At 38.2% G+C, this 72,089-nt stretch overlaps 1 protein-coding gene, 2 long non-coding RNA genes and 2 other non-coding genes across 6 annotated transcripts; all 5 read right to left on the bottom strand.

Moving 5' to 3' along the window:
• Positions 1 to 24,038: 24,038 nt before the first annotated feature.
• On the bottom strand, positions 24,039 to 24,141 carry LOC148545410 (small nucleolar RNA R71). Its single transcript, XR_015901340.1, has one exon. It is a non-coding gene; the product is annotated as a small nucleolar RNA R71 (small nucleolar RNA).
• A 9,655-nt stretch (positions 24,142 to 33,796) lies between these two features.
• LOC107615657 (uncharacterized) lies at positions 33,797 to 34,279 on the bottom strand. Its single transcript, XM_016317704.1, has one exon. It carries the CDS (start codon positions 34,277 to 34,279, stop codon positions 33,797 to 33,799), a length of 483 nt encoding a protein of 160 aa, XP_016173190.1.
• Positions 34,280 to 36,007: 1,728 nt separating this feature from the next.
• On the bottom strand, positions 36,008 to 45,207 carry LOC148545411 (uncharacterized). The gene is made up of 2 exons (XR_015899823.1): positions 39,103 to 45,207; positions 36,008 to 36,643 (listed from the first exon to the last, which is right to left on the bottom strand). It is a non-coding gene; the product is annotated as an uncharacterized LOC148545411 (long non-coding RNA).
• A 2,397-nt stretch (positions 45,208 to 47,604) lies between these two features.
• Positions 47,605 to 51,412, bottom strand: LOC107619162 (uncharacterized). 2 transcript variants are annotated; one of them, XR_001615535.3, is made up of 3 exons: positions 50,907 to 51,403; positions 50,589 to 50,767; positions 47,605 to 47,817 (listed from the first exon to the last, which is right to left on the bottom strand). It is a non-coding gene; the product is annotated as an uncharacterized LOC107619162 (long non-coding RNA). The 2 variants fall into 2 exon arrangements; XR_015900048.1 differs by having other exon boundaries at positions 47,605 to 50,767; positions 50,907 to 51,412.
• Positions 51,413 to 71,984: 20,572 nt separating this feature from the next.
• On the bottom strand, positions 71,985 to 72,088 carry LOC148545412 (small nucleolar RNA R71). Its single transcript, XR_015901812.1, has one exon. It is a non-coding gene; the product is annotated as a small nucleolar RNA R71 (small nucleolar RNA).
• Position 72,089: the final 1 nt, after the last annotated feature.

Below are 72,089 nucleotides of genomic sequence, written 5' to 3' on the forward strand. Positions count from 1 at the left end.
CGCACTCAAGCGCCAGATGTACCAATTTAACTGGGAAGCTGTTCTCAGAGTTATCGCACTACCTGGCAGCCGTTGGATCTACGGATACCATCGTACCCGCCCTAAGGGTATATTGGCTTCAGCACTTACCTTGGAGGCTCGTGTATGGGGACAGATCATCTCCCATTACATCTTTCCGAGCACTCACGAGTCTTCTTTCACTGCGGACATGGCCGTTCTACTATGGTGCATCCTTACAGACCAGCCTCTGAATCTACCAAGACATATCCGGAATGCCATGGGACACGTACAAATTGCGGGCAACTTACCTTTTCCCGCTTTGGTCTCAGATCTTGTCTTAGCAGCCAGAGTCTCCTACAGAGCTGGAGACACCAAAGCCATGCTCCCACGGGATGATTAGTATGTCCCTAATGGGAAATATCTCAGACTTTCAGCAACCACCACAAGCCTTCCTACTGCTCCAGTTGAAGATATTCCTTCTTCAACACCACAAGCACCTACAATAGATGAACTGCTCCAGCAGATAATCAAAAGATTGGATCGGCAAGAATAGAAAGCGAAGTTAAGAGAGCACCGTAACGAGCGCCGTAACGAGCGCCAATTCAAACACCTCAAGGAGCTACTCAAGGGACACTTCAAGGACTCAGACACCCCGGACTCCACTTCCTTTACCAGCATAGGGAGCCATGATGGTCCCGACTGTGGAGATACTGCTACCAGCCCACCCCTGTTCCTGATAGATGGCACTGAGGACGGTGCAAAGCCTTAAGTGTGGGGAGGTCGGTCAGTACCTGACTTCTGGAGGTAATTTCTCTTCCCTAGCACCAATAAATTAGGATATTTTAGTTAGATTTTCTTTCTTTTATAGAATAGGATAAATTGCATAGTAATAGGTTAGTTGTATGCATGCTCTACTTGATTGAAAAGACAATAAGTTTCTTCTAAGACTCTATCTTTGGAACAAAATTTCACTAATTTTTAAAAATTTTTTATGATAAATCTGCTTGAAGTTGTATTTGGAACATGATTTTTGAGCTAAAGAACACACAACCTGTGAAGATTTGAGCCTTTATGTATGGTTACATTATTTAACCATAAACATTTTATTCTTGTGTGTTTACTTCTCTATAATTGTAATCTATATTTTGTTTCATCCTATATGTCCAATATTTATTATATTTGTATGCTTGCATATGATTGAGGCCATCTTTTGTTTAAACTCACTTATCCAAATTAAGCCTACCCTTTTTAATTACCTTTGTTAACCACTTTGAGCCTTTAAATCCTGTTTGTTCTATATTTCACCACATTACTAGCCTTAAGTGGAAAAACAATTGTATTTCCCAAATTGAATCTTTGGTTAGCTTAAGATAGAATTGTGTGTGCTAGTTAAATATGGGAAATTGTGAGAACAGAAGTTATTAAGGGAATGTGTCATGATAATACAATGGGAATTTGGATACCTACTCATGTGAAACTATAAGAATTAAAAATCTATGTGCATTGATAAGCTATGTTTATTAAAATAAAAAGTTGATACATGAGTATGGAATGCAAAAGGGAATTCTGGGTAGCTAGGTATGAATTCTAAGGTTACACTAAATATATATAGGTTAGATTAAAGCTTGGGTTAATTAAAGATTCAATTTATAAGCTCACTTAACCATATATATACCCCTACCTCTACCTTGGCCCCATTACAACCCTGGAAAGACCTCATGATGTTTGCATTGGTATGTTAACTGTTGTTGATTGGTTAGGAGAAGAACAAAAGTTAGAGAACATGATTAGAGAAGGAAAGAGTGATTACCCTATACACTAGAGAGATCAGAGCGTACATACATCATCAGTGAGGGTTCGATGCTTGAATTTTCATGTTCCCTGCTTTCATGAGCTATCCTCTTGCACCTTTGTCTGTCTTACTGTATAATGATAGAATTAGTGGAATTTGATTTGTAATTGTTTTGAAGAGCTTATTTACTTTCGATCAAGTGGGCAAGAATCATATAGTTGCATTCATATATATAGGATTGCATTGCATTGCATGAGTTTCTACATGTTCATACTTGTTTATTTTATCTCTTTCAATTGAGCATGAGGACATGCTAATGTTTAAGTGTGGAGAGGTTGATAAACCACTATTTTATGGTTTATATTGTGTTTAATTGTGTGGTTTTATCATGATCCTGACCCACTTATTCATTAAATTAGCATGCATTTATATTTCCTTCCTGAAATTATTACATGAGTAAAAACTGCTTCCTAGAGACTTTTAATTATACATTTTACTTCTCCTTTATTCCATTCGATGTCGTGATCTGTGTGTTAAGCGTTTCAGGCTTTATAGGGCAAGAATGAGTTGGAGATTGGAAAGGAAGCTAGCAAAAATAGAAGGAACACAAGAAATTGAGGAGATGACTAGCGAGAAGCGACGCGGCCGCATAGACGACGCGACCGCGCAGAGAAGATCACATCGTAGTGACGCGGCCACATGGACGACGCGACCGCGTGAAATGGAAAAGCACGAGCGACGCGGAGGCGTGGACGACGCGCCCGCGTGGTGAAGCGAAACGCGAATGACGCGTCCGCATGAGCGACGCGATCGCGTGGCATGCGCGATCTGCATAATTTGTAGAATCACTGGGGGTGATTTTGGACCCTATTTTGTCCCAATTTTTGGCCCAGAACAGCAGACTAGAGCCAGAGAACATGCAGAAACCAGAGATAACATTCATTCTACACAGTTTTAGTTTTTAGATCTAGTTTTACTCCTCCTCTAGGTTTTCTCTCTACACATTCATAGTTCTTAGGATTTAATTTTCTCTTATTTTTTTTTGGCATTGGAACACTGAGAAGAGTTATTACCTCATCAAGACTTCGTCATTCTAGTTCGTTTTCTTTACTTGGCTTCACTCTTCCATGTTCTTTGCTTTGTTAATTTTACCATTGGAATATTTTTAGGATTATTTAATACAAGGATCACCTTTATTTTTAATTGACTATTTCGATTTTTATTTACAATGAGCGAGTAGTCACCTTTAATTCCTTTTTATATGCTATGAATTTTACATTCACAATGAGCGAGTAGTTCCCTAACTTGATGGGGAATTGATTGAAAGGAACCCTTGAGTTGGGAGGCTTGAAAGAAAAATTGTAATTGGGTTTATGGTTAGATTGCCTCCTAATTACTAACACCAATCCCTTTTAATTAAGTGGATTGCAACTTGTGAACGGACGTAGCATTCCAACTTGTTTGACTTTCCTTTACCTAGTAAAGGATAACTAAACAGGACAACCTTCAATTGTCAATTAATCCTGAGAGCATTCCAACAATAATAGGGATTCCAACTAATCAATTCCCAGTCAAGGCTTTTATTTACATTATTCAAATAAACCAATTTAATTTCCTGTTTGCTCAATTCAACCCTTTTTGAAAATATCTGATTAATAAAATAGCACACTTTTCTGCAACTCGTTGGGAGACGACCTGGGATTCATGCTCCCAGTATTTTAAATTTCAATTTTTTGTGACTTCTTTCTAAATTGAGCGGTGGATTTCTGGCGAGTTAAGAACTATACTTGCAACGTATATATTTTAACAATTTTTAATTCGCCAATTTCTGCCCGCATCAGTCATCCTGGTGTTAAACGTCCAGAATGGCATCCATTCTAGCGTTTAACGCCCAAAATCCTACCTTTTTGGGTGTTAAACGCCCAGCCAGGTACCCTGGCTGGCATTTAAACGCCAGTTTTCCTTCTTCACTGGGGGTTTTGAACACCCAGCTTTTTCTGTTTGATTCCTCTACTGAATGTTCTGAATCTTCAATTCTCTGTATTATTGACTTGAAAAGACACAATTTTGAAAATATTTTTGAATTTTTAATGATGAGAAACAATCAAAATATAATTAATCTTAGGAAACTCAAATCAAATAAACAATGCATGCAGGACACCAAACTTAAAAATTTTCATATAGGAGACACTAACAAATTGAGAATGCATATGAGAAACAACAAAACATACAAAACAAGAGAATTTAAAGATTAGAGCAATGAAATCATCAAGAACAACTTGAAGATTAATGAAGAACATGCATGAATTCGAAAAATGCAAGAAGAACAGAAACATGCAATTGACACCAAACTTAAAAATTGATACTAGACTCAAACAAGAAACATAAAATATTTTTTATTTTTATGGTTTTATAAATTTTTTTTGTGATTTTCGAAACTTATATGGAAAAGAAAATAAAGGGATTCAAAACTTTTAATAAGAATTCCAGGAATCATGCAATGTTAGTCTAAAGCTTCAGTCTAAAAAGATTAGACATGTTTGACCAAGCTTCAGCAGGACATTACATTCAGCAGCTAAATTGATGAAAATCAATCAGCTTTTGTGATGATAAGAACATCACCTTGAAACTCTAGAATCCATTCTTAAAAATTCTGAAAAGTACCTAATCTAAGCAACAAGATGAACCGTCAGTTGTCCGAACTCGAACAATCCCCGACAACGGCGCCAAAAATTTGGTGCATGAAATTGTGATCATCAACAACGGTGCCAAAGACTTGGAGCTCTTAAACGTGAATCACACTTTGTCAAAATTCCGCACAACTAACCAGCAAGTGCACTGGGTCGTCCAAGTAATACCTTATGTGAGTAAGGGTCGATCCCACAGAGACTGTCAGCTTGAAGCAAGCTATGGTCACCTTGTAAATCTCAGTCAGGCTAATTCAGATAGTGATGGAGGATTGATAATTAAAAGATAAACATAAAATAGAATAAAGATAGAGATACTTATGTAATTCATTGGTAGGAATTTCAAATAAGCATACGAAGATGCTTTGTTCCTCCTGAACCTCTGCTTTTCTATTACCTTCTTCCAATCATTCATACTCCTTTCCATGGCAAGCTTTATGTTGGGCATCACCGTTGTCAATGGCTACTTCCCGTCCTCTCAGTGAAAACGTTCCAAATGCGCTGTCACCGCACGGCTAATCATCTGTCGGTTCTCGATCATGTCGGAATAGGATCCATTGATCCTTTTGCGTCTGTCACATGCCCCACAATCGCGAGTTTGAAGCTCGTCACAGTCATCCCTTCCCAGATCCTACTCAGAATACCACAGACAAGGTTTAGACGTTCCGGATCTCCGGAATGGCCGCCAATAATTCTAGCCTATACCACGAAGGTTCCAATCTCAGATTAGAAACCCAAGAGATACGCATTCAAGCCATTGCTAGTAGAACAGAGGTGGTTGTCAGGCACATGTTCATAGGTGAGAATGATGATGAGTGTCACGGATCATCACATTCATCAAGTTGAAGAATGAATGAATATCTTGGAGAAGAAATAGACTTGAGTTGAATAGAAAAACAATAGTACTTTGTATTAGAAACTCCACCGTTAAAAATACATAAGAACAAGGTCTAGGCATGGCCGAATGGCCAGCCTTCAAACGTGTCTAAGATAGCATAAGACTTATCAAAGGTTTAAAATACAATAGTATAAGGTCCTATTTATAGAGAACTAGTAGGCTAGGGTTTACAGAAATCAGTAATTAATGAAGAAATCTTCTTCCGGGCCCACTTAGTGTGTGCTTGGGCTGAGAATTGAAGCTTCCATGTGTAGAGACTTTTCTTGGAGTTAAACGCCAGCTTTTGTGCTAGTTTGGGCGTTTAACTCCAGCTTTTGTGCCAGTTTTGGAGTTAAACGCCAGAATTCTTGAGCTGTCTTGGAACGCCGGTTTGGGCCATCAAATCTCGGGCAAAGTATAGGCTATTATATATTGTTGGAAATCCCAGGATGTCTACTTTCCAACGCAATTGAGAGCGCGCCAATAGAGCTTTTGTAGCTCCAGAAAATCCACTTTGAGTGCAGGCAGGTCAGAATCCAACAGCATCTACAGTCCTTTTTCAGCCTCTGAATCAGATTTTTGCTCAGGTCCCTCAATTTCAGCCAGAAAATACCTGAAATCACAGAAAAATGCACAAACTCATAGTAAAGTCCAGAAGAGTGATTTTTATTTAAAAACTAATAAAAATATAATAAAAACTAATTAAAATATACTAAAAACATACTAAAAACAATGCCAAAAAGCGTATAAATTATCGGCTCATCAAACACTGAGAAGATCCCGCCCCTCGGGTCCGATTAAGCATAAAAGAGAAGGAAGTCGGATAGAGTATTGCGAATACCACCGAGTCTACGGGCTCCCTACCAATGAATGCTACGACCTAAAGAACGTTATAGAAAAACTAGCCTGGGAAGGAAGACTAGACAGGTTCCTGGCCAATAAAACAGATGAATCCAAGAAAAAAAGAAGGGATGAAGAGATCGAACGAGCTGAACGTCCCCATCACACCACTGAGAGGCATGTTCACATGATCAATGGAGGATTCGCAGGAGGAGGGATTTCTAAGACATCGCGCAAAGGACACCTTAAGGAGGTGTACCATGTTGGAAGAGGAGACAGGTCGGTTGACCTCCCCAATATCACCTTCAATCAAGAAGACGCCACGGGCATCATCCCGGGGAATGATGACCCCGTGGTTGTTACCATAATACTTGCCAATGCCAACCTCCATCAAACATTAGTCGACCAGGGAAGCTCTGTCGATATACTGTTCAAATTCGCCTTCGACAAGCTCGGCTTACAAGAAAAAGAACTCAGAGCATATCCAAATAGATTATTCGGGCTAGGAGACGCCCCAATTCAATCATTAAGGTACATCCCACTACATACAACCTTTGAAAAAGGAACTCGGTCTAGGACGTTGAGCATAGACTATATTGTAGTTGACGTGAGCTCAGCCTACAACGCGTTAATAGGTCGGACAATGTTAAACCAGCTCGCCGCTGTGGTCTCCACTCCACACCTATGCATGAAGATCCCCACTCCAGAAGGGATCGCTACCATAAAGGGAGACCAAAAAATCACACGACGCTGTTACAACGAAAGTTTGAACTTTAAAGGTGACCCCAGAGGAAAAGAAACCAATACTATAGAACTCGGGGAAATTCGAGCTCGGGAAGAACTCCGTCCTCAGCCAGAAGGTGAAACCCAAGAAGTTCAAATTGGAGACACTCCACACAAAACAACAAGTATAGGGGCAAATCTGAGAGAAGACTTAAAGGAACTGCTAATAAAGCTCCTAAAAGATAACTCCGATCTCTTTGCATGGAAGGCCACTGACATGCCTGGTATTGATCCTGGACTAATGTGCCACAAGTTAGCTGTATATCCAGGGTCTCGGCCAGTACAGCAAAAATATAGGAAGCTCGGCCCAGAAAGGTCGCAAGCTGTAGAGGAGCAGGTACGAGCCTTGTTGGAGGCAGGATTCATAAGGGAGGTAAAGTACCCATTATGGCTAGCCAATGTGGTGTTGGTCAAAAAGGCAAATGGAAAGTGGCGGATGTGCACCGATTACACCGACCTCAGCAAAGCCTGCACAAAAGATCCCTACACACTCCCGAACATCGACACATTAGTTGACGCTTCGTTAGGTTATCAGTACCTCTCCTTCATGGATGCTTACTCGGGGTACAATCAAAATCCCATTGTATGAAGCCGACCAAGAGAAAACATCATTCTTAACCCAAAAAGCAAACTACTGCTATATAGTCATGACCTTCGGACTCAAGAACGCAGGGGCTACCTACCAAAGACTGATGAATAAAGTCTTTGACAATCACATTGGGAAGCTAATGGAAGTTTATGTCGATGACATGTTGGTAAAGACACAAAGCGAGAAAACGTTGCTATCAGACCTCACGGAAGTGTTCAATACCATAAGAAAGCATGGGATGAGACTTAATACTGCAAAATACACTTTTACAGTAGAAGCTGGAAAATTCTTGGGCTTCATTCTCACCCAAAGAGGAATCGAAGTGAACCCAGATAAGTGCCAGGCCATACTTCGCATGAAAAGTCCGATCTGTGTCAAGAAGGTCCAACAGCTTGATGGCCGGCCGGATTCACCATCAATATAGGTTTTCACAAATGATCATTTTTTCGTTGAAAGTATAGCCTAGACCAACAATCAATCCACTACATCAAATGTTTAATCTAAAGATATGTCATAATTCAAAACCAATTCAATTCTAGGAGTTTCAGTTCCCGGGTCATCTCCCAAGGACACTTGAGACCAATGAGTGTGCAATCTTGATTGTGAGGATCATGGGATTTGTAATGAAGAGATAAACATATAAAGCAATGAAAGAACATGCAAAATTGTAATAAATGAACTAATAAAGGAATTAATGAAGTAACTATGCAATATAGACAAGTAAAGTGTAAAAGGAACTAATGTAAATGTGTATAAAGGGATTGAAGCATAAAAGGCATCATGGCTTGGAGTGATCTAAAGGTCCTTTTCTTGTTGGAACCATAACCATGCCAACTAGAATGGATCAGTCTCATTTGATCAACTCTCACATTAGAAAGTAAGTTAAATAAGCATAAGTGTTCTTAACCCACAAATCCTAAATTACTTGACATTTTGTCAAACACTTGGTGGGCAAAAAGCTTAAACATGGGAAAAATGAGAAAAAGCTTGAAACCAATAGCAATAAATAATCTCAACCAACAATAAAAGCTCAAGAAAGCATGTAACACTCATCGAACATCAATTTCATCAACAAGAAATAGAAATTGCAAAGGAGAATTGAAATTGAACTATAACTTAAATTATAAGAAAGTGTAAGAACAATGTAACTATAAAGAGTAATAGCAAGAGATACTTACAATGGGAATGAGCAAAATCCAAGATCAAAATTGAAATGGCACTTGAATATAAAAACCCTAGTATAAACCCTAGTAGAGAAGATGATGGAAAACTTAAAGAAAAACTACACTAAAAACTATCTACCACTACTCCTAAGCTATTCTAATGTTATCCTATACTATGATCTTCATTCTCCCTTCCTTATGAGCTAAATGGCTTTAAAAATGGGCCTCAAATCCATAAAAATCATGAGTCACGTGCTATTTTAATGAAGGCATGTGCGTCCACCTGTGCGGACGCACAGACGTGTGCGTCCGCACACTATGCAAAAAATCTCGACCCGTGCGTACGCACAGGAGGTTGGGCGCACGCACACTAGGTGATGCTTGACTGAATATGCGACATGGCTCACGCACACGCGTGGCTCTGATTCGATGGCTGTGCATACGCACGCAGGTCTGTGCGCACGCATACTAGGCTGAGCTCTTCTCCTTTGATTCTTCATGCTTCCTCCACTTTGAATGCTCTTCTTTCATTTTCTCCAAGCCATTCCTGCCTTATACCTCTGAAATCACTAGCAAATAACATGAAGGCTTTGAATGGAAGGTAATTGGAATGAAATTAATCAAATTAGGCACAAAAGAGCATGTTTTCATAATCAAGCACAATTTAGGAGGAAAGTTCAAATGCATGCTATTTAGTGGAATAAGTACAAGTTTATATGATGGAATCCATTCAATTTTAACTAAAAATCATCATCAAATATGGATTCATCACAGCTCAATGGAAGACTAGCAGCTTTATCCAGGTTCTTAGCTGGATAGCCTTAAGATCTCTCCCCTTCTATGCAATATTAAGGAAGGGAAAGAGGTTTGAATGGACTCCAGCATGCGAACAAGCATTCCAAGACTTTAAAAAATTTCTGGGGTAACCGCCCATTCTTACTCTACCTCGGGAAGGTGAAGAACTCATACTGTACCTCGCCGTAGGAAGTCGGGCAATAGCTTCAGCACTAGTCAGAGAAGACGAAAGTGGGCAACAACACATTTACTTCATCAGTAAGGCTCTACAAGGGGCTAAACTAAACTATCAAAAGATAGAAAAGTTTGCCTACGCCCTCATACTCACTTCTCGACGACTCCGTCCATACTTCCAAGCTCACACTATTAGAGTGCGGACTGACCAGCCCATAAAAGGTATTTTGCAGAAAACAGATTTAGCCGGAAGAATTCTACAATGGACGATCGAGTTATCAGAATTCGACCTCAAATATGAAGCTCGGGCAGCTATTAAATCTCAGTACCTGGCTGACTTCATCGCAGAGTATACTGACACCCCGGACACCCCCACAAAGTGGAGCCTTTATGTAGATGGCTCCTCAAACAAAACCGGGAGTGGTGCAGGCATCATTTTAGAGAGCGATCAGGGAACACAAATCGAGCTCTCCTTAAAGTTCGAGTTTCTTGCATCAAATAATCAAGTTGAATATGAAGCACTACTGGCTAGTTTGAGGCTGGCTAGGGAAGTAGGAGCCCAAAGACTTACCATTTTTAGTGACTCCCAAGTAGTCACTTCGTAAATAGAAGGGAGCTATCAAGCTAAGGATCCCACCATGAAAAAATACATTGACAAAACCAAAGAACAGCTCGGATAATTTGGGGGATATGAGGTCTGACACATACCTCGAGAACAGAATGCCCGAGCTGATGCACTTTCAAAACTAGCCAGCACCAAACCAGGGGGCAATAATAGAAGCCTCATCCAAGAAACACTCCGAAGTCCATCGACCTTGGGGGAAGAAAAGATCCTCGCCATATCAGGACAGGATCAAGGATGGATGACACCCACAATCAACTACCTCAAGTCGAAAATGCTTCCCACAGATAAAAAAAATAGGCAAAAAGGTTAGTATGAGAAGCACAATACTACACCATAGTACATGACGTCCTGTATAGGAGAGGAATCTCTACACCCCTCCTAAAATGCGTCCCGACCTCCACTAAAAGGGAGGTTCTCGAAGAAGTTCATAGTGGCATGTGTGGCAACAACCTCGGGACGCGAGCTCTTTCGAAAAAGGTACTCCGAGCTAGATTCTACTGGCCGACCTTGCAAAAGGGAGCAACAGAGTTCGTCAAAACATGCCCCCCATGTCAAAAGCACGCGAACTTTCACACTGCACCGCCCAAAGAACTCATCTGTGTCACTTCACCCTGGCCATTCGCCAAATGGGGGCTCGACCTCGTCGGACCCTTCCCTCTGGAATCAGGGCAAGTCAAGTTCTTTATTGTTGGAATAGACTATTTTACAAAATGGATTGAGGCAGAACCCTTGGCCACTGCCACCGCCCAAAGAAGTTGAAAGTTCCTATACAGAAATATTGTCGCAAGGTTTGGGGTGCCATACTCCATTACCACAGACAATGGCACTCAATTCACCGACACGGGTTTCAGAAATCTGGTAGCTGATTTGAAAATCAAGCACCAGTTCACCTCTGTAAAGCACCCACAAGCCAATGGACAGGCGGAAGTTGCCAACAAAGTTATACTAGCTGGGTTAAAACGGAGACTACAGGATGCCAAGGGAGCTTGGGCTGAAGAGCTTCCACAAGTCCTATGGGCATACCGGACAACACCACATTCAACCACTGAAGAATCACCATTTCGACTTGCTTACGGAATGGAGGCAATGATTCTCGTGGAGTTAGAAGAAGGATCCCCTAGGATGATCCTCTACAACGAAGATGCCAACTCCCAAGCTCAAAAGGAGGAGCTCGACCTACTTCGAGAAGTTCGAGAAAGAGTTCGGATTAGAGAAGAAGCCCTAAAGCGTCGAATGGCTCTGAGGTATAATCGAAAGGTAGTCCAGTAAAGCTTCTCCGCCAACGATCTCATCTTAATCCGAAATGATATCGGAGTAGGTCGGTCAGGAGAAGAGAAGCTAGCAACTAACTGGAAAGGACCATACCGAGTAACAAAAGTACTAGGAAAAGGTTACTACACGGTGTCCTACCTCAAAGGGTGAGAACTACCAAGGTCATGGCATGCCTGTAACCTGAGAAGGTTCTATAGTTAGAAAAATAAGATCTTCGGTCAAGGCGCACTTTTTTCCTGAAAAGGTTTTTTAATGAGGCGCCAGGCCAAGATCTAAGAAACTGCCCGATCTAGAAGGGTAAGCACTCGTATGTACATACTTTTATTTATTTTCCATTGTTATTTGAATAGAAGTCACCAATTCCCTTAAAAGTTTCCTACCAAGACGCATTAATCTAAGCTCATAAAATGCAAAAATTCATCGCCCGATTACAAAGAGGTCGGCAAGGTGAAAACCAAATTCATCGCCCAATTACAAAAAGGTTAGCAAGGTGAAAACCAAATTCATCGCCTGATTACAAAAAGGTCGGCAAGGTAAAAACCAAATTCATTGCTCGATTACAAAGAGGTCGGCAAGGTGAAAGCAATAGAAGCAAGTTAATGCAAGAAGTTATAAAAAGTAACCCATAGAAAGTGACCTGACGAGGTCTGACTAAAAATGGATTACTAAAAATAACTTAACAAGGCCCGATAGAGAAGTCGGACCAATGAAAGGATCACTGAAAAGGGATGAAGACATCTCGCAATGGCCAAAGAAAGGCTAAAAAGCTGAGACAGAAGTTCCTAGCTATAAAGTACAAGTCTTGCAAAAAAAGGCACTACTTAAAAAGCAAAAGCACAAACAAGAGCTAAAAAGTCGTCCAAACAAACTATAAAGAAAAGGTTCCCGTTGGAACACTACCTAAAATATTGTTGGAACATGACTAAAAAGCTCACATCAAACATCAACTAAAGGGGCGACTGATGGCCGGCCGGATTCACCGTCAATCTAGGTTTTCACAAATTATAATCTTATCGTTGAAAGTATAGCCTAGACCAACGATCAGTCCACCACATCAAATGTTTAATCTAAAGATATGTCACAATTCAAAACCAATTCAATTCTGGGAGTTTCAATTCCTGGGTCGACTCCCAAGGACACTTGAGACCAATGAGTGTGTGATATGCGAAAAATAGATTCTGCGCAATAACTACCAGCAAGTTCACCGGGTTGTATCAAGTAGTAAAACTCACTAAAGAGTGAGGTCGATCCCACGAGGATTAATGGATTAAGCAATCAATAGTTAATTGATTAGCCTAGTTAGACGATTCAGTTTGGTGCGATAAGCAGCAGAAAAGTAAATTGCATAAAAGTAAATAAAAGCAATAAAGTGCTGAAAAGTAAATTGACATAAATGTAAAGTGCAGAAAGTAAATGACATAAAGTAAATGAAGAAAAATAAAATGAACATTGGGATCAAGAGATATTGCAATTCTCCGGATCAAGTTCATTCTCATCTCTTCCTCAATCAATGAATTCATTGATCTTCTTGGCAATCTTAAGTGATTGGATCCAAATGTCTTGGCTCACCAATCTCTTTAAGCTTGAACGATTTCCCAATGTCTTGGTTTAATTTATCATGGGAAGAGATTAAGCCTGGTCACTGATTATACCACACACATTCATAGATCAAAGTATTGGTAGGATTAAATGTCACAATATCCATCCAACCCCCAACCTAATCCAATGTGAGAAAGCATTTCTAGCATGATTTTCTCATTCCTCTGTCAAGGTTCCGAGAAAATCCAATTATGAACAATTTTTCCGTTGAGACAATTGTTCAATTGAATTAGGATCAAAAGGTTTCTAGTAAGACCAAGAGAAAAGACAGAGAAAGCATGATGAAAATTACAATTGATCCACTAAATAACAATAGAGCTCTCTAACCCAATGAAAAGAGTTAGTTTAGTTCATTGCTCTAATTTTAACAGAAAAGAAAGAAAGTGCAGAATCAAGAAGAAGATGAAAAAATAAAACTGGAATTGAAGATTCAAATTCAAAATGGAAATTACAAACTAAAATTAAACTAACAGAAAATAAAAGAAAAGAAAGAAAATTGCATGAAGGGTGTGTGTTAGGGAATGTGAATGCATGATTCTGGACTCCCCTCCAATCCAGAATGATTTTTCCAATCCAGCTACTGCCTATATATAGGCTTACAAAAAATGAAGGAGAAAATTACAACTGAATTAAAAATTCCTAATCTAGATCCTTCTTGTGCCTTGGATGAGTGATAATTGAGGGGCTCAGCTTGCTTGCATGATCCAGGGGTGTATTGGGGCCTTAAGTGATGTTGCAGCTTTAAAATTCTGCTCCCAGACCCTGTCTTCAGCGTTTGTGTCAATGTTGGCATGCAAACGTTCTCACCAACGTTTTCCAATCCACGCGTATGTGTCTCCCGCGCGTACGCGTGCATGCTGCTTTTTGCAAATCGACGCGTACGCGTAACCCACCCGTACGCGTCGTATCAAATTTTTCCCAGGAATGTCATCGCAGACGTTGGACCCAGCATTTGATCACCACTGTTACCTCCAACCTTGGCCTTTTCACGCGTGCGTGCAGGTGACGCGCACGCATGGCTTGTCATTTTTCCCTACTGACGTGTATGCATGGGTTATGCATACGCGTGGTTTGCCACTTCTTCATCATTCACACGTACACGTGTGGAACGCGTACGCGTGGCTGCAAATTTTTCCAGGCTCCTTTGTCACGCACGTTGGGGATAACGTTTCCACACCAATGTTCCCTTCAATGTTGCTTCTTCAAATATTTCCTTACAGCAGCATTGGTTTATTGCCAACGTTTACTCAGACTTTGCCACCAACATTGGCTCTCCAACACTGCTTTTCTCTGCTTCTCTGCTTCTCTTTAGCCTATCATGAAACAAACAAGTGTATCAAAGTAACCTACACGATAATCTTTACTATACTAAGTGTGTAAATAATGCTCAAAGTTATAACTTCACTTAGTGTGACCTATTTTATCTTATTTACCCTATATATTAACTAAGATTTACTTATGTTTGAGATTTTATTTCATACTGAGATTATTCATGCTTTTCCTCCTTTATCAATAAAATTTGTATGAAAACTAAACCAAAATCTAGTGAAAAAGCATAGAAAAATAGGCAATGATGCCTTGGCATCAGCGTGCAATCTTGGTTGTGAGGATCATGGGGTTTGTAATGAAGAGATAAACATATAAAGCAATGAAAAAACATGCAAAATTGTAATAAATGAACTAATAAAGGAATTAATGAAGTAACTATGCAATATAGACAAGTAAAGTATAAAAGGAACTAATGTAAATGTGTATAAAGGGATTGAAGCATAAAAGGCATCTTCGCCTGGAGTGAGCTAAGGGTCCTTTCCTTGTTGGAACCACAACCATTCCAATTAGAATGGATGAATCTCATTTGATCAACTCTCACATCGGAAAGTAAGTTAAATGAGCATAAGTGTTCTTAACCCACAAATCCTAAATTGCTTGCTAATTAACTTAGCAAGAACATAGCGTTAGTGGGAACAAGAACGATTAACAATCCCAAATTGACACTAAATGTTGGACATTCCAACTCTAGGAACCCAATCGCTCACTTTCCCCAAGCCAAGAGATAGAAAACTAGCCCAAAATCATGCTTGACATTTTGTCAAACACTTGGTGGATAAAAAGCTTAAACATGGGAAAAATGAGAAAAAGTTGAAACCAAAAGCAATAAATGATCTCAATCAACAATAAAGACTCAAGAAAGCATGCAACACTCATCGAAATCAATTTTATCAACAAGAAATAGAAATTGCAAAGGAGAAGTGAAACTGAACTATAACTTGAATTATAAGAAAGTGTAAGAACAATGTAACTATAAAGAGTAATAGCACGAGATACTTACAATGGGAATTAGCAAAATCCAAGATCAAAATTGAAATGGCACTAGAATATAAAAACCCTAGTATAAAACCTAGTAGAGAAGATGATGGAAAACTTAAAGAAAAACTACACTAAAAACTATCTATCACTACTCCTAAGCTATTCTAATGTTATCCTATACTATGGGCTTCATTCTCCCTTCCTTATGAGCTAAATGGCTTCAGAAATGGGCCTCAAATCCATCAAAATCGCGAGTCACGTGCTATTTTAATGAAGGCATGTGCGTCCACCTGTGCGGACGCACAGACATGAGCATCCGCACACTCTGCGAAAAATCTTGACCCGTGTGTATGCACAGGAGGTTGTTCGCACGCTCACTAGGCGATAGTTGACTGGACGCGCGACGCGGCTCACGCGCTCGCGTGGCTCTGATTCAATGGCTATGTGTACGCACGTAGGTCTGTACGTGCGCATACTAGGCTGAGCTATTCTCCTTTGATTCTTCATGCTTCCTCCACTTTGAATGCTCTTCTTTCATTTTCTCCAAGCCATTCCTGCCTTATACCTCTGAAATTACTAACAAATAACATCAAGGCATCGAATGGAAGGTAATTGGAATGAAATTAATCAAATTAGACACAAAAGAGTATGTTTTCATAATCAAGCACAATTTAGGAGGAAAGTTCAAATGCATGCTATTTAGTGGAATAAGTGCAAGTTTATATGATGGAATCCATTCGATTTCAACCTAAGATTATCATCAAACATGGATTCATCAATTCTCCCACACTTAAACTCTAGCATGTCCTCATGCTAAACACAATCAAAGGAGATAAATGAAAGGAAAATCATTTATTCTATGTACTACCTAAATGCATGTAACTATCCTAAGGGTTACTATCAATATGCACTATACAAAGAGTTGGTAAAACAAACCATGAAATTCCAATCCATCACAAGAAGGCTTTGGGGCAAATGCAAAGAGTTTATGCATTAAGACCAATATCCAAGGGATTGAATTGAACTTTTCAAAACTAATCAACAAACAACTTGCAAGAAGATATAACATGAGATGCAAGAACATAGAATTGAGCGATCGAACCCCTCACTAGATGTGTATTCACTCAATTCGCTCAGTGTTTAGGGTTTTAATCACTTAATTCTCCTTTTATCATGGTTTTAAAAAATTTGCACTTCATCTAACAATCAACTAGTATTTGATGCATGAAAGACAAATATCATGAGGTCTTTCGAGGGTTGTAATGGGGCCAGGGTTTAGGTAGGATAAATATCGTTAAGTGGACTTAAAGAATTAGTTCTTTGATTAGCTTAAGTGTCCACGTAATCCTATATTACCTATATACTCATAACAATGTAACCTAGCTATCCGAATTTTCCTCCTATCTCACCTTACTCATGCACTTTCTTTTCAAGACATGAACATATGCATCCTTTATTTCAACTTTTTTATTTCACTTTCTATTATGCACAGTTTTTTTTAACTCTTGTATTTGTTAGCACAAGAGATGCATATGACTTAAAACCAAGAACACATGAGTATTTTTCCAATTGCCAATTTTTTTTCACTATGAATCTCATGCCTCTATTACTAATGCTTCCCAGCAATTTCCCCACACTTAGAATATACACACTAATCCACCCAAGCTAATCAAAGAGTAATTCAAGGACACCAATAGTTTTTCACTTAAGGGGAAGTAATGTGCTAAAATCAGAACAAAAGGGAATTACAGGCTCAACAGGGATTCACAATGGTGAGTACAAGGGTTGGCCATATAGGTCGGTGATTTTAACATCAAAGATGACCTCAATCATGCTAAATGCATCCAAACAACAAATACAGGATATAAAGAATCATGCAAATCAATGATCATAATAAAAAAGGAGTAAAATCACACCAGAACAAACATTATGGTTGAAAAATGCAACCATCTATCAAGGCTCAAAGCTTACAAGGTATGTTGTTCTAGCTCTTTCCTATGTTCCACAAACAAAATACTTCAAGCAAGTTAGAAAACACAAAATTTTTCAATTCAATCGATGGTATGCCCTAAGAAAGATTTCATGGCAATTCCTTGGTGTTTCACTAACTTATTCATTCTATCATGCAACATGCAAGCATTAACTACCATATAACAATGAACTATAAAGAGATATCTACAAACAAACCAACTAAGATGCAATGAAAATAAAGCTACTGAAATTCATCAAAAAGAACTAAAAAGAGTATTGCAAAGTGATTTGAGAAAAGAAATTTTTACCCCCATGTGAAGTCAATCCTCCCCCATACTTAGTTCGTGCACGGTCCTCCGTGCTTGCTTAGGATTCGGGAGAATGAGACCTTCGGGACCACCTTCAGCTGGTGGTATCGGGAGTGGGTTGGCCACCTTCATCATGCTCCTCCTCAACTAGCTCGGATGAAGCCTCAGGAGCTGGGCTGAGGTCTCTTCCTTCTAGCTTTTCCGCTATCCACTCAAAACGCTTCTGCTCCAAATGCTCCATGTGGTGGATATCGTGCAAGATATCTCGGAATAGATCCAGAAGAGACCAGAGAACCGGTAAAGGAATCGATGAGGTTGCTAGACTTGATCGTGGTGCTACGGGTGCCTTCCTCTTCGAGGGTGTCTTTTCTGATGATCCATCCAATTCTCCCCTCAGAATGAATTTGTTGCCTCTTGGAAACTCGAACATGATATCCATTGGTCGCCTCTTTACCCCTGCTACATTTGCTAAGGGCATCACCATCGACGGAAATGGAATGTTGATATTCTTCTTCTCAACTAATTTCTATATCGATTTGCGCAATAAAGGTACAATATCTATATGCTTCCCTTCCATAATAGCCCAAAGCAGCAAAGTAGTTCTAAATCTCACATGGGTAGTGTGGGTGCTCGGAATGATATAGTCCGCCACAATTTGATGCCATATACGAACTTTAGCATTCAAATTAGAGTATGCAATACTAGTGGGAACATAATTCCTCCCTTTGCTATACTCTCAAGATGCACCAGGATGGCCTATTCTCTCAAGAATGGGAGTTAGAGATACTCTTCCTTTGAAGACATCCACTTTTAATTTGAAATAATAATCCTTCTCAAGTGGAATGTGGGGGATGTTTAAAATAGCTTCTAGAGCTTGATTGGATGTATCCAACATTCTTCCCGGAGAAATACTGACTCCGGTTCCCAAGCTTGGTAATTTGCATAGAATTCCCGCACCATAGTTTCATTTACTTCAATGGGTTCTCGTTCGAGAAATTCCTACTGAAGCGAGGTAATCCTTTGGTGAATAGTCACTTTGTATTTGCTTGGAACCTTCAACGGCCGCTCCCAATGGATTGTACGCTTCTCAATAGCCTCATATTGAGAGTCGACTCTTCGGTTAACCAAGGTATTCGATTTATCACCTTGGCGATCCCACCAAATATTAGGAAAGCAAGTGGTATTTTGCTCAACCGGTGAGGTAACCGGTGCCTTACCATTCTTTCTCATCCTAAAAATAGAAATAAAAGAATTTCGAGATCATAGGGCAAAAATAAAAAAAATCATGTAGGAAGCACTAACAAGGTTAAAAGAAACTTATAGAAATAGTGTGATTTACAAAAATACGGTGTGTATATTCCAAGGATGCACGCGGTTGGAACACACACACCGGCCGGATATCACGACAATCACATTATTTAACAGTCAAAGCTCACTGCTTCTCAAATAAGTGCTTAAGTTGCAATGCTAAAGCATGGACATAAAAGCACCTTCAAGCTCACACCAATTGGTTTATTAACATGCTTTTAATGTAATGGTCATTGAGGTTGTTGGCAAGAAATTTCATTAGCAAAAGAGTGTACAACAACAACAACCATTCACTCAAAGTGAAGCATCAATTGCTCATCCTCAAGAAGTGGTAACCACATGTGCAATGTTCTATGTTAAGGCCAAAAGATGTTTGATCAAGACATCATCTAAAGTTGAACAATTGTAAAGTGATTGCCGAATAAAAAATTCCTAGATAAACAATGACAATTGATCTCATACAACACAATACATTTGTAACTAAAATTTGTACATCAACAAACAAGGAAATGCATTGGTGACTTCACTTAATTACCATCAAGAGTCATAATTAAAGTTGCACAATTCATACACTATGCCTAACAAGAGATAAATTGAACACATATGATGGCCAAGTCATATGAATCAAACAAAATGTTCATTGAGACATTTCATCAAACATGTGATATGCAATGTGCAAACTTATCAAAATTGATGCTCAAACTTAATCAAAATCAACCCATAATCAAATATCAAGACATGCAATACAAAGAGATAAAGAAAAGGAATAAAATTAATCTAAGAAACATGAAAAGAAAATCAAAGCAATTGTAAAAATCAACAACAAAAAGGAAAAGGGGAAAATATGAACCTAAAAATTGAAGGTGCAAACAAGCAAGAATGGGGAAGGGAACAATGGCACTCTTTATAGCCATTGCGAATTTGAGGCGGTTGGGGTCGCCGAAAAATGCCGGAGAGGAAAAGGTCACCGGTGGTGAAGAAATGAAAAGGGAAAGGAAAGAAAAAAAGAAAGAAAGAGAAGAGAAAAGAGAAAAGAGAAGTAAGAAAGAGAAGCTATGAGAGAGAGAGGTGGCGGCGGCTTGACGGTGGTGGCGGCGGCTTGACGGTCGTGGCGGCGGCTTGACGGCGGTGGTGGCCGACGGCAAGGTCGCCTGACTGGGCCAAGAGATGGAGGGGAGCAGCTGCTGTGAGGAAGAAAAAAGAAATGAAACTACTGCTCAATAGGGGAGGTTGCCCTGATAACACCCAAATCGAGTCGCGTGCAGGCGCACAGAGGCCTGTGCAGACGGACAGAAAGTAAAGATTAGAAGGGGTGCAAATGCACACAGCATGTGATCGCTGCAACCAGAGGAGGTGTATATGTGTGTGCGGACGCACCGTAGGGAGCGCACGCACAGGGGTCGCAAGAAAAGGTATGTGTGCGTACGCACAACAGACGAAAAGCTGGGAGGGATGCAGGCGCACAGAGCATGCGGTTGCTCACACCAGAAGGGTTGCAACAGTGCGTGCGGGTGCACAATGGCGTGCGCTCGCACAGAGAACTTCTCTCTCTTTTTTTTTGTGAACGCTTGAGGTGAAAAGTCATGTGTGCGTGCGCACACAGGTCCGTGCACACGCACAGAGACAAAGATGGGGAAGGTTGTTCACGCGCACAGCTTGTGACGACGCTCCCACAAGAGGGGTTGTCAATTGGTATGCGGACGCACACGTCTGTGCGGCCACACAAGAGGCGCGATAAAGGGATTGCGTGCGTATGCACGAGGTAGTATGCATGCACAGGGCTAAGAAAACAAGGCAGCACACACATATAAGCAGTGCTGGCACTGCCACCAGAGGGTGCTTCAAAGGGTATGCATACGCACAGGGTCGTGCGCTTGCACAGATGGCAAAAATTGCAGCTGCGTGCACACGCACAGGTGCCCTGTTTCACAAAATTTTTTTCCTTTTCGAAACTAAGGTTCCCTCTTAGACCAAAGCAACATACCAACCCCAAATCATTCAAACAAGCACAAATTCATGATCCACAAGCAATTCAACTTATTCAATCCAAAAATACCAAATCAAAACTAAGCTAATCATCATATCACAAGAAAGGATAAAGTTGGAACAATGTTACCATGGTGGGGTGTTGTTGTCAGGGCATCATTGCCTATTTTTCTATGCTTTTTCACTAAATTTTGTTCTAATTTTCATACAAATTTTATTGATAAAGGAGCAAAAGCATGAATAACCTCTGCATTAAGAAAATCTCAAGCACGGGTGAATTTTTGTTAATATACAGGGTAAATATGATGGATTATATCACAATAAGTGAAGTTATGATTTTTAACATTATTAAGCACACTTAGTAGAGTAAAGATTATCCTGTATGTTACTTTGATGCACTTGTTTGTTTGATGACAAGCTAAATGGAAGCAGAGAAGCAGAGAAAAGAGAGTTGGGGAGCCAACGTTGATGGAAAAGTTTGAATAAACTTTGGCAATGAACCTACGCTGTAAGGAAAAATTGAAGAAGCAACGTTGGAGGGAACGTAGCTGATCCAACATCAACCCCAACGTGCGCGCAAAAGAAGCCTCAAAAAATTTGCAGCCACGCGTATGCGTAACCCACGCGTACGCGTGAGTAGTGAAAAATGACAAGCCACGCGTGCACGTCACCTGTGCGCACGCGTGAGAAGGCCAACGTTTGAGGTAACGTTGAGGAGCAAACGCTGGGTCCAACGTCTACAATGACAACCCTGGGCAAAAACTTGATATGACGCGTATGCGTGGGTCATGCGTACGCGTGGGAGACGCGTACGCGTGGATTGAAAAATGTTGGAGTGGACGTTTGCGTGCCAACGTTGACTCAAACGCGGATGACAGAGTTTGGGAGCACAATTTTAATGTAGACAACACCGTTAAAGGCCCAATACACCCTTGAATCATGCAGGCAAGCTGAGCCCATCAATTATCAGTCATTCACGGCACAAGAAGGATCTAGTTTAGGAATTTTAATTCAATTGTAATTTTCTCTTTCATTTTCTGTAATCCTATATATAGGCAGTAGCTGGATTGGAGAAACCACTCTGGATTGAAGGGGAGTCCAGGGTCATACATACACATCCTCTAACACACACCATTCATCACTCCTCTTTTTCTTTTCTTTCCGTTTCTATTTTCCAGTAGTTTAATTTTACTTGTAATTTTCTTTATGAATTTGAAGTTTCCATTCCTTTCTGAATTCTAATTCTTCTTCTTCTATTTTCTGCATTTTATTTTTTTTCTGTTAAATTTAGAGCAATGAACTAAACTAACTCTTTCCATTGGGTTAGAGAGCTCTACTGTTATTTAATGGATCAATTGTAATTTTTATCATGCTTTCTCTATCTTTTCTCTTGGTCTTACTAGAAAGCTTTCGATCTTAATTCAATTGAACAACTGTCTCGACAGAGAAATTGTTCATAATTGGATTTCCTCGGAGCCTTGACAAAGGAATGAGGAAATCATGCTAGAAATCCTTTCTCACATTGGATTAGGTTGGGGGTTGGATGGATATAGTGACATGTAATCCTACCAATACTTTGATTTATGAATGTGTGTGGTATAATCAGTGACCAAGCTTCACCTCTTCCCATGAACAATTAAACCAAGACATTGGGAAATTGTTCATGCTTAGAGAGATTGGTGAGCCAAGACATTGGGATCCAATCACTTAAGGTTGCCAAGAAGATCAGTAAATGCGTTGATTGTGGAAGAGATGAGGATGAACTTGATTCGGAGAATTGTAGTATCTCTTGATCCGAATGTTCATTTTATTTTTCTTCTTTTACTTTCTGTCATTTACTTTCTGCACTTTACATTTATGTCAATTTACTTTTTTGCACTTTACTGCTTTCATTTACTTTTATGCAATTTACATTTCCTGCTTGATTTTCACTCCAATATGAACCGATTAACTAGGTTAACCAATTGACTATTGATTGCTTAATCCGTTAATCCCTGTGAGACTCGACCTCACTCTTGTGAGTTATTACTTGACGATGATTCGGTACACTTGCCAAAGGGGATTTTTGTAGTGATACAATAATTCTTTCATCAAGTTTATGGCGCTGTTGCCGGGGATTAGTTTTGTATTGACAATTACTAAATTGAAGGATAACTAGATTGAGCACTTTACTTTTTCTTTTGATTAATTGAATTTTAATTCCAGTTGTTCATTTAATTTCTGCAAATTTTAGTTGTTTTTCTTGAATTTTATCTTTCTACTTTACTTTCCAGCAAGCTAACCCACTAACTATTTGATAAATTACTCTAACCAAGCTAATTATACTCTATTTTAGTAGACTCTTCACTTGCTGTTTCTTGTACTTGTTCATTGTATGACAGGTAGGAGAAAGGAAACTTCAACTTCCTTTGATAGTGAACCGGAAAGAACCTTCCTAAGATTAAGGAGGGAAGCAAGAGGAAAAAGGGTTGTTGGTGCAGAAGAAGAGGAGGAATACTTTGATATAGCCATGGAGAATGATATGGAAAACCATCACGAAGGAGAGGTGAACAATCATGCCAGAAGAGGTGGAGCTAACCCTACTGGACAAGAGAGGAGAGTTCTGGGATCATACATCAATCCAAACCCAGGAAACTGCGGCAGCAGCATTCAAAAGCCAACTATCCATGCTAGTAACTTCGAATTGAAGCCTCAGCTCATAACTCTTGTGCAAAACAACTGTTCTTATGGAGGAAGTGCCCAAGAGGATCCTAATGAGCACCTCACTAAATTTCGAAGGATATGTGACACGGTTAAGTCTAATGGTGTTCATCTTGACACCTATAGATTGTTACTGTTTCCATTTTCTTTGAGGGACAAAGCATCAAAATGGTTGGAATCATTCCCAAAGGAAAGCCTGATAACTTGGGAAGATGTAATGAACAAATTCTTGACAAGGTTCTACCCTCCACAAAAAGTAAATAGGCTGAGAACTGAAGTGCAAACATTCAAACAGCTGGATTGTGAGATCATTTATGAAGCCTGGGAGAGATTCAAGAATTTGAGAAGGAAATGCCCCTTGACATGTTTAATGAGTGGGTACAAATTCATATCTTCTATGAATGGCTGAATCATGAATCAAAAAAGGCTGTAGACCACTCATCTGGAGGTTCCCTTAACAAGAAGAAGACCATTGAAGAAGCTACTGATGTGATAGAGACAATGGCCGACAATGAGTATTTTTATACCTCAGATAGGAGCAACAACAGGGGAGTCTTGGAATTGAACCATGTGGATGCAATTCTGACCCAGAACAAGATGATCACCAAGCAACTGGCTGAATTGACCAAACAAATGGAAAAGAATCAGGCTGCAGCTATCCACACTCAACTATCACCCCAAGAAGAGTTGGAGACAAAAGAAGGAGTTAACTGAGAGGAAGCTAATTACCTTGGAAATTTATCCAGGCAAACCAATGATCCTTACTCCAAAACCTATAACTTTGGTTGGAGAAACCACCCAAACCTTGGGTGGGGGAACAAACAAAACCAAGGCCAAGATCACAGACTTTACAATCCTACCTAGTACAACAACTCCACTCACCGAAACTCCAACCAAAAACCATACCAGACCACACAAAACACCTATTCACATCCACCATACTAAAGCCACAACAACCACTCTCAACACCCCAATTTTCACCAACCATCACCACATGATGATAACAGAATGGCCAGGATGGAAGCTATGCTTGCAAACCTTGGCAAGGAATTTGAGGACATAAAGAAATTCAAAGAAAAAGTAAGAGGGAGTATAAAATGCCGAGGAGAGGTTATTAAGAATCTCGAATCTCAAGTAGGACATCTTTCACAGCAAATTCTGAAGTCCACTGATAGTTTCCCAAGTGACACGGAGAAAATCCAAGAGGGAAAATGAAGAAGGTGAGATGGGAAGTGTGTAAGGCAGTTACTCTTGCAAATGAAAAAATCCTAGAAGAAGATACCACTAAGCCAACAGAGCACAGCCAAGGAAACCCCCAGAGCAACATGGAAGAAAAGGAACAAGGAATTGGATCTGTACAAAGAAAAGACTCAATAAGGAAGGAAACTCTGAAACCTTATGTGCCAAAGGCACCATTTCCTCAGAGACTCAAAGGAGATGAAAAAGAAAGGTCATATTCAAGATTCCTAGACATGTTTGCATCTCTCAGTGTCAACATTCCATACCTCAAAATCTTCAAACAGATGCCTACTTGTATCAAGTGGATGAAGGAGCTACTAGCCAAGAAGAGCAACCTGAAAGGTGGCCAAACAGTGGTGATGAACAAGGAATGTAGTGCTATCATTCAAAAGGACATACTTCTGAAGAAAAAAGATCCAGGGAGCTTTCATATTCCCTGTACCATAGGAGAAACAAAAATTGACAGAGGATTTTGTGATCTAAGAGCTAGCATAAATGTAATGCCTCTGTCTCTTATGAAGAAATTGCAAATCAATGAGCTGAGATCCACGGATGTAATCATACAATTGGCTGATAAAACTCAGAAGTAGGCCGAAGGAATAGTGGAAAATGTGTTGGTGAAAGTGGGAAACTACTTCCTCCCCACAGACTTTGTTGTTTTGGACATGGAGGAAAGTTACCTCCATCCCATTATTCTGGGGAGACCATTTCTAGCTACTAGTCGAGCACTCATTGATGTAGAACAAGGAGAGTTGATACTGAGAATACATGATGAGCAACTCACTTTCCAGGCCTTCAAGCTCGTGCATGAATCTGAGCAAGAGAACAAGGAATTAAAGGAAGAATACATTGAGAGTCCCTTGAAGGAGAACAGCAATGAACCACAGGGCCAGCATCTGAAACTTACCTTGATGGATAAACAAGAAGCTCAAGAGAAAAAGCAACCAATGGAGTTCAAGGAAGAGCTGAAGCCACAAGAGTTGAGAAGAGCAGCTAACAAGGAACTACCTAACATAACAACAATCACTGGAGCACCACTGGAAGAAGAGAAAAGATTTGTGAAGAAACTGCCAAGGGGATGGAGAAATAAGAAGATTCCTACAGAAGATTTTTCCCCTGGAGACAAGGTAATATCAATCCACCATCCACAAACCCCACCCCATCTTCCAACCATTCCATCTCAGTTACCTCAAGTGTTCACAATCATAAAGGTTCTTTCCCTGGAGCATTTGGAAATTGTCAAGGAATCAAATGGGGACAGTTTCATAGTGAGAGAAGAGGATCTCAAGCACTACAATCTACCCTGACAGAAAGTTGACCGACAAGCTATTGACGATAAAAGAGCACTTGTTGGGAGGCAACCCAACCAAAGGTAATTCTCTTTTCATAAGCGTGTCAATAAGAGAGTAAAGAGATTTCTCTGCATTGCTAGGAGCTAAGTTTGGTGTTGTACACCAAAAAACTTTAAGAGTGAATGTGTAATTCTAAGTTTGGTGTTCCACCATGAAGTTCATTAAGAACACATTTCACCCTCAGCATAAATAATTATCAGCTCCAAACAATCAGAGAAATCACTTAAGAGTTGTTTGTTTTCTAGTTTTTAGTTAGTTATCTAGTTCATAGTTATTTTATGGTTCATAGTTACTTTCTTAAATAAAAGTGCTTGATGTTTTCTGCATAAGATTCAAATTTCTGCATAAGGCAAGAGGCTAAGTTTGGTGTTCACACACCAATCTAAGTTCAAAAGCTTACAAACATACATGCATGCTAACAATCTCTCAAGTGCTTGGGGAACAAGCAACTTCCAATAACTTGCAGGAATTCAATAAATATCTTGGGAGGACTACACACCATCAGCTGAGAGCAAAAAGAAGACGCCACCAAGAGGTTGTATTGTTACTTAATTCCATCAGCTTTGAAATGCTCTAAATTGGAAGTCTGAATGTGCCCATTTTAATAGTAACTTTTAGTTTTAGTTGTTTTGCATCCTGTTATGTTTAATCTTTGCAATAAGTAGGCTAGCCTAGATGTGTGTGCTTTCACTTTCACTTGTTAAATGCTTGTCTTTTCCCCTAAGTATTTTCAATTCAATAAAAGAAATGTTTGAACAAGAAGTGGAGTAGTTCCTTTTTAGCAAGAATAGAAATAAGAGTAAGTGGTGGTATGTATGTTTGATTGTGTAGTAGCTCACTTATAATGAATAAAAGGATAGATTGTTCCCCTTTAGTGTAAATTAGCTTACTGTCTATGAATCTTAGCAAATAAAAAATTTATTGGAGAAAATAAAAACAAATAGAAAGAAAGAAAAGAAAAGCGAAAAGTGGTAGCAAAAAAACAAAGGAAAGCAAAGAATAAGGCTAGACACCAATAGCTTGGACCTTAGGACATATGCCTGTGATGCCTTTGTACTAGGATCTGCTTGGATGATTAGGTTCTATGGAGTGCTTTAACACTTGGTAACTTGGGTTAACTAACCCGGGATTATCAACCGAAAGTCTATTATCAAGAGCAACCTAGTTACAAGACATTTAGTAACCCAAAGAGGTGCTGGGCATCAATGTCTTAAGAAGAATTGTGAGCCAAGTATCTGTAGTGGAAAATGTGTTGAGTAGAAATAAGCTAAGAAACTGCTATAACACATGACACTGAGCTTAAGCTTACAGGAAAAGAAAATGAAGAAAAGCAACTACCAAGGATAAGTGAATAATAAAAGGTCATAGCAGTATGTTAATTGATGCTTGAAGGAGACACTCTATATCTAAAGATCAATAAGAAGTAAGTTGTTGCATTTTCTGCATAAAACCCCATTGACTGATAATAAGGACTTGCTGATATGAACACCTCCTTATGTTTCATGCTATCTTCTTAATAATTCAGTACTTTCTTAGGGACAAGCAAGATTTAAGTTTGGTGTTGTGATATCAGGGCATCTTAGGCTAGTTTCACTATCCTTTTTCCTTGTTTTTAATAGGTTTTATGTACTTTCTTGAGCTATAAGTAAGCAAATTGGATAGAAATTCATGTATGCCTAGATTCATTCAACCATGAGTAATTTGATGCAATTTCATGAGGATTTGTGCTATGATCACTTGTATGCTAAGAACGATAAGAATTCTCATGACTTTAGCAACACTTTGATGCATTTATTGGTTGATGATACGTGAAGGAAGGCATGGAGGACGGTTGAAGAAGGAGCATGGAAAGGATGAAGAGGAAGCAACGTTGGTGGCCAAGTTAGACAACCAACGTTGCCTCAAACGTTGGAAGAGAAACAGAGCAATTCTCTGTAAACATGGCTAATGCTCACGTTGGAGGTGGCGTTGGGGGTCCAACGTTAACCCGAACGTTGTGAGAAAATGATCAATTCTGGGGCTAAAAGATTTTTGAGTAGCAAAATTTGATATCCGCACGCAAGCGTGCATCACGCGCACGCGTTGAATTGCAAAAATTGACCATCCACGCATACGCGCGGGTCACGCTTACGCGTCAAAATCGAATGTTGGAGGTCCAACGTTACCTCAAACGCTAGCCTCTAAGATCCACGATGCTCAGCCTAGAATTCAGAATTAAAAATTTTGAATCGACGCTTACGCGTCACTGCGGATGGAAAAAAAGACGATGCACGCTTAAGCGTACAGCACGCGTACTCGTGGATGAAAAAAAACAATGCACGCGTAAGCGTGGAGTACGTGTATGCATGAAAACGCCAAAGTTGGAAGGAACATTGGAGGTCCAACGCTGAAGCCAAAATCCCCTGCTTTGTTTTAAAATTGCAAAATGAAAATCTTGCATCCACCCGCACGCGTGAAGCACGCGTACGCGCGGATGAGCATTTTTAACCCTTTTGTGCGGAAGCGCAAGGTACGCGTACGCGTGGGTTAATGCCTGACGTTGGCCGTCCAACGTTGAGTCAAACGCCAATGACAGCAAGCTTTCTGGTTTGCCTGGTTTTGTTCTAAATGGTGTTTCAGTCAACGTTGGCCCTCAAACGTTGACTCAAACGTGAAGCATCAGGATTCGAATTTTACACAGATCTCTTCTCAAACACCAGGGGCAACCAATTGGAGCCATTTTCAACCCAATTCCATCAAGGCCAAAAGCCCAATTCAGAGCTTGAAGATCAATGGAAGAAAGTGTATAAATAGCTTAGAATTTAAGTTAGAGAGGACCTTTTTACCTTTTTTTGAGCTTTTACTTTCCTGGGCACTTTTATTGTATTTTTCATTCTCTGTTAGTTAATTTTAGAATGTATCTTTTAATTCCAATTTCCATTTCGAGAGCTATGAATAACTAAACCCCTTTTCATTGGGTTAGGGAGCTCTATTGTAATTCAATGGATCAATAGTAGTTTTCATCTTCTTCTTCTTTCTTTTCTCTTGATTTTTGTTAGAAAGCTTTTGGTCTTAATTCAATTGTATAGTTGTCTTGAGAGAGAAGCTATCCATAATTGGAATTCTTCGGAGCCTTGAGAGAGGAATGAAGAGTTCATGCTAGAATTGCTTTCTCACATTGGATTAGATTGGGGTTTGGATGGATATAGTGACATGTAATCCTACCAACACTTTGATCTATGAATTTGTGTCGTATAGTCAGTGACCGAACTTCAACTCTTCTCATGAGCAATTAAATCAAGACATTGGGCATTTGTTCATGCTTAGATAGATTCGTGAGCCAAGACATTGGGATCCAATCACCTAAGATTGCCAAGCAATGTCAATGAATGCATTGATTGAGGAAGAGGTGAAAATGATTTGATTCGGAGAATTCAATATCTCCTAAAACCCAATGAATTCCCCATCTCTGATCTACCCATTCAATTTTACTTTCTGCATCATTAATTTCATGCTTAATTCCCTGATCCCATTTAATTTCCAGCAATTTAAGATTCTGTCACTTTAATTCCCTGCAATTTAATTTTCTGTTCCTTTAATTTCTCGCAATTTAAGTCTCCCGCCATTTTACATTCAGCAATCCCAATTTTAATTTTGATTTCGCTCAACTAGTATAATTCACCAATTTTAATTGATCGATCTACCAATCCCTGTGGGATTCGACCTCACTCTTTTGTGAGTTTTTACTTGACCACAATCCGGTGCACTTGCCGAAAGAAATTTGTTGAGAGGCAAAATTCCGCGAATCAAGTTTATGGCGCCGTTGCCAGGGATTAATCGTGATTAACAAACTACCGGTTGGTTGGTTACCTAGATTAGACACTTTCTTTCTGTTCATTTACTTACTTTCGTCTTTTATGCTCTTTGACTGTTTGTGTTAATGCCTCACCAAGAAGCCCCTGTTTGTGACACCTCTAGCATTTGGTGGTTGTGTTATTAACACATAGAGCAATTTCTTTTATTTAGCTTTCTTTCAAATAAAATTGGCATATATGGTTACATTCTAAGTTTGGTGTTGCCCCGCAACAACCCATTTTTTTTTATTTTTTTGGATACTTGCATCAATTCTAAGAGAAAGTGTCACACTAAGTTTGGTGTGCCACTTATATTTTTATGCAATGTATCCAGCAACATCACTTGTTTGTTTAATCATAATGCTTTTGCTTCTTAGGCCTACAGTGTTACCTTTAATTTCTACTTGCTTAACCACATACATTACTCATATTTCAGTGTTTAAGACATTCATGACCCATCATGAACCTCATCACCACTATTTTAATTGTTGCTAGAGGATAAGCAATCATCTTAAAATGGTGTGGGAAGGGGAAGAATAGGAGGTGAAAGACAACAACAATGAAGATGAACTACAAGGTGGTAAAGTTCTTTTTTCCTCTTATTTATTTCTAGTATTTTCAATTACATGATTGTCTTCTACTTTCTTTGTATGTATGTGTGATTGCTCCTTGTGAATAAGCATAGTTTGAATTGTGAATTGTAATATGCTGCATAACATCATGACTGCCATCTTGAATTTTGTGAGTCTAAAGCAATTTTGTTTCATGATCATAAACAAACAAGGTCATTAAAGAGGAAGTTAGCATGAGTATATAAGTATTGGGAAGCTAGCATGATTGTTTTGTTGCACAATTACATTGGAATTTATTTGATTGAAGTTTTCATTGAGGACATTTTATGACATTCTTATGAAATCATGAAAACCTTGAAGAAGCAATTGCAATTAAGGCAAGAAAAAAATAAAAGAAGGAAAAAAATGAGAAAGCTGAAGGCTTTGAGTACCAATGGCAATTCATTTGTTAAGTACTTGTGGTGTTTATGTATCAAGAAAAAAGCTTGAAAACCAAACACTTAGAGTCAAGGTTAGGCTCAAGTGCAAAAGCACACCCTTAAAGTTCAAGGCTCTGAGCATCAATGATTAGAGAATCCAAAAAGAGAAGAAATAACATGAGCTAAAAAGAGTCCTCTAATTAAATGCTTGTGGTGCTTATGTATCAAGTGGTAATACTTGAAAACAAAGCATTTAGAGTCGTAGCTTTCAACAAATGTTGCAAAGCACACAAGAAGCTATAAAAAGAATGAAAAGCTTGTTTCAAGGAAGAAACATAGAGAAAGGATTTCATAAAGTGGGAAGCATCAATCATCCGATTTCTTTTGTAATTGCTGCATGTATAAAAAAACTAGCTAACCATGAATGTTACACTGCAACTCCTCTCACCTTGGTTTGTCAGACCTTATTGCATGATTCTCTCCTTGCTTGGGACAAGCAAGATTTAAGTTTGGTGTTGTGATGCCATGGCATCATTGCCTATTTTTTTATGCTTTTTCACTAAATTTTGTTCTAATTTTCATAAATTTTATTGATAGAGCAAAAGTATGAATAACCTCTGCATTAAGAAAATCTCAAGCACGGGTGAATTTTTGTTAATATACAGGGTAAATATGATGGATTAGATCACGCTAAGTGAAGTTTTGATTTTGAACATTATTAAGCAAACTTAGTAGAGTAAAGATTATCCTATATGTTATTTTGATGCACTTGTTTGTTTGATGACAGGCTAAATGGAAGCAGAGAAGCAAAGAAAAGCAAAGTTGGGGAGCCAACGTTAATGGCAAAGTTTGAATAAACTTTGGCAATGAACCAACGCTGTAAGGAAAAATTGAAGAAGCAACGTTGGAAGGAACGTTGCTGATCCAACGTCAACCCCAACGTGCGCGCAAAAGAAGCCCGGAAAAATTTGCAGCCACGTGTACGCATCCGTCACGCGTACGCGTGCTTGATGAAGAAAAGGCAAACCACGCGTACGCGTAACCCATGCGTGCGCGTGAGTAGTGAAAAATGACAAGCCACGCGTGCGTGTCACCTGCGCGCACGCATGAGAAGGCCAATGTTTGAGGTAACGTTGAGGAGCAAACGCTGGGTCCAACGTCCGCGATGACAACCCTGGGCAAAAACTTGATATGACGTGTACGCATGGGTCACGCGTACGCATCTATTGGCAAAAAGAACCATGCATGCGTACGCGTAGGAGACGCGTACGCGTGGATTGAAAAATGTTGGAGCAGACGTTTGCATGCCAACGTTGACTCAAACAGGGATGACAGAGTCTGAGAGCATAATTTTAATGCAGACAACACCGCTAAAGGCCCAATACACCCTTGAATCATGCAGGCAAGCTGAGCCTATCAATTATCACTCATCCAAGGCACAAGAAGGATCTAGATTAGGAATTTTAATTCAATTGTAATTTTCTCTTTCATTTTCCATAAGCCTATATGTAGGCAGTAGCTGGATTGGAGAAATCACTCTGGATTGAAGTGGAGTCCAGGGTCATGCATACACATCCCCTAACACACACCATTCATCACTCCTCTTTTTCTTTTCTTTCCGTTTCTATTTTCCAGTAGTTTAATTTTACTTGTAATTTTCTTTATGAATTTGAAGTTTCCATTCCTTTCTGAATTCTAATTCTTTTTCTTCTATTTTTTGCATTTTATTTCTTCTCTATAAAATTTAGAGCAATAAACTAAACTAACTCTTTTCATTGGGTTAGAGAGCTTTACTGTTATTTAATGGATCAATTGTAATTTTCATCATGCTTTCTCTGTCTTTTCTCTTGGTCTTACTAGAAAGCTTTCGATCTTAATTCAATTGAACAATTGTCTCGACGGAGAAATTGTTCATAATTAGATTTCCTCGGAGCCTTGACAAAGGAATGAAGAAATCATACTAGAAATGCTTTCTCACATTGGATTAGGTTGGGGGTTGGATGGATATAGTGACATGTAATCCTACCAATACTTTGATCTATGAATGTGTGTGGTATAATCAGTGACCAAGCTTCACCTTTTTCCATGAACAATTAAACCAAGACATTGGGAAATTGTTCATGCTTAGAGAGTTTGGTGAGCCAAGACATTGGGATCCAATAACTTAAGATTTCCAAGAAGATCAATGAATGCATTGATTGAGGAAGAGACGAGGATGAACTTGATTCGGAGAATTACAATATCTCTTGATCCGAATGTTCATTTTATTTTTCTTCTTTTACTTTCTGTCATTTACTTCCTGCACTTTACATTTATGTCAATTTAGTTTTCTGCACTTTACTACTTTCATTTACTTTTATGCAATTTCCATTTCCTACTTGATTTTCACTCCAATATGAACCGTCTAACTAGGTTAACCAATTGACTATTGATTGCTTAATCCGTTAATCCCAGTGGGATTCGACCTCACTCTTGTGAGTTATTACTTGACGATGATTCGGTACACTTGTCGAAGGGGATTTTTGTAATGATACAATAATTCTTTCATCAGGTGTCTCCCACCAAGCACTTTGGTTTATAGTCCTAAGTTGGACTTTGCATGGCTTCATTGGTCACTTGAAACTTCTCCAAGGAGGAATATCTCCAACTCCTTGGCATTTTTGGGTTGAGTTTGATAGAGTTTCACCCTATGTCCATTGATTTTAAACTTGATCCCATTGATAGGATGGATCACTTCTACCACTCCATAAGGCTTGACATCCACCACCTTGAATGGACCATCCCATCTAGATCTCAACTTCCTGGGCATCAATCGCAACCTCGAATCGTACACAAGCACTTCATCACCTATCTTAAAACTCTTCCTCCTAATATTTTGGTCATAGAATGTCTTGGCTTTCTCCTTGTAAAATTGAGCATTCTCGTATGCTTCTAGCCTAAGACACTCTAATTCCTCCAATTGAAGTTTACGTTCCATTTCTGCCCCCTTTAAATCTGGATTACAATTCTTCACCGCCCAATAGGCTCTATGTTGAATTTCCACAGGGAGATGACAAGGCTTCCCAAAAACAATACGAAAGGGACTCATTTCGATTGGGGTTTTGTAAGTGGTCCTGTATGCCCAGAGTACATCTCCCAATCTGGAACTCCAATCCTTTCATTGTGGGTTAACCACTTTCTCTAAGATTATCTTGATCTCCCTGTTGGACACTTCTGCTTGCCCATTGGTCTGAGGATGATAGATTGTGGATACTTTGTGGATGACCCCGTACCTTTTCATCAATGCCTCAATTTTCCTGTTGCAAAAATGGGTTTCCTGGTCGCTCACGATTACTCGTGGTGACCTAAATCTACAGATAATGTTATTTTTCAAGAATGAAGCAACGGTATTGGCGTCATCACAGTGGGTAGGAATTGCTTCCACCCATTTAGAGATGTAATCCACTGCTAACAGGATATAAACAAACCCATTGGAATTTCGGAATGGCCCCATGAAATCTATGCCCCAAACATAAAAAATCTCACAAAAAATCATCGATTGTTAAGGCATTTCATCTCTCTGTGAGGTATTTCCAGATTTCTGACATTAATGATAGGATTTGCAAAATTGGTTGGCATCCCTAGACAAAGTAGGCCACCAGAATCCACAGTCTAAAACCTTTCTTGCTGTTCTTTGTGGCACAAAATGACCCCCACTCTCAGATGAGTGGCAAAATTGAAGGATAGATTGAAACTCAGATTCCGGCACACATTTTCTAATCACTTGGTCAGGCCCGTGCCTTCACAAATGTGGATCATCCCAAATATAATACTTAGCATCACTTCTCAATTTATGTTTTTGATGCTTTGAAAATTGTGGGGGAAAAATGCGGGCGACTAAGTAATTAGCAATCGGGGCGAACCAAGGGGTACTTTGGGATATTGCCTACAAGGTATCGAAGGTATCGAAGGAAAATGAGTCATTGATATGAGTGGGATCTGAAGCTAAATGTTCAAGCCGACTTAAATGGTCCACTACCAGATTTTGGATCCCACTTCTATCTCTGATCTCCAAATCGAATTCTTGCAAGAGTAATATCTACCTAATGAGTTTAAGCTTTGAAACTTTCTTTTTTAGCAAATATTTCATGGCGGCATGGTCCGAATACACCACTACCTTAGAGCCTAGCAAATAGGGTCAAAACTTATCCAGCGCAAAAACAATAGCTAAGAGCTCTTTTTCGGTAGTGGTGTAATTCGACTAGGCCGAATCTAAGGTCTTTGATGCATAGGCTATAGTGTAAGGATCTTTACCATCGCGCTGTGCTAGCGCGGCACCTACGGCGTGGTTCGAGGCATCGCACATGATCTCGAAAGGTTGATGGGTGAAAATTAGGTTTCCACACAAATTCACCGGCAAGCGTACCAGGTCGCATCAAGTAGTAATAACTCACATGAGTGAGGTCGATCCCACAGGGATTGATGGATCGAGCAACATTAGTGAGGTGATTAGTCTAGTCAAGCTAACAGTATTGAGTGGAGTGAAAATTTGATAACCGAATGTAAATTACAGAGAACTGTAAATTGCAGAATGTAAATCAGCAAAAGCTTAAAGGGCAAGAAAAGTAAATTACAGCAGATCTTATTTACAGGAAGTAAATTGACATAATTTTAAAGAACGAGAAATGTAGATTGCAGCAAATGTAAAGGGAATTGGGTGCTAGGAACTTAAATCAGAATTCAGAATAATTGCAGAAGATGAAAATTGCAGGAAAGTGAATTGGGAGCAATGTAAACAGAAAAGTAAAATTGCAGAGAAGGAAATTGGAGCTGAGGATTGTAGAAATTGAAATTTGCATAAACTGAATTCAAGACTGAAATATAGAAAGTGCAGAAAAATAAAAGTGTATCAAAGAGAGCCTTCTATAATACTCCTACTCCTACTCCTACTCCTACTACTGCCTAGCAGCCTTACAGATCTCCCTAATGAAATGAAATTGATGCCTTTATATAGGCTTTACAAAATGAAAATGAAATTGAAATTGAAAATAAATTACAATTTAAATAAAATTGTTCTCTTTAGCGCTCTCTTAATGAACGCTGCGCTAGCTATTTGAGCGCTACCCTTTCTCCTTCGGTGCGCGCCTTTCTTCCTTGCCAGCGCTCTCCCAATTAGCGCCCAGTTATGTTAGTGAGCATTGTTTAGTGCGCACAGATGGCAAAATCTTTGCCTCCAAGTGTGGCATCGAAAACGCTCACTTAGTGAGCGTGGCGCTCACTTGGGGAATGAACGCCAGCCATGTGGTGTTCTCCTTCTTAACGCAATGCTTCTCTGATTTAGTCATGGGCCACACTTTTAAAAGCGTGGCCTAAGGCTCCAAAGTGTGTCTAAACTCTAAAATGTGCCCCAAAATTCTTCTTTTCTTCTTTTGAGGTGATTTTGTGCTATTTTGCTTCTTTTTCCGCTTATTTCCTTCAAAATTTATAAAATTAAAAGATCAAAGAAATATACCAATTAAGCACAAAAGCATTCAATATTTAAGCACTAATCATCAATTTCTTGTATGAAAAAGCATAGAAAAACATGACATGATGATATGTCATCACAACACCAAACTTAAACCTTGCTTGTCCCCAAGCAAGAAAAGAATCATGCAGTAAATTTTGACACACCAAGGTGAGAAGAATAGCAAGTTAATATTCATGGTTGGCTAGTTTTCTATGCATGCTATAATCATAAAAGAAATGTAAATCATTGATGCTTCTATCTAGCTCATTTTATGAAACCTTTTCCTTATATTTCTTCCTTGAAATAAGCTTTTGATTATCTTATTAGCTTCTCCTTTTGGGTGCTTTGCCCCATGAGTTGATAACAAAGCTACGACTCTAAATGCTTTGTTTTCAAGAATTACCACTTGATACATAAGCACCACAAGCATTTGTTTCTTTTCTTTGCTCTCTAATCATTGATGCTCAGAGCCTTGAGCTTTGAGGGAGTGCTTCTGCACTTGAGGCTAGCCTTGAATCTAAGTGTTTTGTTTTCAAGCTTTTTTGCCTGATACATAAACACCACAAGTACTTAACAATTGAATTGTCATTGGTACTCAAAGCCTTCAGCTTTCTCATTCTTTCCATTTTGCTTTTCTTGCCTCAATTTGCAATTGTTTCTTCAAGGTTTTCATGATTTCAAAAACTTCATAAAATGTCCTAGATGAAAACTTCAATTAAATAAAATCTAATGCGATTGAGCAACAATTAATCATACTAGCCTTCCAATACTTGTATGCCTGATAAACCACTATTTTATGGTTTATCTTGTGCTCAATTGAGTGGATTTTATCAACTCTTTACCCACTTATTCATAATATTTGCATGGTTTTATATTTCCTTCCTGATTTTGTGCTATGATTGAAAACATGCTTCTTTGATCTTATAATTGCTTATTATTAATCCTCTCTTATTACCATTAGATGCCTTGATATGTGTGTTAAGTGCTTTCAGAGATTATAGGGCAGGAATGGCTTGGAGGATGGAAAAGAAGCATGCAAAAGTGGAAGGAATACAAGAAGTTGGAGAAATTGCTAAGCTGTCCAGCCTGACCTCTTCGCACTCAAACGGCTATAACTTTAGCTTCAGATGTCCAAACGACCCGGTTCTAGTTGCGTTGGAAAGCTAACGTCTGGGGCTCCGATTTGATATATAATATGCTATAGTTTCCCTGACGCTAGGTGACGCGACCGTGTGATTCATGCGGCTGCGTCGCAGTGATGGAAATCCAGCGTGGTTGAATTCGAGACCAGCAAATTCTGGGCTATTTCTGACCCAGTTTGTGGCCCAGAAAACACAGATTAGAGGCTATAAAGTGGGGGAATGCATCCATTCATAAGGGGGCTCTCATAATTCACAATTTTAGGAGTAGATGTAGTTTTTAGAGAGAGAGGTTCTCTCCTCTCTCTTAGGATTAGGATTTAGGACTTCTCTTAGTTTTAGGAGTGACTCTCAATCCCAGGTTCAATGTTCTTTTTATTTATTTTCCTAATTTAATTTATGAATGTCCATGTCAGATTTAAGTTCTTTTGTGAATGCAATTCGAGGTATTTTCAGATTTAATTTTGCTTTGCTTCATTTATAAATGTCTTTAATTTAATTTAGATTTTTCTTCCTTTTGGCTTTGGTTAAAGTAATTGGTGACGCTTGAGCTGTCAAATAAAACAGTGGTTGAAATTGGCAGATTCTGATTGAACTAGGATTGCTCTAAAGCTAGTCTCTCCACAGGAGTTGACTAGGACTTGAGAATCAAGCCAATCAGCCCACTTAACTTTCCTTTGTTTAGTAAAGGCTGACCAAGTGGGATTAAAAATCCAATTCTCATCACAATTGATAAGGATAGGACTTCCAGTTCTTATATTTTGCCAAGAGTTTATTTTATAGTTATTTATTTATCTTATTCTTCTTGTGTAACATACTGCTCCCTTACTTTCTAAAACCCCTAATTTACAAGACTCATAACCAATAATAAGAACATACTTCCCTGCAATTCCTTGAGAAGACGACCCGAGGTTTGAATACTCGGTTATCAATTTTAAAGGAGTTTGTTATTTGTGACAACCAAAACTTTTGTAAAAAAGGTTGATTGCTTGGTTTAGTAACTATACTTGCAACGGGAGTTTACTATAACTTCTAAACCATCAATCTTCGGTTCTTCAATGCCCATGCTAAATTCTTCTTTAATGACCTTGTTTGTTTATGATCATGATTCCTTAATTACTTTGACTCACACAATTCAAGATGGTAATCATAATGTCACAGCAAGATGTTACAAATCAAAATTCAGGCTATGCTTATTCATACACACATGCATACGGAGAAGATAAAGACAATCATGCAATTTAAAGTACTAGAAACACATAAGAGAAAAATAAACTTTACCACCTTGTAGTTCATCTTCATTGTTGTTGTCCTTTCTCCTCTATTCTTCCTCTTCCCATGCCAAACTCAGAATTCTTGCTCATCCTCAAGGAACAATTAGAACAATGGTGATGGGGTCTAAGATGGAGCATGAATGTCTCACACAATAAAAATGTTAGTAGTACACGTGTTTTAAGCAAGAAAAATAACCATCGAGGCACAGGAAACAGAGACATTGTGATTACAAACATAAGAGGGTGTGCATGATACATAGAATAAAAGATAAGTGGCACATCAAATTTAATGTGACACTTTCACTTGGAATTGATGCAAGTATCTAGTAAGGATTGGAACCAAATTTTGTTGCGTAGCAACACCAAACTTAGAATACAATCACATGTCAATTTATTTGAACTAAAACTAAGCAAATGAAACTGTTATTTGTTAAATACAATCATCAAGCAAAGAATCTGTCATGAGTAGGGAATTTTTTGTGAGTTATTAACAAAAACAGTTAAGGAGCAAAATAAATGAAAGTATTAAAAACAAAAATGGCTAAATCAAATAGAATGAAAAAGTGTCAAACCAAAAGAAAAAAAATAACACTGCAAAGGCATTATGATTATGCAGACAAGTGGTGTTGCTGGATTTATTTGCACAGAAAATTAAGTGGCACACCAAACTTAGAAACTTAGTGTGACACTTCCATTTAGAATTGATGCAATCATCCAGATGGATTTGAAAATAAATTGTTGTAGGGCAACACCAAACTTAGAATGTAATCATATGCCAATTTATTGAAAATAAACAAAGCAGACAAAGAAAGTAAACAAAGCAAAGACATGAAATATTACCTACGGTTAGGTTGCCTCCCAACAAGCGCTCTTTTAGTGTTATTAGCTTGACATGTTGTTCTTCACTTTCTTCCTCTTCTTCCAGTTTGTTAAGAGGAATGAGCTCAAGGGGGGAGAAGATTCAGCTATTGTCCTCTGTTTTGGTTTACTCTGAGCAAGCTTCCTTTGGTAAGTTGCTTAATTGAACTTGCTTGCTGGTGGTTCAGGGGTTGGATTGCTTGTGGTTGACCTTTTCTTCTTCATGGATACGATCAATTGTGGCTTGGTCACAATCCTCTTCTCGGTGTTGTTGTTGGTTGCCTTCACTTCTTGGATATCATGACTTGGTGGTTGTGTGATTGTTGAAGTGATTTCTTCCTCAGAAACTTCTTGCATTGGGGTTTCAATGAACCCTTCATCTTTATAGCTCTCTGCTTCAAATGAGTGTGAAATCTCTTGATTGACTTCCTCCTTTTCTTCTTTACGATCTTCCATTAAATCCTTTGGGAGTGAGTCCTTATGTTCCATTGTTACTTCAACTAGCCTCTGTGGATTTGGAATCCTGTGCTCATTGATGAGCGGAAAATTTATACGCTTTTTGGCATTGTTTTTACTTAGTTTTTAGTATGATTTAGTTGGATTTTTGTATATTTTTATTAGTTTTTAATTAAAAATCACATTGCTGGACTTTACTATGAGTTTGTGTATTTTTCTGTGATTTCAGGTATTTTCTGGCTGAAATTGAGGGAGCTGAGCAAAAATCTAATTCAGGCTGAAAAAGGACTGCTGATGCTGTTGGATTCTGACCTCCCTGCACTCAAAGTAGATTTTTTGGAGCTACAAAACTCCAAATGGCGCGCTCTCATTTGCGTTGGAAAGTAGACATCCAGGGCTTTCCAGCAATATATAATAGTCCATACTTTGTGTAACGTCCCGTCCAGCAAAATACCTTGCTTAAGTCAGGGTATTTCCACTAGAAAGAACATTACGTAACCTTCTCTTGTATTGACTACTTAATTATCGAGCCTTTGTATCGAGTTCGCGTTTCAGTTTTAAGAAAATTCCAGAAAATTTTGTTTTCTTTTATTCATTAAAGTCATAATTCAAACATTCACAAATAATAATAATCACATAAATATTATTAATAATAATTCTTATACAAAAGAGACCAAATAAAACTCAAATACAATATACTAAACCTACCCCTCTATGTAAAATAAAATCTCAAAGGACAATAGCGAGGGGACTCTATGAAAGCAATTAAAACCATAAAGAAAGCCTACTAATTGCTCGCAGCTTCAAATTGCGTCTTTAAACTTGTCGCTGAAAGGGTGGAAAATTTGGGGGTGAGAACCAAACCACATGTTCTCAGTAGAGGTCGAGAATGCCGTGAAAGTAAAGAATAAAGCGCAAATAGGTAACTGCATTCATAGACATCTAAAAGGAAACTAACATTCTTTAAAAGCATTAGTTAATTACTTAATATCCTAAATCCATATTTTTCTTGTAAAACTTTTAAAAGTTTCCTAGACTGTATGAATGACCAACCTGTCCCAGTCATAGGTTCATTAAGTCTATGCTGAACCAGTTTGATTTTTCATACCTTACTAGACCATAATATAAAAGAAGTTACCTACGCGGTATAAATGATCATCTAGCTCCAAGCATAGGTTCATTAAGTCTATCCTGAATCAGTCAGATATTTATACAAAACTAGACCTCAAACGTACCAGTCACGGCCTTAGGCCCAAACAACTCAATCAACACCCAATTCACCACAATCCAGCCAATCAGTTACAAACACAAGTAATGAGGTTCAAACACAATCAAGAGCAATTACATCAAGTATAGCAACTAGCAGTTAAACAGAATTATTCACATAGGCAAACCAATTACAATATACACACCCAAACAATGTCACATAGATGCATATGATGCATGCCTGTCCTATTGGCCATGAGCTCACGCGTCGGTTATGTTGCCAGACCCGACTCGGATAAGTAGGATTAGACCACCATCCTTATCCGTAGGTTCCATAGACAAGCGGGAATTAAACCACCATCCTTGTCCGGAACATGCAAGCGGGATTAAACCACCGTCCTTGCCTCCACAGTAAGCGGGATTAAACCACCATCCTTACTGGGTACATAAAATAATATGCAAGCGGGATCACACCACCGTCCTTGCTGAACAATTTATCAATACGTGAGCGGGATAAAACCACCGTCCTCACTGCAGGCGGGACAAAACCACCATCCCTGCATAATGGTTTACGCACTGAGCAAGCGGGACTAGACCCACGCCCCTACCAACAATCTCATAGATCAAATATTCTTTTCTTAAAAGAATCATTGGAGTTATTATTATTAAATAAGCCTTGAATATTTATTTTGATTAAGTCCTTATATTTTTTATAAAAATTTGGACATAATCTCCTTTAAAAATAGGACTTATCCACCCTTACGGGTTCCTTCTTTCTCAACAGTTCATCAGCCTCTTTCAGCATTTGCCACAGTAATATATTCTCAAAAACATTTGATAATAGAAAATCTAGTTCTTAAATTCCATATCCAAAATAATTACCAACACAACTTGGCAGCCTGATTTCCATTTTGTTTTGTAAAATATCAAATGAATTTGGAATTGTGCAAACTTTATATCCATGCGACCGTCTCGGATTAAGCTTTCTATTAAATCAAAAATCATAATTTTTCGCTGACTATAGCTTCGGGAATATAAGCAAAACCGTGACTGTTCTGCAGTGTTTTAAAACCAAAAGACAGCAGCACCATACAACATTTGAAATTTCATATAAAATCCAAATTAAATCCAACTACCTTCAAAATTAATGTGGTTAAACATAACTCATTCAAATTTCTTTCTCAATTGGTTCCAGGGTCATACCATTTTTAATGAAGGAGTTACGTAGCTTGGAAGTTAGGTAATTTTCTGCAGAATTCTGTTTTATAAATCTTTGAACACAACCTCTTCCAAGTCCCATAACTCACTTATTAAAACATAGAAAATCCTGAAATTTAAATCACATATACTAAACATACTTAATTTTCACCTCCAATTAGTTGCATCTCAATATCTATCCAGGATCAAAAGTTATAAACTCCCAAATTTACTAATTTAAGGAAACAGAATCTGGCTTTTTCTGCATAATGCATCATCCTTCAAAAATTCATATCTTTAAAACTACAAGTCCAATTGTTCTGAAATTTTACGGAATTAAAATAATAGAAATAAAGTTTTATTTAAAATTGGTTCCATTTCAAAATTCAAACTGAAAAATTTCCAATAGAGGAATCAAGTTACTGCTGCGTTAAACGTTCTGCAGAAAAACCAGTTTTGACATCCATGATTCAAAAATTCACCATAAATCATAAACTTAGTGAAAAAGTCTCAAATTCAGCAGTCCAGTTCCCTATATCTCCAAGCTCAATCCGGACTTAGTCCCACACAATTCCGATAATCACAGAAATAGTTATAGTTTTTCAAAGTTTCCGGCTTCCTTTAAAAATAATGCAGAAAATCAAGTTTTATATTTTAACTTTGAAGAATCATAACTAGTTCTATAGTTAATTCAAACTTCTCAAAATTGAGTCCCAACAACAACTTTTATTATACTTTACTCAGCCTTTGCTCTTATATCATTTTGATTATCGTTGAATAACTAATTCATTTCCAAAGTCACCTTTTAATTTCAAAAATCAGTTTTTCAACAATCTATTTAGTATTCAAAATCCAACCCTTCAAAACCCCTCAAAACCAATTCCAAATCAACCACCAACCAAGTTCATTAACATTACAATATACCAAATAACAACTCAACGGCAACAAATCCAACATAACCCATTAAAATTCAGAAATTCTCAACAATTAGTCATCAAGCAATTCCCAATCCACATAATCAATCAGTATCACAAATCAACAATTCCAAATTACAATCTCAACCATTCCAATCACAATTTCAGCCACAATTCAATAATTACATAATCAATCAATTACTCACAGCTATTAAATCTCTTTGCAGTTATTCAATCAACCTTGCAGGCATTCTTAAATTGAAATCGTTTTAAACCCCCTACCTCGATGTCGCGATTAAAAGAATCCGGAGGCGGGATTATGACGAGGCAGCTGGCTGGACCACTACTAGCTATGCAACAGTTTCAATCAAGATAGCAGCGGCGTTAGTTCCCATAGCAGTGATCATGGTCGTAACGAAACGAAGATTTCAAATTCAATAGAATCAAAAGCAGAAGCGGCTCTGGAAATTTAAAATAGAGCACAGGCCAAAGTTGAATTAAAACAAGAACAAGCAGATTGATAAAGTATTGGCAAAATAGGGCATGTAACTGGAGCAGAAATAAGGGAAAACAGCTAATGTAAAACAGTGGATGTTGAACCTAATTGGAATGGGAACATGGCAGCAACGATTCCCGAAAATTCTCGTGTCTGTGACAGCTCCAACTCAACGGTCATCAGCGGTGCCGCCCCCTTCTTACGTGCAGTGGCGACAGTGATGGCTAGGGTTTGGCAGTGGTGGTCCAGGCAGAATTGATGTTAACGACTGAGCTTTCCCCTTGGGCGGCGGCGGTGCTTGGTGACAACAGGGACGACACTTCCTCCCTTTTCTACCTCATTTTTCGTCTTCTACTTCTCCCTCACTCTCCTGTGAGGCAGCAACAGCAGCCGCGGTGCCTATGGTGCACACTGGCGCTGCTCCCCCCTTCCCCTTTTTCCCTCTGCATTCTCGCTCTCTCTCGATTCCTCTTCCCCTGTTATCTCTAATTTCTTTCTTTTCTGTGTGCAAATTTATTTATGTGGAGTGTATTCCTGCGGGAATGAACGGTGGAAAGAAAAGAAGCGTGGAGAAATAAGGGAGGGGTAGTGTACTCTATGTGTGTTTTAATAATTGGGTGAGGAGTATACGTATTGGATGATAACGGTACATAAAAATAAGAAATATAGAGTTAGGGTTAGAATAAAAGATATAGGATTAATATATGAATTTTACAAAATATTCAAGATAAATGACAATTTATGATTTAAATATAACATTGTGAAAATTAGTCTCGGAACACAATTTTATTTATTAATTCATTAATGAGTTCAAATAATTATTTCTAATTTAAATCATAAAATCAATATTCTAATCATTTTATAAAACAGTTTAAACCTGAAATATCTATTGCCCTCATTATTTTTCTATTACCAAAACTTTAATTTCAATTTGTATAAAATAACTCGTTATAATCAAAATTGTGCACAGATACTGATTAACTTAAAATTAAAGTATTTATCAAAATAAATTTAATCATGCCTAATAAATTAGTCTCTAAGAGCTCAAACTAATAAAATAAACCATAATTTATTCATAATAAAAATTACTTAAATAAATTATATAACACTTCTATTTACTAAATTTTATTTCCAAAGCATATGAAATAACCAATTATAAAAATTACATAAGAATATTAATTAACTTAAACTCCAAATATTAATAAAACTAATTTAATTACTCTTAATTAATTACTTCATAAAATAAGATATCAAATTAGTAAAATAAATTGTAATTTTTTCAGGATAAAAGTTACTTAAATTAAATTGTACAATTCTTTATTATTTTTTAATTACTAAAATTATACAAAATATTCCAATATAATAAAATTACTTAAGAATATTAATTGATTCACAATAAAATTATCTCCGAGTCTATTTAATTATTTCTAATAAAATAATTTCTAAAGTTATAAAGTTTAAACTTAGTAAGATAAAATCACAATTTATTTATATTTAGATTTTCAAAAATGCGGGATGTTACATTCTATCCAACTTACAAAAATTTTCGCCCTCGAAAATTGATACAAGATGAAGAAAAAGTTTATTTTCACATCCCCTTTTGAACATTTTAAAGGATCCAAGAAAATCATATCACATAAACATAGAAGAAAATATACTAGGTAATGCAAGAGTTGATAAAATAACTTAACACAAGAAAATTTTCAAAATCCAAAATCAAATAGGCACAATATTCGTTCAGAACTCTTAACAAAGCACGACCACTTCCTCTTGTCGCCTCAGAATTAAACTCCTTATAACTTCGTATACTGACCAGATTCACTTTCCGTACGCACAAATCGTGTCCCTAAGAACTACTGCCTATAAGGAATACGAAACATGAGAAGAGAAAGACAAACGGCACGAAAGGTTTATGCGTGAAATTAGAAGAATACTCAAGTTTGCAATTGCACAAGATGGTATTTCGCAAGGTTTTGAAGGAATACGTGAGATCGTCAACAAACAAGGATATATATAAGCAATGAAATGGAGCATAAAGGGAGTTAATTCAAAGCTTAGGAAGAAATTTTAAATCGAACAGTTTCAATATGAACATCATTAGGGAAGATAGTACAACGATTTTGAACAACTTCAATTTGAAATAGAGGGAATTAGTTTATCTTTTTCAAAAGAATATATATAAATCTAACATTTCCCAAAAGTACTAAACTTAGTATAAATAATGTTATATTAATTTAGTTTTTAAATCAAAACAAATCATGCATGGTTTGTAAATTAAAGCTTGTTTGATGTCAAGGGCAAAATATTTTCTAAAAAAAAATCCTGGAGAATACTTAAGTACATAATTAGGTAAGGATAGCCATAGAATTATAATAAAGTTGGAAGAAAATCTGGTTCAATTCAAAGAATAATTTTTGAAATAAAATTTTCTATAAATCAATAAAAGAAAAATAGTATATCACAAATAAACAAGATTAAACTATATAAAGAAGTTTTAGAGTTTATATAAGAAAGTCTAGGCTGAATTAAAAATAATCCCATCAAAATTTAAGCAAGGGTTGTGGATACAATCAAGTAAGAAAAGATTTAAATTGAAATTTTTCTCGAAGAGAATCTGAAACAAATACTCAAGAAGGAAATTACAAGAAATGATATGTTGCACCGAAATAAATCCAAGTTCAAAGCAAAGAGCATAGAGTTGGTAAGGTATAAGATAAATGGTTCAAAAGATTCAAACAACAACTAGATACAGAGTCAAGCAAGGATATGCACGAATGATAACACAAGATTAGCAAGAAAGAGATCAGAAACTAGAAATTCCAATACAATTAATAGAGAAAGAGATAACACTAAGCACGAATAAAGAGCATACGTCGAAACGGAACTAATCTCTAGAATTTAGTTTCTAACGTCCCCAAAACCTCGTGATTCGCATTAACCTTATCACTTCTATTTCGTCTATGATAACCCATTAGTATTTCCATATACATAAATCATTAGTATTAAGTTGGCCAAACTTGATACCATGAGGTATGCAATGGTAATCTAATAGCATTAATCATTAGACAGTCATGCATATAAAACACAAACTCTTGTCATAAGAACAAGCTATAAAGCATGACAGACACTCAGAGTACGCAATGAAGCATAGTCAGTCCACTCCCAAGGCTCTACAGGAAAGACTGCTCTGATACCATATTGTAACGTCCCGTCCAGCAAAATACCTTGCTTAAGTCAGGGTATTTCCACTAGAAAGAACATTACGTAACCTTCTCTAGTATTGACTACTTAATTATCGAGCCTTTGTATCGAGTTCGCGTTTCAGTTTTAAGAAAATTCCAGAAATTTTGTTTTTTTCTTATTCATTAAAGTCATAATTCAAACATTCACAAATAATAATAATCACATAAATATTATTGATAATAATTCTTATACAAAAGAGACCAAAAAAAACTCAAATACAATATACTAAACCTACCCCTCTATGTAAAATAAAATCTCAAAGGACAATAGCGAGGGGACTCTATGAAAGCAATTAAAACCATAAAGAAAGCCTACTGATCGCTCGCAGCTTCAAATTGCGTCTTCAAACCTGTTGCTGAAAGGGTGAAAAATTTGGGGGTGAGAACCAAACCACATGTTCTCAGTAGAGGTCGAGAATGCCGTGAAAGTAAAGAATAAAGCGCAAATAGTTAACTGCATTCATAGACATCTAAAAGGAAACTAACTTTCTTTAAAAGCATTAGTTAATTACTTAATATCCTAAATCCATATTTTTCTTGTAAAACTTTTAAAAGTTTCCTAGACTGTATGAATGACCAACCTGTCCCAGTCATAGGTTCATTAAGTCTATGCTGAACAAGTTTGATTTTTCATACCTTACAAGACCATAACATAACAGAAGTTACCTACGCGGTATAAATGATCATCCTACTCCAAGCATAGGTTCATTAAGTCTATGCTGAATCAGTCAGATACTTTATACAAAACTAGACCTCAAACATACCAGTCACAGCCTTAGGCCCAAACAACTCAATCAACACCCAATTCACCACAATCCAGCCAATCAGTTACAAACACAAGTAATGAGGTTCAAACACAATCAAGAGCAATTACATCAAGTATAGCAACTAGCAGTTAAACAGAATTATTCACTTAGGCAAACCAATTACAATATACACACCCAAACAATGTCACATAGATGCATATGATGCATGCCTGTCCTACTGGCCATGAGCTCACGCGTCGGTTATGTTGCCAGACCCGACTCGGATAAGCGGGATTAGACCACCATCCTTATCCGTAGGTTCCATAGACAAGCGGGAATTAAACCACCATCCTTGCCCGGAACATGCAAGCGGGATTAAACCACCGTCCTTGCCTCCACAGTAAGCGGGATTAAACCACCATCCTTACTGGGTACATAAAATAATATGCAAGCGGGATCACACCACCGTCCTTGCTGAACAATTTATCAATACGTGAGCGGGATAAAACCACCGTCCTCACTGCAGGCGGGACAAAACCACCATCCCTGCATAATGGTTTACGCACTGAGCAAGCGGGACTTGACCCACGCCCCTACCAACAATCTCATAGATCAAATATTCTTTTCTTAAAAGAATCATTGGAGTTATTATTATTAAATAAGCCTTGAATATTTATTTTGATTAAGTCCTTATATTTTTTATAAAAATTTGGACATAATCTCCTTTAAAAATAGGACTTATCCACCCTTACGGGTTCCTTCTTTCTCAACAGTTCATCAGCCTCTTTCAGCATTTGCCACAGCAATATATTCTCAAAAATATTTGATAATAGAAAATCTATTTCTTAAATTCCATATCCAAAATAATTACCAACACAACTTGGCAGCCTGATTTCCATTTTGTTTTGTAAAATATCAAATGAATTTGGAATTGTGAAAACTTTATATCCATGCGACCGTCTCGGATTAAGCTTTCTATTAAATCAAAAATCATAATTTTTCGCTGACTATAGCTTCGGGAATATAAGCAAAACCGTGACTGTTCTGCAGTGTTTTAAAACCAGAAGACAGCAGCACCATACAACATTTGAAATTTCATATAAAATCTAAATTAAATCCAACTACCTTCAAAATTAATGTGGTTAAACATAACTCATCCAAATGTTTTCTCAATTGGTTCCAAGGTCATACCATTTTTAATGAAGGAGTTACGTAGCTTGGAAATTAGGTAATTTTCTGCAGAATTCTGTTTTACAAATCATTGAACACAACCTCTTCCAAGTTCCATAACTCACTTATTAAAACATAGAAAATCCTGAAATTTAAATCACATATACTAAACATACTTAATTTTCACCTCCAACTGGTTGCATCTCAATATCTATCCAGGATCAAAAGTTATAAACTCCCAAAGTTACTAATTTAAGGAAACAGAATCTGGCTTTTTCTGCATAATGCATCATCCTTCAAAAATTCATATCTTTAAAACTACAAGTCCAATTGTTCTGAAATTTTACGGCATTAAAATAATAGGAATAAAGTTTTATTTAAAATTGGTTCCATTTCAAAATTCAAACTGCAAAATTTCCAATAGAGGAATCAAGTTACTGCTGCGTTAAACGTTCTGCAGAAAAACCAGTTTTGACATCCATGATTCAAAAATTCACCATAAATCATAAACTTAATGAAAAAGTCTCAAATTCAGCAGTCCAGTTCCCTATATCCCCAAGCTCAATCCGGATTTGGTCCCACACAATTCCGATAATCACAGAAATAGTTATAGTTTTTCAAAGTTTCCGGCTTCCTTTAAAAATAATGCAGAAAATCAAGTTTTACATTTTAACTTTGAAGAATCATAACTAGTTCTATAGTTAATTCAAACTTCTCAAAATTGAGTCCCAACAACAACTTTTATTATACTTTACTCAGCCTTTGCTCTTATATCATTTCGATTATCGTTGAATAACTAATTCACTTCCAAAGTCACCGTTTAATTTTAAAAATCAGTTTTTCACCAATATATTTAGTATTCAAAATCCAACCCTTCAAAACCCCTCAAAACCAATTCCAAATCAACCACCAACCAAGTTTATTAATATTACAATATACCAAATAACAACTCAACGGCAACAAATCCAACATAACCCATTAAAATTCAGAAATTCTCTACAATTAGTCATCAAGCAATTCCCAATCCACATAATCAATCAGTATCACAAATCAACAATTCCAAATCACAATCTCAACCATTCCAATCACAATTTCAGCCACAATTCAATAATTACATAATCAATCAATTACTCACAGCTATTAAATCTCTTTGCAGTTATTCAATAAACCTTGCAGGCATTCTTAAATTGAAATTGTTTTAAACCCCCTACCTCGATGTCGCGATTAAAAGAATCCGGAGGCGGGATTATGACGAGGCAGCTGGCTGGACCACTACTAGCTATGCAACAGTTTCAATCAAGATAGCAGCGGAGTTAGTTCCCATAGCAGTGATCATGGTCTCAACGAAACGAAGATTTCAAATTCAATAGAATCAAAAGTAGAAGCGACTCTGAAAATTTAAAATAGAGCACAGGCCAAAGTTGAATTAAAACAAGAACAAGCAGATTGATAAAGTATTGGCAAAATAGGGCATGTAACTGGAGCAGAAATAAGGGAAAACGGCTAATGTAAAACAGTGGATGTTGAACCTAATTGGAATGGGAACATGGCAGCAACGATTCCCGGAAATTCTCGTGTATGTGACAGCTCCAACTCAACGGTCATCAGCGGTGCCGCCCCCTTCTTACGTGCAGTGGCGACAGTGATGGCTAGGGTTTGGCAGCGGTGGTCCAGGCAGAATTGATGTTAACGACTGAGCTTTCCCCTTGGGCGGTGGCGGTGCTTGGTGACAACAGGGACGACACTTCCTCCCTTTTCTACCTCATTTTTCGTCTTCTACTTCTCCTTCACTCTCCTGTGAGGCAGCAACAGTAGCCGCGGTGCCTATGGTGCCCACCGGCGCTGCTCCCCCCTTCCCCTTTTTCCCTTTGCATTCTCGCTCTCTCTCTATTCCTCTTCCCCTGTTATCTCTAATTTCTTTCTTTTCTGTGTGCAAATTTATTTATGTGGAGTGTATTCCTGCGGGAATGAACGGTGGAAAGAAAAGAAGCGTGGAGAAATAAGGGAGGGGTTAGTGTACTCTATGTGTGTTTCAGTAATTGGGTGAGGAGTATACGTATTGGATGATAACGGTACATAAAAATAAGAAATATAGAGTTAGGGTTAGAATAAAAGATATAGGATTAATATATGAATTTTACAAAATATTCAAGATAAATGACAATTTATGATTTAAATATAACATTGTGAAAATTAGTCTCGGAACACAATTTTATTTATTAATTCATTAATGAGTTCAAATAATTATTTCTAATTTAAATTATAAAATCAATATTCTAATTATTTTATAAAACAGTTTAAACCTGAAATATCTATTGCCCTCATTATTTTTCTATTACCAAAACTTTAATTTCAATTTGTATAAAATAACTCGTTATAATCAAAATTGTGCACAGATACTGATTAACTTAAAATTAAAGTATTTATCAAAATCAATTTAATCATGTCTAATAAATTAGTCTCTAAGAGCTCAAACTAATAAAATAAACCATAATTTATTCATAATAAAAATTACTTAAATTAAATTATATAACACTTCTATTTACTAAATTTTATTTCCAAAGCATATGAAATAACCAATTATAAAAATTACATAAGAATATTAATTAACTTAAACTCCAAATATTAATAAAACTAATTTAATTACTCTTAATTAATTACTTCATAAAATAAGATATCAAATTAGTAAAATAAATCGTAACTTTTTCAGGATAAAAGTTACTTAAATTAAATTGTACAATTCTTTATTATTTTTCAATTACTAAAATTATACAAAATATTCCAATATAATAAATTACTTAAGAATATTAATTGATTCAAAATAAAATTATCTCCGAGTCTATTTAATTAATTCTAATAAAATAATTTCTAAAATTATAAAGTTTAAACTTAATAAGATAAAATCACAATTTATTTATATTTAGATTTTCAAAAATGCAGGATGTTACACTTTGCTCAAGGATAGACGACGTAAACTGGCGTTCAACGCCAGTTCCATGTTGCAGTCTGGCGTCCAGCGCCAGAAACAAGTTACAAGTTGGAGTTTAACGCCAGAAACAGGTTACAACCTTGCGTTGAACGCCCAAAACAGCCCAGGCACGTGAGAAGCTTAAGTCTCAGCCCCAGCACACACCAAGTGGGCCCCAGAAGTGGATTTCTACACTATCTATCATAGTTTACTCATTTTCTGTAAACCTAGGTTACTAGTTTAGTATTTAAACAACTTTTAAAGATTTATTTTGTATCTCATGACATTTTAGATCTGAACTTTGTACTCTTTGACAGCATGAGTCTTTAAACTCCATTGTTGGGGGTGAGGAGCTCTGCTGTGTTTTGATGAATTAATGCAACTATTTCTGTTTTCTATTCAAACACGCTTGTTTCTATCTAAGATGTTCATTCGCACTTCAATATGATGGATGTGATGATCCGTGACAGTCATCACCATTGTCAACCTATGAACGCGTGCCTGACAACCACCTCCGTTCTACTTTCGATTGAATGAATATCTCTTGGATTCCTTAATCAGAATCTTCGTGGTATAAGCTAGAATCCATTGGCAGCATTCTTGAGAATCCGGAAAGTCTAAACCTTGTCTGTGGTATTCCGAGTAGGATTCAGGGATTGAATGACTGTGACGAGCTTTAAACTCGCGAGTGTTGGGCGTAGTGACAGACGCAAAAGGATCAATGGATCCTATTCTGACATGATCGAGAACCGACAGATGATTAGCCGTGCGGTGACAGCGCACCTGGACCTTTTTCACTGTGAGGACGGATGGTAGCCATTGACAACGGTGATCCACCAACACACAGCTTGCCATAGGAGGAACCTTGCGTGCATGAAGAAGAAGACAGGGAGAAAGCAGAGATTCAGAAGACAAAGCATCTCCAAAACTCCAACATATTCTCCATTACTGCATACCAAGTATTTATTTTATGTTCCCTTGTTCATTTTGAAGTCAACTGATAATTATAATTGACCTCCTAACTGAGATTTACAAGATAACCAGAGATTGCTTCAAACCAACAATCTCCGTGGGATTCGACCCTTACTCACGTAAGGTATTACTTGGACGACCCAGTGCACTTGCTGGTTAGTGGTACGAATTGTGAAAGGTGTGATTCACAATTCGTGCACCAAGTTTTTGGCGCCGTTGCTGGGGATTGTTCGTGTTTGGACAACTGACGGTTTATTTTGTTGCTTAGATTAGGAAAAAATTTTCTTTTTGGTTTAGAGTCTCTTATTATTGTTTCTGGTTAAAATTTTAGAATCCTTATTTTCTCTTTCAAAAAAATTTTTCGAAAATTATTTCTTTATTGACTTTTTCTTGTTTTTCTTGTGCCTTTTTAAAACATTAGTTTTCAAAAAAAAATATATTTTTTTATTCTTAGTTATTTAAAAATACTTCTTCAAAACAAGTGTTATATTTACTGCCCAATTGGCTAGAGAGTTGGTCTAAGTTCATGGCAATTTGGTATACTCTTTTCAAAATCTTCTTTTTCAAAAATAATTTTTCTATTAAATCTCGTACCAAACTTTAAGTTTGGTGTTTTCATGTTGATTTCACTTTGTTTTTCGAAAATTTTAGTTTGGTTTTCAAAAAAATTTTAAGTTTGGTGTTCTTTCTTCATGTTCTTGTGTTCTTGAGAGTCTTCAAAGTGTTCTTGAGTTTCCTTGTGTCTTGATCTTAAAATTTTTAAGTTTGGTGTTCCTTGGTGTTTTCCCTCCAAAATTTTCGAAAATAAGGAGTATTAGATCTAAAAATTTTAAATCTTGTACTATCTTATTGTTTTTCTCTCTCCTCTTTAAATCCAAAAATATCTTTTCTCTCTATTTTAAAGCAAATTTTCGAAATTTACCTTTAAAATTCAGATTTTTATTTCAAAATTTAAAACCTTTTTCAAAAATCATCATATCCTTTTCAAAACTTCTTAACCACTTTCTCTCTCCTCATTTTTTTCGAAAATCTTCACCTATTTTTATTTATTTTATTTTAATTTATTTTATTCTCGAAATAATTAAATAAATAAATAAATAAATAAAAATAAAATTTTTTTATTTTACATCATCTCCCTTTCTCCATCATGGATCTAAGTGGAAATGAACAGTCTAGGAGGACTCTGGGGGTCATATGCTAACCCCTCTACTGCTTCATATGGGAGTAGTATCTGCATACCGTCCATTGGAGTCAGTAGCTTTGAGTTGAATCCTCAGCTCATTATCATGGTGCAGCAAAGCTGCCAGTATTCCGGTCTTCCACAGGAAGAACCTACAGAGTTTCTGGCACAATTTTTACAAATTACTGACACAGTACATGATAAGGAAGTAGATCAGGATGTCTACAGATTATTACTGTTTCCATTTGCTGTAAAAGACCAAGCCAAGAGGTGGTTAAATAACCAACCTAAGGCTAGCATAATGACATGGAAACAACTAACAGAAAAATTTCTGAATCAATACTTTCCTCCAAAACGGATGACACAGCTAAGGCTGGACATCCAAGGCAAAGGAGATAATGAATCTCTTTATGATGCCTGGGAGAGATACAGAGAGATGCTACGAAAATGCCCCTCTGAAATGTTTTCATAGTGGGTTCAGTTAGACATCTTCTATTATGGGCTTACAGAAAGAGCTCAGATCTCTTTAGATAGCTCAGCTGGTGGATCTATCCACATGAGAAAGACAATTGAAGAAGCTCAAGAGCTCATTGATACAGTTGCCAGAAATCAGCATCTGTACCTAAGCAGTGACTCTTCCATGAAAGAAGAGGTTAAAACAGTAACTGCTGAACTCAGTCCTGCAGAGCAAGCTGCTGAATTCAATCAGCAATTGGATTTTCTAACAAAGCAATTAGCTGAATTCAAGGATAAACTACAAGAGACAAGGATGGCTAATATAAACATGGAAGTACAATTAAAGCAGCAGCTGTCAAAACAAATAACAGAAGAATGCCAAGCAGTTCAATTAAAAAGTGGGAAGACATTAAATACCCCACCTCAAGGCAGCAAGAAGCCAAGAAATGAGCAAACCACCTAAAATCCACCTGAGGACAGTAAGAGCCCAGGGAAAAATAATTTTGGCGCTAAAACGCCAGAAATTGGGTGGAAGGCTGGCGCTGAACGCCTAGATCATGCTCAGGACTAGCGTTCAATGCCAGAAACAAGCAAGGATCTGGCGTTGAACGCCCAAAAGAAGCATAGTTCTGGCATTCAGACACCAGGAACAGATGAGGAGCTGGCGTCTAACGTCACTCCAGCTTCTAACTCTGGCACTCAATTGCCAGTAAGGGATCAGACACACACTAGTGCTGATGACAACCCATCTAAAAAGGCTTCTTCAACCACTTCTGTAGGAAATAAACTTACATCAACTAAGGTTGAGGAATATAAAGCCAAGATACCTTATCCTCAAAAACTCCGCAAAGAGAAGCAGGATAAGCAGTTTGCCTGCTTTGCAGACTATCTCAGGACTCTTGAAATAAAGATTCCGTTTGCAGAGGCACTTGAGCAAATACCCTCCTATGCCAAGTTCATGAAAGATATCTTGAGTCATAAGAAGGATTGGAGAGAAACTGAAAGAGTTCTTCTCACTGAAGAATGCAGTGCAGTCATTCTGAAAAGCTTCCCAGAAAAGCTTAAAGATCCCGGGAGCTTTATGATACCATGCATATTAGAGGGTAACTGCACCAAGACAGCTCTATGTGATCTTGGGGCAAGCATCAACCTAATCCCTGCATCCACTATCAGAAAGCTTGGCTTGACTGAAGAGGTCAAACCAATCCGGATCTGTCTTCAACTTGCTGATGGCTCCATTAAATACCCATCAGGCATAATTGAGGACATGATTGTCAAGGTTGGGCCATTTGCCTTCCCTACTGACTTTGCAGTGCTGGAAATGGAGGAGCACAAGAGTGCAACTCTCATTCTAGGAAGACCATTCCTAGCAACTGTACGAACCCTCGTTGACGTCCAAAAAGGGGAGATAACCCTGAGAGTCAATGAAGATGAGTTTAAGTTGAATGTTGTCAAAGCTATGCAACATCCAGACACATCAGACGATTGCTTGGGTGTTGATATTATTGACTCCCTAGTGGAAGAGGTCCATATGACTGAGAGTCTCGAATCAGAGCTAGAGGACATTTTTAAAGATGTTCAGCCTGATCTGGAGGAACTAGAGGAAATAAAAGAACCTCTGAAAACTCCTCAGGAAGAGGAGAAACCTCCTAAAACTGAGTTCAAACCACTACCACCATCCCTGAAATATGCATTTCTGGGAGAAGGTGACACTTTTCCTGTAATCATAAGCTCTGCTTTAGGGCTACAGGAAGAGAAAGCACTAATTCAGGTGCTAAGAACACACAAGACAGCTCTTGGGTGGTCCATAAGTGATCTTAAGGGCATTAGCCCAGCCAGATGCATGCACAAGATCCTATTGGAGGATGATGCTAAGCCAGTGGTTCAACGACAGAGGCGGCTAAATCCCGCCATGAAGGAGGTGGTGCAGAAAGAGGTCACTAAGTTACTAGAGGCTGGGATTATCTATCCTATTTCTGATAGCCCCTGGGTGAGCCCTGTCCATGTTGTCCCTAAGAAGGGAGGAATGACAGTGGTTCATAATGAAAAGAATGAACTGGTTCCTACAAGAACAGTTACAGGGTGGCGTATGTGTATTGACTACAGAAGGCTCAATACAGCCACCAGGAAGGATCACTTCCCTTTACCATTCATAGACCAGATGCTAGAGAGACTAGCAGGTCATGAATATTACTGCTTTTCTGATGGCTATTCAGGTTACAACCAAATTGCAGTAGATCCTCAGGACCAAGAGAAAACAGCATTCACATGTCCTTCTGGAGTGTTTGCCTACAGAAGGATGCCTTTTGGTCTGTGTAATACACCTGCAACCTTTCAGAGGTGCATGCTCTCTATTTTCTCTGATATGGTAGAGAAGTTTCTGGAAGTCTTCATGGATGACTTTTCAGTATTTGGAGACTCATTCAGTTCCTGCCTTAACCATTTAGCACTTGTTCTGAAAAGATGCCAAGAGACCAACCTAGTTTTAAATTGGGAAAAATGTCACTTTATGGTGACTGAAGGGATTGTCCTTGGGCATAAAATTTCAAACAAGGGAATAGAGGTGGATCAAGATAAAGTTGAAGTAATTGAAAAATTACCACCACTTGCCAATGTTAAGGCAATCAGAAGCTTTCTGGGGCATGCAGGATTCTATAGGAGGTTTATAAAGGATTTTTCAAAAATTGCAAAAACCTCTGAGCAATCTGCTAGCTGCTGACACACCATTTGTGTTTGACACAAAGTGTCTGCAGGCGTTTGAGACCCTGAAAGCTAAGTTGGTCACAGCACCAGTTATTTCTGCACCAGACTGGACATTACCATTCGAACTAATGTGTGATGCCAGTGACCATACCATTGGTGCAGTATTGGGACAGAGGCATAACAAGCTTCTGCATGTCATTTATTATGCTAGCAGTGTTTTAAATGATGCCCAGAAAAATTACACAACCACAGAAAAAGAATTACTTGCAGTGGTTTATGCCATTGACAAGTTTAGATCCTACTTAGTAGGATCAAAAGTGATTGTGTACACTGACCATACTGCTCTTAAATATCTACTCACAAAGCAGGATTCAAAGCCCAGGCTCATAAGATGGGTGTTGCTTTTGCAAGAGTTTGATATAGAAATAAGAGACAGAAAAGGGACAGAGAATAAAGTAGCTGATCACCTGTCCCGGATAGAACCAGTAGCAGAAGCATCCCTCCCTCCTACTGAGATCTCTGAAACCTTTTCGGATGAGCAATTGATTGCTATTCAGGAAGCTCTGTGGTTTGTAGACATTGCAAACTATAAGACACAAGGTTCTCCTTCTGTAACCATGGAGAGGAAGCATGAAAAGCTTCTCTCACTACAGAGTCAACCAAAGCCCCCACAGTCAAACTCTAAGTTTGGTGTTGGGAGGCCACAACAAAACTCTAAGTTTGGTGTTGAACCCCCACATTCAACTTCTAAGTTTGGAGTTGGGAGGTCCCAACCTTGCTCTGATTATCTGTGAGGCTCCATGAGAGCTCACTGTCAAGCTATTGACATTAAAGAAGCGCTTGTTGGGAGGCAACCCAATGTTATTTAATTATATCTATTTATTTTCCATGGCTATTTTATGTTTTCTTTAGGTTGATGATCATGTGAAGTCACAAAAACAAATGGAAAATCAAAAAACAGAATGAAAAACAGCATGAAAAATAGCACACCCTGGAGGAAGATCATTTTGGCGTTTAAACGCCAGAAACAAGCATCTGTCTGGCATTTAACGCCAGAAACAAGCACCAAGCTGGCGTTTAACGCCAGAAACAAGCATCCGTCTGGCGTTAAACGCCAGGATTGCACAGTAAGGGCATTTTATACGCCTAATTGGAGCAGGGATGCTAAATTCTTGACCTCACTGGATCTGTGGACCCCACAGGATCCCCACTTACCTCACCATTCAAATTCAAACTATTCCCCTCCCAAACCCACCCATTCACACACTTCCATCTCCTCCATCTTCTCCACTTCTTTCTTCTTTTGCTCGAGGACGAGCAAACCTTTTAAGTTTGGTGTGGTAAAAGCATTGCTTTTGGTTTTCCATCATTCAGAGGTAGAGCAATTGACTGCAGATCAAAGAGCTATGAGGAAAGAGCAACAAAGGCAAGGAAGAAACATAGAGGAGCTCAAGAGCACCATTGGTCCTTCAAGAAGAGGAAGACGCCACCCTCATTAAGGTGGACCCATTCCTTAATCTCCTTGTTCTTATTTTCCTGTTTTTCATTTACTATGCTTCATGTTTAATTATGTTTGTGTCTTCACTATATGATCACTAGTATCTAAGTGTCTATGTCTTAATGATATGAATGTCTTAAGAATCCATCACCTTTCTTAAATGAAAATTGTTTTCTGAAAAAGAAAAAGAAGTACATGAATTTCGAATTTTAAAATAGTTTAATTATTTTGATGTGGTGGCAATACTTTTTGTTTTCTGAATGAATGCTTGAAGAGTGCATATGTCTTTTGAATTTGTTGTTTATGAATGTTAAATTTTTTGGCTCTTGAAAGAATGATGAAAAAGGAGAAATGTTATTTGATAATCTGAAAAATCATAAAAATGTTTCTTGAAGCAAGAAAAAGCAGTGAAAAACAAAGCTTGCAGAAAAAAATAGCGAAAAAAAAAAGAGAAAAAGCAAGCAGAAAAAGCCAAAAGCTCTTAAAACCAAAAGGCAAGAGCAAAAAGTCAGTAGCCCTTAAAACCAAAAGGCAAGGGTAAATAAAAAGGATCCCAAGGCTTTGAGCATCAGTGGATAGGAAGGCCTAAAGGAATAAAATCCTAGCCTAAGCGGCTAAACCAAGCTGTCCCTAACCATGTGCTTGTGGCGTGAAGGTGTCAAGTGAAAACTTGAGACTGAGCGGTTAAAGTCAAGGCCCAAAGCAAAAGAAGAGTGTGCTTAAGAACTCTGGACACCTCTAATTGGGGACTCTAGCAAAGCTGTGTCACAATCTGAAAAGGTTCACCCAGTTATGTGTCTGTGGCATGTATGTATCCGGTGGTAATACTGGAAAACAGAGTGCTTAGGGCCACGGCCAAGACTCATAAAGTAGCTGTGTTCAAGAATCAACATACTGAACTAGGAGAATCAATAACACTATCTAAATTCTGAGTTCCTATAGATGCCAATCATTCTGAACTTCAAAGGATAAAGTGAGATGCCAAAACTGTGCAGAAGCAAAAAGCTAATAGCCCCGCTCATCTAATTAACACTGATCTTCATAGATGTCTTTGGAATTCATTGTATATTCTCTTCTTTTTATCGTACTTTATTTTTAGTTGCTTGGGGACAAGCAACAATTTAAGTTTGGTGTTGTGATGAGCGGAAAATTTATACGCTTTTTGGCATTGTTTTTACTTAGTTTTTAGTATGATTTAGTTGGATTTTAGTATATTTTTATTAGTTTTTAATTAAAAATCACATTTCTGGACTTTACTATGAGTTTGTGTATTTTTCTGTGATTTCAGGTATTTTCTGGCTGAAATTGAGGGAGCTGAGCAAAAATCTGATTCAGGCTGAAAAAGGACTGCTGATGCTGTTGGATTCTGACCTCCCCGCACTCAAAGTGGATTTTCTGGAGCTACAGAACTTTAAATGGCGCGCTCTCAATTGCTTTGGAAAGTAGACATCCAGGGCTTTCCAGTGATATATAATAGTCTATACTTTGCTCAAGGATAGATGACGTAAACTAGCGTTCAACGCGAGTTCCATGTTGCAGTCTGGCGTCCAGCGCTAGAAACATGTTACAAGTTGGAGTTCAACGCTAGAAACAGGTTACAACCTGGCGTTGAACGCCCAAAACAGCCCAGGCACGTGAGAAGCTTAAGTCTCAGCCCCAGCACACACCAAGTGGGCCCCAGAAGTGAATATCTGCACTATCTATCATAGTTTACTCATTTTCTGTAAACCTAGGTTACTAGTTTAGTATTTAAACAACTTTTAGAGATTTATTTTGTATCTCATGACATTTTAGATCTGAACTTTGTACTCTTTGATGGCATGAGTCTCTAAACTCCATTGTTGGGGGTGAGGAGCTCTGCTGTGTTTCGATGAATTAATGCAACTATTTCTATTTTCTATTCAAACACGCTTGTTTCTATCTAAGATGTTCATTCGCACTTCAATATGATGGATGTGATGATCCGTGACAGTCATCACCATTCTCAACCTATGAACGCGTGCCTGACAACCACCTCCGTTCTACTTTCGATTGAATGAATATCTTTTGGATTCCTTAATCAGAATCTTCGTGGTATAAGCTAGAATCCATTGGCAGCATTCTTGAGAATCTGGAAAGTCTAAACCTTGTCTGTGGTATTCTGAGTAGGATTCAGGGATTGAATGACTGTGACGAGCTTTAAACTCGCGAGTGTTGGGCGTAGTGACAGACGCAAAAGGATCAATGGATCCTATTCTGACATGATCGAGAACCGACAGATGATTAGCCGTGCGGTGACAGCGCACCTGGACCTTTTTCACTGAGAGGACGGATGGTAGCCATTGACAACGGTGATCCACCAACACACAGCTTGCCATAGGAGGAACCTTGCGTGTGTGAAGAAGAAGACAGGGAGAAAGCAGAGATTCAGAAGACAAAGCATCTCCAAAACTTCAACATATTCTCCATTACTGCATACCAAGTATTTATTTTATGTTCCCTTGTTCATTTGGAAGTTAACTGATAATTATAATTGACCTCCTAACTGAGATTTACAAGATAACCAGAGATTGCTTCAAACCAACAATCTCCGTGGGATTCGACCCTTACTCACGTAAGGTATTACTTGGACGACCCAGTGCACTTGCTGGTTAGTGGTACGAATTGTGAAAGGTGTGATTCACAATTCGTGCACCACTCATATACCTCTACCACCTCATTCTTCTTTACTGAAAATTCACTTGACCCAGAGGCCTCTTCATCTTGCTCTTCTACTTCCTCATTTATAGATTGTTCTTTATCCTCAATTCTTGGCACTCCTAAGTTTCTTCTGCTTTGCTCTAAGTGCCCATTCATCTTCTTGAAGAGGATTTCTTTCCAGGATTGTTTGTGTCTTTCCTAGAGTTGTCCTTGTCTTTCAATGACTTGGTATCGACTTTCCAAGGATTCTTTGGACTATTGAAGGTAATCCTCAACTGCTAGTTCAAGAGATGAAAGTTGAGAGTAATTTTGGTGACATGGATGTGTTGTGGAAAAGTTGTGTTGAGGGGTGTGGGATGAATTTTGTGGTTGGTGGAATGAATTGTATGGATCTTGGAGGAAGCTTTGTGTTGAGGTATAGTCAAGTAATGAAAGATTTTCAAATGAAAAATGGGCCGGGGGGGGTGAAGTTGGACAACTTTGCATAAATAAGTTGAAGGTTTGCTCAAGTGATGATGGCTCTTGATTAATGGAGTATGACACATTGGGTGCTTTCTGATTTTGATCCTCCCAAGCACAACTTGAAGAATTGTTGAATTCATCACAGTATGGATCATCTTGTGGCATTGGTGGACAATTTTGCATGAATTTATTGAAAGTATAATCAAGAGATGATGTCTCTTGCTGAGTATCATATGGAGCACTAGAATTCCCTTCCCAGCCATAGTTAGTGTTAGTATCATAACAGTATGATTTACTTTGTGGCTCTGGGAGGAAATTCCTTTCACTTGATTGTTCACACTCTTGTTGATATGCACAGACACCATGAGGATAATGACATAAATCATTTTGTGGTTCTGGACAATATCTCATGTGATTTGCTTGATCAATTTGTGGCTCTGGAGCATATCCCCATTGATTGGATTGCTCAGAATATGTGATTTCTTGTTGATATTCCCATCCACCATTAGGATAATGACTTGAATCATATTGTGATGGTGGGCAATATCCTATGAAATTTGTTTGATCAAAAGATGAGTTGAACTCCATTTGAATTTTGTAGGACACACCACCAAAGAAAACTTAAATTCATATCTCAGGTAAGATTTGTTTAGTGAGGCAAAAACACAAACACCTTGGTGTCAACTCAGAACAGAAAATTAAAAGAACAAAAACAAAGAAAATGCTAAATCTAAACTTCTCACCCACTTAATCATTGTCGATCTAAATCAATCCCCGGCAACGACGCAAAAAACTTGATGGGTGAAAATTAGATTTCCACACAAACTCACTGGCAAGTAGTAATAACTCACATGAGTGAGGTCGATCCCACAGGGATTGATGGATCGAGCAACTTTAGTGAGGTGATTAGTCTAGTCAAGCTAACAGTATTGAGTGGAGTGAAAATTTGATAACCGAATGTAAATTGCAGAAAACTGTAAATTACAGAATGTAAATTAGCAGAAGCTTAAAGGGCAAGAAAAGTAAATTGCAGCAGATCTAACATGCAGGAAGTAAATTTATAGAATCTTAAAGAACGAGAAATGTAGATTGCAGCAAATGTAAAGGGAATTGGGTGCTGGGAACTTAAATCAAAATTCAGAATAATTGCAGAAGATGGAAATTGCAGGAAAGTAAATTGGGAGCAATGTAAACAGAAAAGTAAAATTGCAGAGAAGGAAATTGGAGCTGAGGATTGTAGAAATTGAAATTTGCATAAACTGAATTCAAGAATATAGAAAGTGCAGAAAAATAAAAGTGTATCAAAGAGAGCCTTCTATTTTACTCCTACTCCTACTCCTACTGCTGCCTAGCAGCCTAACAGATCTCCCTAATGAAATGAAATTGATACCTTTATATAGGCTTTACAAAATGAAAATGAAATTGAAATTGTAAACAAATTACAATTTAAATGAAATTCCTAATCTAGCTTTTTCTTGTGCCTTCGAGTCATGTCGATGGGCTTTGCTTGTTTTGGGGCTTCAATGAAATAGGTTGATTTGGATTTGGCTTTGAATAAGTGGGTCAAGGATGGCTTGGTTCTCCTTCCAGTAGAGCGCTCAGTTGACAAAGTGAATGCTATGTTCACTCCCTTTGGTGTGCATTTGGTGCGCTAATTGTTCCCTTTAGTGCTCTCTTTATGAATGCTGCGCTAGATATTTGAGCGCTACCCTTTCTCCTTAGGTGCGCGCCTTTCTTCCTTGCTAGCGCTCTTCCAATGAGCGCCCAGTTATGTTAGTGAGCGCTACTTTGTGCGCACGGATGGCAAAACCTTTGCCTCCAAGTGTGGCATCGAAAACGCTCACTTAGTGAGCGTGGCGCTCACTTGGGGAATGAACGCCAGCCATGTGGCGTTCTCCTTCTTAACGCAACGCTTCTCTGATTTAGTCATGGGCCATGCTTTTTAAAGCGTGGCCTAAGGCTCCAAAGTGTGTCTAAACTCTAAAATGTGCCCCAAAATTCTTCTTTTCTTCTTTTGAGTTGATTTTGTGCTATTTTGCTTCTTTTTCCGCTTATTTCCTTCAAAATTTATAAAATCAAAAGATCAAAGAAATATACCATTGAAGCACAAAAGCATTCAATATTTAAGCACTAATATTCAATTTCTTGTATGAAAAAGCATAGAAAAACATGACATGATAACATGTCATCACAGGTTGATCCCAATTTAGGCCTCCCACAATAGGAGCTGTGGTCAAAGCTTCCTTCAACTTGTCAAAAGCCTATTTGCAATCCTCATCAAAATTGAATTCTACATCTTTTTGAAGTAGGCGGGAAAGGGGTAAAGCGACTTAACTAAAATTCTTTATGAACCGGCGGTAAAAACCTGCGTGGCCAAGGAAGGAACGAATCTCCCTCACCGAGGAGGGGTAAGGTAAACTCGAAATAACATCGATCTTAGCAAGGTCTACGGAAATTCCGTCTTTAGATACAATATGACCTAACACTATACCTTGTTTCACCATAAAATGGAATTTTTCAAAGTTCAATACAAGGTTAGTATTGGTGCATCGTTCTAGTACCCGAGCTAAGTTCTCTAAACATGCATCAAAGGAGCTACCATAAATGCTAAAATTGTCCATGAAAACTTTCATGCAATTCTCCAAAAGATCTGAGAAAACACTTGTCATGCACCTTTGGAATGTTGCTGGTGCGTTGCATAAGCCAAATGCCATTCTCTTACACGCAAACATTCGAAAGGGGCAAGTAAAGGTGGTTTTCTCCTGATCCTCAGGAGCTATATGAATCTGGAAGTACCCCATATATCCATCTAAAAAGCAATAATGGGATTTATCTGCCAAGCGATCCAACATTTGGTCTATGAACAGCAATGGGTAGTGGTCCTTCCGCGTTGCCTGATTCAGCCGGCGGTAATCTATGCACACTCGCCAAGTATTTTGAATCCGGGTTGCAACGAGCTCTCCACTTTCTGTTTTCACCATGGTTACTCCGGATTTCTTCGGCACTACTTGGACGGGACTTATCCACTCACTATCTAAAATGGGGTAGATGAGGTCCGCTTCCAAGAGGCAAGTTACTTCCTTCTTGACTACATCAAGGATTGTGGGATTTAGCCGTATTTGCGGTTGCCGGACCGGCTTAGCACCTTCTTCCAAGAAAATTCTATGAAGGCACACTTGCGGGCTTATTCCCACAATGTCACTTAAGCTCCATCCGATTGCTTTCTTATACTTCCGGATAACCTCAAGGAGTTGCTACCTCTTGATTGAAAGATCGGTTGCCACTATCACCGGGAACTTGTGCTCCTTGTCAAGGAATGCATATTTAACATGGGGTGGAAGCGGCTTCAAATCTTCCCTTGCTTCTTGAAGTGGTAGCTTACCCTCTCGGTCATGGGGAACTTGTGAAGTAATTTCATCTTCTTCATCCTCAAGTTCTCCCTTTTTGGAGCTCTCTTCATCTACAAGATCTCCCTTGGGCTCATGGTGGTTGCCTATCTTGAGCTCATCCTCTCTTCCGCCCTCAACAAGGCTCTCACCCACATCAATGGATTCCTCCATAGGTAGAGTGGCTTGAAAGTCCATCTCTTCAAGTGATTTTCCTCCTTGTGGGGTTATAGCATCAATGCTAGACTTTAGAGTTGGTGGAGGCAGCAAGTGTGAATCACTAGGCATCCCAAGTTGTGGAGGGGCAAGGTTGCTAGGGGTTGAATGAGGGGGTGTCAAGCGGGACAAAACTTCGGCAAGAGTTGCCATACAATCATCTTGTTTTCTTTGAAATTCCCGTTGTTCTTGGATGAGAGCTTGAAAGTTATGCTCCTCGTGAGAGAGGTTGATGCAAGTGGAATGGTGATGGAATCTAGGTTGTCCTATATAAGGCGACGGGTAGGTTGGTTGAGAAAAAGTTGGTGGTGGGAAGGGTAAAGGGGCTTGAGAGTACAATGGTTGTGGCTCATATAGAGGGTATGGAGGGGGAAAATTGTAATGATGAGGTGTTACACTTGGAGTGAGAGGTTGGTAAACACTAGGATCATAGGATCCTTGCTGCCAAGAATTTCTTGCTTGTAACCCTCCTTCGAATTAGTCTCCTATACCTTGACGTGAACTAGTGTTGGAATTGTTACTCCCTGCAACATGATAACAACCAGACTCCAAGCAAAAAGGGTGATAACTCATGATAGAAAGGATAAATAAAGTGCAACAATACTAATAGAAGCAATAGATAAATGAATATATACTCTAGTTATATCTATCTATCTAGAACTAGACCAACAAAAATGTTAGTTACTATTACTACTTAGGTAGAGGCGCCATCTACAAATTAGTACCAAGTAGCAACAAGAACCAAATATTCACACTATTTACATATTCACAACAACCAAAATTTTAGCACTCATTGCACTTGAAGTGACTCCCCGGCAACGGCGCCAAATTTGATGGCCGGCCGGATTCACCGTCAATCTAGGTTTTCACAAATTATAATCTTATCGTTGAAAGTATAGCCTAGACCAACGATCAATCCACCACATCAAATGTTTAATCTAAAGATATGTCAGAATTCAAAACCAATTCAATTTCGGGAGTTTTAATTCCTGAGTCGTCTCCCAAGGACACTTGAGACCAATGAGTGTGCAATCTTGGTTGTGAGGATCATGGGATTTGTAATGAAGAGATAAACATATAAAGTAATGAAAGAACATGCAAAATTGTAATAAATGAACTAATAAAGGAATTAATAAAGTAACTATGCAATATAGACAAGTAAAGTGTAAAAGGAACTAATGTAAATGTGTATAAAGGGATTGAAGCATAAAAGGCATCTTGGCTTGGAGTGAGCTAAGGGTCCTTTCCTTGTTGGAACCACAACCATGCCAACTAGAATGGATCAATCTCATTTGATCAACTCTCACATCAGAAAGTAAGTTAAATGAGTATAAGTGTTCTTAACACACAAATCCTAAATTGCTTGCTAATTAACTTAGCAACAACATAGCATTAGTGGGAACAAGAACAATTAACAATCCAAAATTGACACTAAATGTTGGACATTCCAACTCTAGAAACCCAATTGCTCACTTTTCCCAAGCCAAGAGATAGAAAACTAGCCCAAAATCATGCTTGACATTTTGTCAAACACTTGGTGGGCAAAAATCTTAAACATGGGAAAACTGAGAAAAAGCTTGAAACCAAAAGCAATAAATGATCTCAATCAACAATAAAGACTCAAGAAAGCCTGTAACACTCATCGAACATCAATTTCGTCAACAAGAAAAAGAAATTGCAAAGGAGAAGTGAAATTGAACTATAACTTGAATTATAAGAAAGTGTAAGAACAATGTAACTATAAAGAGTAATATCAATAGATACTTACAATGGGAATTAGCAAAATCCAAGATCAAAATTGAAATGGCACTTGAATATAAAAACCCTAGTATAAACCCTAGTAGAGAAGATGATGGAAAACATAAAGAAAAACTACACTAAAAACTATCTACCACTACTCTTAAGCTATTCTAATGTTATCCTATACTATGATCATAATTCTCCCTTCCTTATGAGCTAAATGGCTTCAGAAATGGGCCTCAAATCCATCAAAATTGCGAGTCACGTGCTATTTTAATGAAGGCATGTGTGTCCGCACACTCTGCGAAAAATCTCGACCCGTGCGTATGCACAGGAGGTTGTGCGCACGCACACTAGGCGATACTTGACTGGACGCGCGACTCGGCTCACGTGCACGCGTGGCTCTGATTCAATGGCTGTGCGTACGCACACAGCTCTGTGCGCGCGCACACTAGGCTGAGCTCTTCTCCTTTGAATCTTCATGCTTCCTCCACTTTGAATGCTCTTCTTTCATTTTCTCCAAGCCATTCCTGCCTTATACCTCTGAAATCACTAACAAATAACATCAAGGCATCGAATGGAAGGTAATTGGAATGAATTTAATCAAATTAGGCACAAAAGAGCATGTTTTCATAATCAAGCACAATTTAGGAGGAAAGTTCAAATGCATGCTATTTAGTGGAATAAGTGCAAGTTTATATGATGGAATCCATTCAATTTCAAACAAAAATCATCATCAAATATGGATTCATCAACGACCTCGCAAAGCAAGCACGACCTCAAAGAAATAATAAGAGCCAAAAAAGTTGAAAGCAACAGGAGGCCCAAACGTGCTCAGCTAAAGGGGAACAGCTCCGTTCAATAAAGGAACAATCTCGAAATAGGCCTACAAAGAAGTCGTTCGAACTAAAAAGTTTCTATAGAACACTGAAAAGTTGTCGGACAAGTTACTACACCAAGCCACCAGGATCACCTCGCCAAAGCAGAGGACAGACAACATAAACTCAAAAGGCATGATCCAAAGGGCAAGGGTAAAAAACTCACACTACAAACAAGGAGGTCGGACAAGAAAAGTACTGATGCCAAGGCATCATAGGCTAGTTTCACTAGCATTTTTCTGTTAGTTTTAGTTGTTTTATGCATTTTCTTGAGCTTAAAGTAACCAAAAATGGTTAAATGAAGAACAAAGTAATGAACCATCCAAACAATATGATTTTGATGCAAATTCCATGAGTTTTAGTTATATTACTTAAATGCTATGAATGGAAGATTTCTCATGAAATTTTGCAAGACTTTGATGCAATTGTTTGGATGATTTCAGGGAAGAAGAGGCTAAGCAAGGAAGCAACAAAATCAATAAAGGAAGCTGGAATATCACATGTGGAGTTTAAGTTCCAGTTTAAGCCTAAACTGGAGCTTAAACGCCAAAATCATGAAGGATAAAGAATGCTGGGATTGAAGTTTAACCTCCAGTTTGACCTCAAACTGGAGGTTAAACGCCAGAATGAAAAGCCTCACTAAAGAAGCATTCCACGTTTAACCTCCAGTTTGACCTCAAACTGGAGGTTAAACGCCAGAATGAGTATGCCACCCAGGGAGGAGTTCCACGTTTAACCTCCAGTTTGACCTCAAACTGGAGGTTAAACGCCAGAACCAGGAAGAGTACCAGGGAGCCATTCCACGTTTAAGCTCCAGTTTGACTCAAACTGGAGCTTAAACGTGTTCGATAGCTTTTCTACTCCAGGGTTGCTCTCTCCATTTCCACGTTTAACCTCCAGTTTGACCTCAAACTGGAGGTTAAACGTGTTCGACACCTCCAGGGCTACCATTCTAAGCTTCCACGTTTAACCTCCAGTTTGACCTCAAACTGGAGGTTAAACGTGTTCGACCTCCAGTATGCCTCCACCCTTTTCCACGTTTAACCTCCAGTTTGACCTCAAACTGGAGGTTAAACGTGTTCGACCTCCAGGGCTGCCCTTCCTATCTCCACGTTTAAGCTTCAGTTTAACCTTAAACTGAAACTTAAACGTGTTCGACTACATGACTCTCCAGGGCTACCTTCTTCCATTTCCACGTTTAAGCTTTAGTTTAACCTTAAACTGAAGCTTAAACGTGCTTCTACAAAAGGCCTCACTGGAAGTGTCTGGCGTTTAAGCTGCAGTTTAAGCTTAAACTACAACTTAAACGCCACTCTTGGAAAAGGTTTCTGGGCCAAAAATATTGTGATTTAAGTTAGTCTTTGAGCACAAATATTAACTTAAACTTACTTTGGTATGAAACCCAATTGAATATCATGGTTTATGGGATTGGGCCTGAAGGATTGATGAGTTTGAAATCTCAATTTATTGAGTCATGTGTCATTATTTGATTATCACTAAGTTGGCTCAATAAATGTTACAGGATTTGGATCAACAACCTCATCAAGATTATGGATCATAAACCCAAGGCAAAAGGAAAGCAAGGAGAGGCCTCAAAGCCCAAGAAGCACAACTGAAGCTCAATATAGAAAGTGTATAAATAGGATAGAAGTTAAGTTAGAGTGGACTTTTACTTTTCACTTTTAGCTAGTTTTCCTTTTCTTTGTAATTGAATTCAGAGCTATGATTCACTAAACCCCCTTTCATTGGGTTAGGGAGCTCTATTGTAATTCAATGAATCAATAATAGTTTATCTTCTTCTTCAATCTTTTCTCTTGAATTTTGTTAGAAAGCTTCTCGATCTAATTCCATTGAGTAGTTGTCTTGGGAAAGAAACTACTCATACTTGGAATCCTTCGGAGCCTTGGGAAAGGAATGGAGGATTCATGCTAGAGAAGCTTTCTCACAGTGGATTGGATTGGGGTTTGGATGGATATTGTGACATGTAATCCTACCAAATTGTGGTTCATGAAATTGTGTGGTATAATCAGTGATCAAGCATCATCTCTTCTTATGAACATTTAAACCAAGGGATTGGGAATTTGTTTGTTTTTAGAGAGCATTGGTGAGCCAAGGAATTGGGATCCAATCATATAAGATTGCCAAGCAAAATTCAATGAACGCATTGGTTGAGGAAAAGATAAACATATTTTGATTCGGAGATCTCAATATCTCCTATAACCCAATGAATTCCCCATTTCTGATTTCCACTTTCTCTTTACATTCTGCAACTCAATTCTTGCAATCACCCCCATTCCCTTTTAATTTCAGCAATTTACATTCTGCTCTTTAATTCATGCAATTTAAGATTCAGCCATTTAATTTTCTTGTCATTTACTTTTCCCGCCAATTTTACATTCCGCAATTCTCATCTCAAATCTTGATTCAGCTCAACTAGAACACACTTCTAATCCGAATTGCTCACTCAACCAATCCTTGTGGGATTCGACCTCACTCTATTGTGAGTTTTTACTTGACGACGATAACCGGTGCACTTGCCGGAAGGAATTTTGCCGATCGTGCAATTTCCTAAATCGTAGCATAACAAGTTTATGTGCATCAAGTTTATGGCGCCGTTGCCGGGGATTGGTTTTCGATTGACAATTCTCAAATTGGAAGCTAACTAGATTGAGCAATTTTCTCTTGCTTTGTTAATTCTGTTCAAGATACTTGTTGAATTTTAATTTCTGCACTTGGTTACATGCTTTCCTTCTTTATGCCTTTAAATTCATGCAACTAACTCACTGACTCACTAACTGTTTGAATTAATTCCTCAATTGAGCTAACCATACTCTTCCATTAACCAAGAGTATTTCACTTGTTTGTGTTTGAGCTGTGTTCTTGTATGACAGGTAGGAGAGGAGAGACATAAACTCCTCCATATACCGAACCAGAGAGGACCCTTCATAGACTTAGAAGGGAAGCAAGAGGGAAGAGAGTAGTGGGAGAAGAGGAATCTGAAGGAGAATCTGAGGACAATTTTGAGGAAGCTTTAGATCTCAACATGGATAGAGAAGTTCACAACCATGAGAGAGCTGATGGAAACGATGCCATCCCTGAGAGGAGGGTTCTTAGTTCATACATAAACCCAACCTCTGGGAATTGTGGTAGTAGCATCCAGAAACCACCCATTCAGGCCAACAATTTTGAGCTCAAGCCACAGCTAATATCACTTGTGGAAAATCATTGTTCCTTTGGAGGAAGTGCTAATGAAGACCCAAACCAACATCTCACAAAATTCCTGAGAATTTGTGACACTGTGAAGTCCAATGGAGTCCAGGAAGATGCCTATAAACTGCTTTTGTTCCCATTTTCACTTAGGGACAAAGCAGCTAAGTGGCTGGAATCATTCCCAAGGGGGAGTCTAACAACATGGGATGAGGTGGAAAGCAAGTTTCTGGCACGTTTCTACCCTCCACAAAAGGTCAATAGGCTTCGATCTGAGGTTCAGACTTTTAGACAACAAGATGGTGAAACTCTCTACGAGGCATGGGAGAGATTCAAGGACTTGACAAGGAAATGCCCACCAAACATG

This window comes from Arachis ipaensis, chromosome B9, assembly GCF_059453495.1.
Source record: "Arachis ipaensis isolate K30076 ecotype BB chromosome B9, ASM5945349v1, whole genome shotgun sequence".
Taxonomy (NCBI): domain Eukaryota; kingdom Viridiplantae; phylum Streptophyta; class Magnoliopsida; order Fabales; family Fabaceae; genus Arachis; species Arachis ipaensis.

Bases quoted from the DNA above. Each gene is read 5' to 3' on its own strand.
- LOC107615657 (XM_016317704.1), bottom strand. From the start codon at position 34,279: ATGAGTCCCTTTCGTATTGTTTTTGGGAAGCCTTGTCATCTCCCTGTG.